This window comes from Mobula birostris, chromosome 25, assembly GCF_030028105.1.
Source record: "Mobula birostris isolate sMobBir1 chromosome 25, sMobBir1.hap1, whole genome shotgun sequence".
Lineage (NCBI taxonomy): Eukaryota > Metazoa > Chordata > Chondrichthyes > Myliobatiformes > Myliobatidae > Mobula > Mobula birostris.
The window spans coordinates 8,842,432-8,914,520 of NC_092394.1; the positions used below are offsets into that span (position 1 = coordinate 8,842,432).

At 44.2% G+C, this 72,089-nt stretch overlaps 2 protein-coding genes across 2 annotated transcripts in view; both read right to left on the bottom strand.

The window, feature by feature from the left end:
* Positions 1-4,140: 4,140 nt before the first annotated feature.
* Positions 4,141-9,648, bottom strand: ovca2 (OVCA2 serine hydrolase domain containing). The gene is made up of 2 exons (XM_072242799.1): positions 9,409-9,648; positions 4,141-5,812 (listed from the first exon to the last, which is right to left on the bottom strand). Exons 1-2 carry the CDS (start codon positions 9,587-9,589, stop codon positions 5,310-5,312), a joined length of 684 nt encoding a protein of 227 aa, XP_072098900.1. The 5' UTR covers positions 9,590-9,648; the 3' UTR covers positions 4,141-5,309.
* Positions 9,649-45,736: 36,088 nt separating this feature from the next.
* dph1 (diphthamide biosynthesis 1) overlaps positions 45,737-72,089 on the bottom strand; it is an 814,404-nt gene continuing 788,051 nt past the window's right edge. Inside the window, exons 11-12 of the mRNA XM_072243260.1 lie at positions 70,173-70,307; positions 45,737-46,130 (exon numbers count right to left, since the gene is read on the bottom strand). Coding sequence (XP_072099361.1) covers positions 46,020-46,130; positions 70,173-70,307 — 246 coding nt within the window. The 3' untranslated portion in view covers positions 45,737-46,019. The remainder of the gene's footprint in view (positions 46,131-70,172; positions 70,308-72,089) is intronic.

Consider the following 72,089-nt stretch of genomic DNA (forward strand, 5'->3'; position numbering starts at 1 on the left):
TGATGCTGGGTGGGAGGTAGTTGTGAAAATCAACCAGATTTTCAATCTCCCTCCTATATGCCAATTCGCCACAACCTTTGACCTCGTCTTCAGCAAACTTATATACAGCATTGGAGCAGTGCTCAGTCACACAGTTGTAACTAGAAAGTGAGTAGAGCAAGGAGCTAAGCACACAACCTGTGTGATGCTATTGCTAATCTGTACTAAATGGGGTCTGCAAATGAGGAAATCGAGGATCCAGTTGCACAGGAAGGTATCGAGGCCCAGGTCTTGGAGCTTCGTGATGAGTTTCAAGGGGATGATCGTGTTGAATGCTGTGCTGTAGTCAATGAAGAGCATCCTGACGTTTGGATCTTCATTGACCAGGTGTTCCAGAGCTAGCTTACTGATAATTAATTGAGTTATACCATTCCTACATTTCCCAGCACATTCCTCTTCATACTCCCAGAGTCACCCAATGTTCCTGTTGTTTTCGTAAACTCCTGGGCAACAGGGTTGTCTCACCAGAGACAAGGAGGTGCAGAATGAGTACACACTCTCCATTGTCTGTCAGACCAACCCTCACACAGGCAGCCCTAAGGATGTATTCCAAGGCGTGTAGCCAACATAGACATCAGCCTGAAATGTTAACTGTGCCTCTCACCCCACGGATGTTACTTAGTTTGCTGAGCGTTTTCTGTTTTTTTTTAAACTTAAGTATGCTCTTCTTTCTGAGTTGAAGCATCAACTCGGTTGTCTTAGAGTCCATCTTGATGGATTTATTTGGAAACAGAAGATGACAGGAAGTAAACAGAGACCCCAGGGAGAAGCTGCCATCAGCCTCACAGCAGATGGCTTGATATATTGAACAATAACTTGACATAAAATCAAGTGTAACCTATTAGAGTGTCAACACTTTATGAGATCACACAATCAACCCCAGCAGAAGCAGAAAAGTGACTCCATTTGTGAAATACAAACTTTCTTCCCTCTTTCCTTGGCTTCTCTCCAGCTCTGCCTTGGTGGAGAACAGTGTCAGTTCGTGATGAGGTTCATAGTTCTGGCAGAGTGCAAGTTCCGACTCAGAGATTGCAAGGTATTTACAGCACTGCTCAGAAAAAAGGCCATTCAGAGAACACAGTATAGAACAGTACAGGCTCTTCAGCCCACAATGTTGTGCTAACCTTTTAGAAAATAAGACCATAAGACAAAGGGGCAGAATTAAGTCATTCGGCCCATCGAATTTTCTCTGCCATTTCATCATGGCTGATCCATTTTTCCTCTCAACTCCATTCTCCTGCCTTCTCCCCATAACCTTTCATGTCCTGACTAATCAGAAACCTATAACCTCTGCCTTAAATACACCCAATGACCTGGCCTCCACAGCTGCAGGTGGCAACTAATTCCACAGATTCATCACCCTCTGGCTAAAGGAATTCCTCCTCATCTATGTTCAAGACTTCCTCTGCTGTAGGAACCATCCTCTCCACATCCACTCTATCTATGCCTTTCCACATTCAATAGGTTTTAATGAGACCCCCACCCCCATCCTTCTAAATTCTAGTGAGTACAGGGTCAGTGCCAGCAAACGCTCTTCATATGTTAACCTTTTCGTTCCTGGAATCTTTCTCATGAATCTCCTCTGGACCCTCTCCAATATCAGCACATCCTTTTTTAGATAAGGAGCCCAAAACTGCTCACAACACTCCAAATGAGGCCTTATCAGGGCCTTGTAAAGTTTCAGTACTACAAACTTGCTTTTATATTCTAGTCCTCTCAAAATAAATGCTAACATTGTGTTTGCCTTCCTCACCACGGACTCAACCTGCAAGGTAACCTTTAGGGAATCTTGCACGGGGACTCCCAAGTCCCTTTGCACCTTGGATTTTTGTTTTTTTCCGCCCATTTTGAAAAATATTCTACGCTTTTGTTCCTTTAACCAAAGTGCATGACCATACACTTCCTAACACTGTATTCTATCTGCCATTCTCCTAATCCGACTAAGTCCTTCTGCAGCCTCCCTGGTTCCTCAACACTACTTGGCCCTCCACCTATCTTCATATTGTCTACAAACTTGGCCACAAAGCCATCAATTCTGTCATCCAAATCATTGACATATAATGTAAAAAGAAGCATTCCCAATGCTGATCCCTGGGGAACACCACTGGTCACCAACAGACAAGCAGAAAAGGCTTTTCTTTCCACACTTGCCTCCTGCCAATCACATATCGATGCTAGTATCTTTCCTGTGTCACCACGGGCTCTTAGCTTGTTAAACAGCCTCGTGTGTGGCACCTTGTCAAAGGCCTTCTGAAAATCCAACGACACAACAGCCATTGATTCTCCTTTGTCCCTCAAAGAATTCCAACAGATCTGTCAGGCAAGATTTTCCCTTGAGGAAATCATGCTGACTTCGGCCTATTTTATCATGTGCTCCTGAGTACCCTGGGACCTCATCCTTAACAATCAAACTTCTCTTCCTTCTTGATGAGTGGTGATAAGTTATTTTCCAGTCCTCTGGAACCATGCCAGAATCTAATGATTCTTGAAAGATCATTACTAATGCCTCCATAATCTCTTCAGCTACAGCTTTCAGAATCCTGGTGTATTCCATCTGGTCCAGGTGACTTATCTATCTTCAGGCCTTTCAGCTTTCCAAGCACCTTCTCCTTAGAATGACAACTGCACTCACTTCTGCCCCCGACACTCTTGAACTTCAGTCATACTGCTCATGCCTTCCACAGCCTCTGTTGGCTTTAAAAAGCTTCTCAATCCTCTAACTTCCCACTAACTTTTTGCTACAACATATGCCTTTACTTTGCTTTTATGTTGTCTTTGACTTCTCATGTCAGCCATCGCTACACAGTCCAGCCTTTAGAATACATCTCCTTTCAGATGTACAGTACTATGATATATATATATATATATATATGCATGTGTGTGTGTATATGTATATATACGTGTATATATATATACAGCTAGAGCACCTAAGGCTTTTGCACAGTACTGTATTTATCAACTTGGAGCAGGGAGTGAGTTTGTAAATCTGGTAGGAACAAAGGATATTGGGAATGGCGAGGGTGGCACATCACGGGGGGGGGGAGGAACAGAGGAGTGCCAGGGTCAGGGGTGGCACGAGTACAGACACACCCAGCCCTGTGGCACCATGCAATGTAATTTGATTCTGAACAATTAGTTTTGGATCATTACAGAATGTCTCTCTGGTGCTTCTGGCTCCCTCCCCTCTTTCTTCCCCTTTTCCCAGTCGTGATTCCCCTCTCCCCGCTCCTTCCCACTCTCAGTCCACAATAGAGACCCACAGGATTATCATCACTCACATGACATGAAATTTGTTTTGTTTTTGGGGGGGGGGAGCAGTACAGTGCAATACATAAAATTACCACAGTAACGTGAAAAAGTCTCAAGACATCCTAGCTATATATATATATATATGTGCCTAGACTTTCGCACAATACTATATCTATCCTACACCTCCCAAATTGCTTTCACAAACTCCAACCATTACTGTTCTGCCATCATCCCTGCTGGTGTCCCCTTCCAGTCAGCTTTTGACAGCCCCTCTCTCATGCCTCTATAATTCCTTTTGCTCCATTGTAAAACTGATACATCTGACTTTAGGTTCTCCCTCTCAAATTGCAGGTGAATTCTATCATATTATGATCACTACCTCCTAAGGGTTCTTTTACCTTCAGCTCCCTAATCAAATATGGTTCATTACATAACACCCAATCCAGAGTAGCCTTTCTCCCAGTGGGTTGAACCATAAGCTGCTCTAAAAAGTCATCTCATAGGCATTCTACAAATTCTCCGTTTTAATCTACTTAAGGTCAACCTAATCCTCCCCTCCTACATAGCCCTCCATTTCTACCATCCATGTGCCTATCTAAGAGTTCCTCAAATGGTCCTGATGTCTCAGCCTGATCCACAACCCCTGGCACTCTCCATTCTCCGTGTAAAGAACTTACCTCTGACACCCCTTTCTCCCATACTTCCCTCCGGTTCCAGTTACATCCACTGGTATTAGCCATTTCTAACTGGGAAAAAGACTCTAGCCATCCACTTGATCTGTGCCTTTTAACATCTTGTACACCTCTCTCAAGTCAACTCTCATCCTCCTTCACTCCAAGAGACAAACAACTGATCAATACAAATATTTATTTATTTTTATTTCACGATACAGCGTGGTAACAAACCCTTCTGGCCCAAGAAAGCCGCGCTGCCCAATTACACCCATGTGACTAATTAACCCACTAACCCGTACATCATTGGAAAGTGAGAGGAAACTCGTGTGGCCACGGGGAGAACACACAAACTCCTTCCTAACAGCGGTGGGAATGGAACCCCGAATGCTGGTGCCGAAACAGTATTGTGCTAACTAGTGCTGTTTGTTCTTTATACTTCCATAGAACATATAAAGAGGCCATTCAGCTCCCACTCCCTCACTTATCTGTATTCTCTCTCACAAGCCCATTGACTTCCCCATTCTCCTACCACTGACCCATACAGGGGAAGCTCACAGCAGTCAATTAACCTTCTAGCACACCTTTGGGAAATGGGAGCACCAGATGGAAACCTGCATAGTCACAGGGAGAAAGAGCTAACTCCAGACAAATTGCATCGAGACCAGGATCAAACCTGGACTGCTGAGAGCTGGGATAACACTTCTAACTGCTGTGCCACGGTGCTCCAAGTGGCCCTTTGGCATGGGAACAAGTAAAAGGAGTTCCGCCCTATAGAGCACCTCAAAACCATTTGACAAAAATTATCGATTCTCTGCCTCCATCATATTTTCTTGCCCAAACCTCCCATCTCAACAGCATAAGTAATGACTGAGCATTTACGTACCCCTGAGGAGTATAATTTCAAAGAATCACAATCCTTCTTTGACAGTCCTAAATGTCTAACCACTTACTCAGGAGTTACTCAGCAAGTCAGGCAGCATCTGTGGATTCTACCCGTGACCTTGTGGCTTTCCTCCGGGTGCTCCGGTTTCCTCCCACGTTCCAAAGGTGTACAGGTTAAGGGATTAGAAAGTTGTGGGCAAGCTATGTTGGTGCCAGAAGTATGGTGGTGCTTGCAGGCTGCCTCCAGCATCTGTTCACCTTTGATGCAAATGATGCATTTCACTGAATGACTTGATATACATGTCACAAATAAAGCTACTAAAATATATATTTTTTAAATGGATACTCTCCCTTCAATTTGCAACAATAATAATTTGTGATTTTCTGTTTCTTTACTTTTAATAAAATTTGAATATATCACATCTCCAGTAAATGTTTCAATGGTATAAGCATTTATGGCCTTGATTACTTCTGCTGGAACTTCTCCAGGAATTCAAAGTAAACCTGTTTCTGAGGTGCAGAGGCTGGGACAAAATGTCCTCCCGTGTGAGTGAGAATGGTAGGATTCAGGAAGGAGGTGGACAGCTCCTGGCTCAGCTCCCCAGGGATGACCCGGTCGGTTTCACCGAATACATGCAGAGAAGGAAGCGTAATAGGCTCCCTGTAGAAATGGTCGTGCAGTTTGCACCTACTCTTGAAACCTGCGATGAGGATTGCAAAATTAAACTGGAACCTGGGGTCTCCCTGCTGCCTGAGGGTGCAGATCATGGACACGAGAGCTGCTCCTTGACTAAAGCCTAATATACCATCAAACGGGCCCAACTCGGCCATGGCTTTGGCAATGGTCTCCAGCGATTCCTCTAGTCCTTTGTAGGACTCAACATGGTCCAAAGCATTAAAGCTCTCCTCTTCTGGGTTTGAGAACCACCAACCACGACTGTCTGCCTCTGTCTCTGTCGATGGAGTCTCTGGGGGAATGAAACATAATAGTTTGATTAATAGATTCCTGGTGTCAATCAGATTGTTTGAGCAAGCTACACCTTTTATTTTAACTACTTGCTTTTAGGGGATGCTATATCCGCAGGATGGGTAGAATAGCTTCACAAATACTGCAGCACTGAAGGTTTGGGGAGGGAGGATCCAGAGGCAATATGTAGAGATCCTTCTTCACCCAGAGAGTGGTAGCACTTGGAAAGCACTGCTTGACACAGTGACTGAAGGTGGGTCACTGACAGCATTTACATGGTATCAGAGGAGCTTCAGTGTGCTCTCTGAATCTACCTGCCTGTGATGCTACTGCAAGCAGGTATGTCTAAATCAGGGGTTCCCAAGCTGGCATCCATGGGCCCCTTGTTTAATGGTATTGGTTCATGGCATAAAAAACATTGGGAACCCCTTGTCTAAACCAAGTGACTAAATGTTGGTCTGTTTCCTGACAGGTACTATTTCTGTCTGTCTCTATTTCCTGAGGAGACTGAGGTCCTTTAACATCTGCCGGACGATGCTGAGAATGTTCTACAAGTCTGTGGTGGCCAGTGCGATCATGTTTGCTGTTGTGTGCTGGGGCAGCAGGCTGAGGGTAGCAGACACCAACAGAATCAACAAACTCATTCGTAAGGCCAGTGATGTTGTGGGGATGGAACTGGACTCTCTGACGGTGGTGTCTGAAAAGAGGATGCTGTCCAAGTTGCATGCCATCTTGGACAATGTCTCCCATCCACTACATAATGGACTGGTTGGGCACAGGAGTACATTCAGCCAGAGACTCATTCCACTGAGATGCAACACAGAGCGTCATAGGAAGTTATTCCTGCCTGTGGCCATCAAACTTTACAACTCCTCCCTTGGAGGGTCAGACACCCTGAGCCAGTAGGCTGGTCCTGGACCTATTTCCTGGCAAAATTTACATATTACTATTTAATTATTTATGGTGCAACTGTAACAAAAACCAATTTCCCCTGGGATCAATAAAGTATGACTATGACTAAACATTTCATGTGCTTCAATGAGAGGACAATATTAAATAAAAATTGATTTATTGATCATTTGTGGTTTAATCTATCAATCCACTATTATAACTTTTGAAAGTTTCCAGCTTCTAGACCATTTAATTCTACTTCCCTTCAGCATGATCTTCCCGATGTATGTTCTCTTGTCCAGCACCCTATTTATGAACCTTTTTGCACAAAAATGTTTTCTTGATGCACCCGAAGTCCTGAAGAAATTTTAGGAAAGATATACTGTTGGATATATTATGCATATGGAAACAAGCACCATTTCATTCCAGCTTCTAACACTTCCCCCGAGGCACTCAATCCACTGCTGTCACCTTCAGTTTTGGAACTTACCTCCCTCCCCCTCTACGTCTCTTTTCTGTATCACGCCCTCTTAAAACCCACTTATCGTTATGGCTTCCTGTTAAAACTCCTCTGGTGTCTGAGGGCACAGATCATAGACACGAGAGCTGCAGCTGAATCACTTGGCTAAAGAGGGCTATGGATCGAGTGCCGGGAGATGGGATTAACATGGAAATGTGTCCACTGATGGTCATGGTCGAGTTGGAGGTGAATGATCGAGTTCAATGCTGTCCAGTTCTATCACTCACTCATTAGGACAGCAGGGCACAAAGGGTACCAGGGTAGAGTAATGGTTAGTGCTGCGCTACTGCAGATCAGGGTGTCAAGATCAGAGTTCAATCCTGGCGTACTCCGTAAGGAGTCTCTGTACTTCCTCCATATGGAATGCATGGACTCTCTCTGGGTCCTCTGGTTTCCTCCCATATTGGGTAGGTTAATTAGTCATGGAAAGTTGTCCTGTGATGCGATTAGGGTTAAATTTGGGGTTGCTGGGAGTTGTGGCTCAAAGGGCTAGAAGGGGTTTATTCCACACTGAATCTCTAAATTAATATAATCTACAATTTCTTGAGTATTGATTAAGTCTAATTGAAGTGTTAAAGACAATTAAAGTATTTATAATGTGAAAACATTTCCTCAGGCAGCTCAAGGTGACAAATCTGTAAATTGAGAACTAGAGGATTCAGGCCTAGGTGAAAAGAAAGCACAATTTCACATCAAAGATGGTGTAAATCTGAAACCTTTTCCCACAAGAATGTGTTCAAATTAAAAGCAGGGGAAATGAATAAAGACTCCAAAACTGACCGTGATAAACTTTTGTTGAACAAGACTACTTGTTATGGGTATGGGTTAATTATTGTCACCTTTGTTTGTTTGAGATACAGTGCAAAACAGGCCCTACTGGCCCTTCCAGCCACGCCAGCCAGCAACCCCCAATTTAATCCTGCCTGATCCCAGGACAATTTACAATTAATTTACCAACCAGTACGCCTTTGAACTGTGGGAGGAAGCCCACGCGGTCGTGGGGAGAACATTCAAACGCTTACAGGCAGCGGCGGGAATTGAACCCCGGTAAAGCGTTGTGCTAACCACTATGCCACTGTGCCGCCTTTCAAGACAGTGAAAAGCTTGAATTGCGTACAATTCATACAAGGTCAGATCATTACACGAGGCAGTAAGGGAGAATGAGGGAAAACAATAACAGTGCAGAATAAAGTGTGTAAGCTACTGAGAAAGTGCAAGATCATAATAAGGCAGATTGTGAGGCCAAGAGTCCATCTTATTGTACAAAAGGTCCCTTCAAGAATCTGATCATAGTGGGATAGAAGTTATTCTTGAACTTGGTGGTACGTGATTTCAGGCTTCTGTCTGATGGGACGGGGAGTGAGTGAGGTCTTTGATTATGCTAGCTGTTTTGCTGAGGCAACGAGAAGTGTAGACAGAGTCCATGGAGGGTAGACTGGCTAACATATATAGGTATGTTGTTTAAGTTTTGGTACTGAACAAATTCTTCTTGTTTTCAAACCCCTCCCATTGACTCAAAACTCCTCCAGTTGTAAACCTTTTGAGATCCATGCACTCCTTCAATTCTATTAACCACCCTTAGCACTACCATGGGCTTTGTTTCTGACTGTACTTTTGTTTCACACTGTCTTTTTCTTCACTGTTTTGTCAAATTGATCTGTACTTTATATTCAGTGTGTTGTCTGATTCTGCCTGCCGATGATGCTACTGCAAGCAGGTTTATTATTGTATGGGTACTTCACTGTATATGACAACAAACTCGATTTGATTCCAGCTTCTAACACTTCCCCAGTTGCATTCAATTCTCTGCTGTCAGCTTCAGCTGCGGAATTACCTCCCTCTCTGCTCTACATCACGTTCCTCAAAACTCCACCTTTTTGACAATGTAGTAGGTTAGTTGTCCTATAAAACACCCCTGACGCAGCTCTGGGATGACTGGGGGGGGGCGTTATAAATTAGATCAGAGAATTTATTCGGCCTCTATGATCTAATTTATAAACCGGGTTATAAGTGGTTGTTATTAAGCTTCAGCTTTGAGTGCCGGCATTTCCGGACGGTGTGGGCACTAGAACTTAGTGCGGGCTCCGGTATCACAAGGATTTGCAGAGCCAGAGCCGACCAGCACAGATAAACGGGCCGAATAGCTTCTCGAACCCACCCCTCCCTCCCCGGCCGGCCGCGCTCACCGTCTCCGCCACCGAGCTGCTGCTCCGGGCCCCCGACAGGCGGCACCCTGAGCGGCGCCGACACGTAGAGCAACTCCGCCCGCTTCCGCAGCAGTTTCCGCAGGGAGCCGGTCCGCTCGCGGAACGACCGCTCGTTCTGCCGGTAACCGTGCACGCAGAAAATCCGCAGCAGCGGAGCCATTACGCCAACGGCAGCAGTAATCCCGCCGGCCAAACCCTTCCGACTGGGCTACCGGACCCGTGCACAATATTTCCGGGTCCGCCCCTCCACACCACTGTTGAGTCATTTCAAAACTAGAAACTCGGTCAATTTGCTTTATTTCTCGACTAGAATAGAACAAAAACATTTGAGAAATACGTATGCATTTTCCTGTTTCCTCCTCTCCTAAGGAGAGTTTCAGAGATTGGGATTTTGCCCGGAAGTTCCCCTTAAGGAATTAAACAATCAAAACTAGCCTGGTGATATTTTGTAGGTTTATCAAGCATCTCCAACTTTCTCTCCCCTTTGGGGTGGCTCTGATCAAACTGTTTGATCACCTCCTCTCGTGTGCCAAATCATGAGTTCAGATTAGTGTGAGGTATAACACGGAACTGGTCAAAGAGAAGGGCTTCTTCAAAGTCGTGAGTCGCCACAAGTGGTTCTTCATATTGTGAGTTCCTGGGACCTTCATGGCTGGGAAATTTGCCTACTCAACAGAGGCCAATGCACTTCAGAGTGAAACTCTTTGAACGAGTGCAAAAGAAAGACTTGATTGTCAAAATATTTTTAAAAGATATACTTTTGAGCGGTTACTGATACTAAGCGGGAAAACATAACAGCATCTTCACTTCCTAAAGAGATTAAGGAAAACGAAGCTGCCCTCCCCCCATTTTAGGTGCATTTTATAGGAGAACCATTGAGAGCGTTCTGACAAGTTGCATCTCCACCTGGTATCGGAGCAGCCAAACATTCGACTAGAAGCCCCTACAAAGGACTATGAGAACAGCTGAGAGGATCATAGAGGTCTCCCTACCATCCATCGGGGACGTTTATCAGGAGCGTGGCGTACTCTGATACATAAAAACAAGAACGGTCAGGATGGGAAACAATTTCTTCCCTCAGGCCTTTAGGCTTCTGAACTCCCTGCCGCATTGCGTTCCAAGTGTCACTGGTTAATCTGTTCTGTAATTTACAATATTTAATATACGCACTTTTGTTTGTTTATGTGCAATCCATCTATAGATTTCATCCTTACTTTCATAAGTTATGTGTTATGTATACTAGAATCAGAATCAGGTTTATTATCACCAGCAATGTGTTGTGAAATTTGTTAACTTATCTTTACAACAGTGTTTTACGCGCTGGTTCAGAGAAACGCTGACTCGCATGAGGATCTACATATAGTTAACTGACAATAAACTTGACTTGTTCCCACACTAATTCCCACACATTGTCTGTTTTCAGTAAAGTTCAATGAAGGACATCAGGGATTTAATTTATTTCAAATAACACCATGGTGTACCTTTTAAATATACCTGGAGATTGGGGCTGGGGAGAGGCATCACAGAGCATGTCCTGTTTTAACATATCCAAAGATGGCCCTTATTAAAAAGCAACATCCCCCCAGGAACTGTTGTCGAGTATGGCCCTGGCTTTTCATGCTGAAGCCTCTGAAGGGAGGCTTGAACTGACAACTTTCCACAGCAACCAGAAAATAAAACTCTGCATTATTATCAGCAGGTAAGTTTCTCATTACAACATATACTTGTGTAGATGACAATAAACTCAACTTTTTCTTTCTTTTCAAATCTTTTTATCGTTATATACAGGAAAAGTAACATGAGTACATCGAAGTAACAACACTTACAATGCCTCAAAAAAAAACATTATCTTAAAGATTGAAAAAAAATTTGTGATAACAAAAAAAACCTACTAAGCAGAAAAGTGAGGAAAAAAAAGAACCCATTAGGTGTACAACCCTGGAACCATGCATCATACAAAGAGCTTCTAAAAATAAACATCAAACCTCCAGCAAGAAAAGAAAATATACTAAAAGAATTTACAATTAGATCGTGGAAAAATTATATCAATTAACTCAAATGATAATAACGAGCAAATGAGCCCCATCTTTTCTCAAAATCAAATAAAGGTTCAAAGGTTCGACTTCTAATTTTCTCCAAATTAAGACGTAGCATCACTTAAGAGAACCATTGTGACAAAGTGGGAGCTGATGTATCCTTCCACTTCAACAAAATGGCCCTCCTAGCTATCAATGTAACAAATGCAATAATATGTTGGTCAGACACAGAAATACCATGAATATTTTGAGGAATTATTCCAAAGAGCACAGTTAATTTTTTAGGTTGTAAATTAATTTTAAGTGTTTTAGAAATTGTTTAGAAAGCTGACTTCCAGAACTGTTCCAATATAGAACAAGACCAAAACATATGTGTCAGTGTAGCTATCTCAGTTTTACATCTATCACAATGACTATCAACATTTGGAAAGATTTTAGAAAGTCTCTCCTTTGTCAAATGATAACGATGTAACGATGTGACTAGTGGTGTGCCACAGGGATCAGCGCTGGGTCCATTGTTATTTGTCACCTATATCAATGATCTGGATGATAATGTGGTAAATTGGATCAGCAAGTTTGCTGATGATACAAAGATTGGAGGTGTAGTAGACAGTGAGGAAGGTTTTCAGAGCCTGCAGAGAGATTTAGACCAGCTGGAAAAATGGGCTGAAAAATGGCAGACGGAGTTTAATACAGACAAGTGTGAGGTATTGCACGTTGGAAGGACAAACCAAGGTAGAACATACAGGGTTAATGGTAAGGCACTGAGGAGTGCAGTAGAACAGAGGGATCTGGGAATACAGATACAAAATTCCTTAAAAGTGGCGTCACAGGTAGGTAGGGTTGTAAAGAGAGCTTTTGGTACATTGGCCTTTATTAATCAAAGTATTGAGTATAAGAGCTGGAATGTTATGATGAGGTTGTATAAGGCATTGGTGAGGCTGAATCTGGAGTATTGTGTTCAGTTTTGGTCACCAAGTTACAGGAAGGATATAAATAAGATTGAAAGAGTGCAGAGGAGGTTTACAAGGATGTTGCCGGGACTTGAGAAACTCAGTTACAGAGAAAGGCTGAATAGGTTAGGACTTCATTCCCTGGAGCGTAGAAGAATGAGGGGAGATTTGATAGAGGTATATAAAATTATGATGGGTATAGATAGAGTGAAGGCAAGCAGGCTTTTTCCACTGAGGCAAGGGGAGAAAAAAAACAGAGGATATGGGTTAAGGGTGAGGGGAGAAAAGTTTAAAGGGAACATTAGGGGGGGCTTCTTCAGACAGAGAGTGGTGGGAGTATGGAGTGAGCTGCCAGATGAGGTGGTAAATGCAGGTTCTTTTTTAACATTTAAGAATAAATTGGACAGATACATGGATGGGAGGTGTATGGAGGGATATGGTCCGTGTGCAGGTCAGTGGGACGAGGCAGAAAATGGTTCGGCACAGCCAAGAAGGGCCAAAAGGCCTGTTTCTGTGCTGTAGTTTTTCTATGGTTTCTATGATTTCTACAATTTTAAATTGAATCAATGAATGGCTAGCACAAATTGAAGTTAACCAACTTCAATATCCGCATCCAATCCTCCGTCATAAAGTCAAATTAAGTTCCTTTTCCCATTTCGGCCAATTTGGGTAGACCTGGAACTGAAAGTTGTAAAACAATTTTATTTAACCTTGTTATTGGGAGCTCCTTTACCTATGCAATTAGGTAAAGGTGTTAATTTAAACTTATATCCTGTGATTAAGTATTCTTTACAAATTTGGCTCCAGTTCTGCAATTTTTTTAATCTTAAAAAATTTAAACTTTGTAGTTTAATTTACTGAAATTATTTTTTTAAGCCTTCTTTGAGTGATCCAATTTTTTTACTTTGGAAAAATAAAGGTATTAATTCTTTTTTGGATTTATTTAAAGAAGATAGATTGATGCCTTTTGAACAATTAATTGATAAATATTCTCTTTCATACTCACACTTTCTGCAATACCTTCAAGTTAGATACTTTTTACAAAAATATTTAAGTAATTTTCCTTACATATTGGAGGCTGACCTGTTAGATACTATTATGAGTATGAATCCTTTGATTAAGGATTCTATTGGAAGAATTTATAATTTATTATTACAATGGGATAAGCGTCCTTTATCTAAGATTAAACTCAACTTTTATCAATTGGGCATTTCTTGGGTCAAAGTTGAGCAGCCTACCTCTCAGAATTATTATTATAACATTGGTTAGTTATAAACACAATAAATTCTGCAGATGCTGGAAATCCAGAGCAACTCACACAAAATGCTGGAGGAACTCAGCAGGTCGGGCAGCGTCTCTGGAGAGGAATAAACAGCTGATGTTTTCGGCCTGGACAGGAAGGGAGAAGAAGCAGGAATAGGAAGATGGGAGGACGGGAGAGGGGAAGGAGTACAAGCTGCCAGGTGATAGGTGAGGTTAGTTATATTATTTTGTAACCAAGGAAGATACAAATAACCCAGGGTTTTCAATGTGCCTATGAATTTTTTCTGAAGTCACCAGAAGCAGGAGGTTTATTATGAACTGTGAGAGAGGGCAATTCTATTGGAAACCAACGAGCATTAAAGACTATAACCTTCAGGAACAGCAGAACAAGGAATCCAGTGAAGCATAAACCAAAGACAAACTGATCAAACACAAGACTGATTCACCTGAAAGGACTTTGGTTCTTGGCCAGTGATGGGCATGAAAATCAATAAGCAGTCCACGTAGTAAATAATCAGATTAGAGCATTGGAAAGAAAATGCCTTGAAGAACTTTTCATTGCGGTACAGTGTCTGATTACAGTACAGTGTCTGGTTACAGTACTGTGTCCTATTACAGTACAGTATGTCTGGTTACAGTACAGTGTCTGATTACAGTACAGTGCATCCAGTTACAGTACTGTGTCCTATTACAGTACAATATGTCTGGTTACAGTACAGTGTCCGATTACAGTACAGTGTCCGGTTACAGTAGTGTCCAGTTACAGTACAGTGTTCAGTTTCAGTACAGTGTCTGATTACAGTACAGTGCATCCAGTTACAGTACAGTGCATCCAGTTACAGTACAGTGTCCAGTTACAGTACAGTGTCCGATTACAGTACAGTGTGCCCAGTTACAGTACAGTGTCCAGTTACAGAACATTGTCCGATTACAGTACAGTATCTGCAAGTGATGCTCTGCTGAGTCCAAGAGGCACTCAAGCAGGGAGTTTCGTAACATCACAGTGACATTGCTTTTTACTGTTCACCCTCCCCACCATTGAGAACATCTTCAAAAGGCAATGTCTCAAAAAGACAGCATCCATCATGAATTTCCCCACCACCCAGGCCAGGCCACCTTCTCATTACCACCACCAGACAGCAGCTACAGGAACCTGCACACACACACTCAACGTTTTAGGAACAGCTTCTTCCCTTCAGCCATCAGATTTCTGAACAGGCAATGAACACTACCTTGCTATTTTTGTGCTACTTATTTAATTTTAAAATATATATTTTTATTATAATTTATAGTGTATTTTATTATGTAATGGTGTCTCAAAACAATGCATTTCATTATATATTTCAGAGATAATAAACCTGATTCTGATTCTAGTGGCAGACCTCTCGTATTAGTACAAAAATATAAAAGAATAAACGAGTTCTGCATGGTTTTGTTTCAATAACCTGTGAGCCAGCTCTGGTTGAGTAGCTAGCACTCTCACCTCTGAGTCAGGTCGGTGTATATGAGGAGCGTTTGATGGCTCTGGGCCTGTACTCACTGGAGTTTATAGGAATGATGGGGGTCTCATTGAAACCCACCAAACACTGAAAAACCTAGATAAACTGGCTGTGGAGAGGATGTTTCCAATAGCAGGGAGAGTCTCGGACCAAAGGGCCCAGCCTTAAAATACAAGATGTCCCTCTAGAACAGAGATGAGGTGGAATTTCTTTAGACAGAGGACGGTGAGTCTGTGGAATTCATTGCCATGTTTGGCTGTGGAGACCAAGTCACTGGGTATATTTAAAGCAGAGGTTTTAAGGTTCTTGATTAGTAGGGGTGTCAAAGGTTACAGGATGAGGGCTGGAAAATGGAGTTGGGAAGGAAAATAATCAGCCATGATTGAATGTCAGAGCAGACTGGATGGGCTGAATGGCCTCATTCTACTGCTCTATCTTATGGTCTTATGTCTTCTAGGTGATTAATTCAACTGTTCCTAGCCGTGGAACTCCAAAGGAATGCTCCACTGCCAAAGGTGTTGTGTTTGGGGTGAGCAATCAAATGTTCTGAACAGGGCATCATTCAAGGAGAAGTGAAGACAGACAGACAGACAGACAGACATACTTTATTGATCCCGAGGGAAACTGGGTTTTGTTACAGTTGCACCAACCAAGAATAGAGTATAAATATGGTAATATAAACCATAAATAATTAAATAATAACATGTAAATTACGCCAGATGGAAATAATTCCAGGACCAGCCTATTGGCTCAGGGTGTCTGACCCTCCAAGGGAGGAGTTGTAAAGTTTGATGGCCACAGGCAGGAATGACTTCCTATGATGCTCAGTGTTGCATCTCAGTGGAATGAGTCTCTGGCTGAATGTATTTCTGTGCCCACCCAGTACATTATGTAGTGGATGGGAGACATTGACCAAGATGGCATGCAACTTGGACAGCATCCTCTTTTCAGACACCACTGTCAGAAAGTCCAGTTCCATCCCCACAACATCACTGGCCTTACGAATGAGTTTGTTGATTCTGTTGGTGTCTGCTACCCTCAGCCTGCTGCCCAGGCACACAACAGCAAACATGACAGCACTGGCCACCACAGACTCGTAGAACATCCTCAGCATCGTCCGGCAGATGTTAAAGGACCTCAGTCTCCTCAGGAAATAGAGATGGCTATTCTGGAAGAGAATTCTGTCCTGGTAAACTGACCAGTGATTATCCTCTAACCACACAGCATCACACAGGAATAAGCCCTTCTGTCCACAATGTCTGTGTCAAAGACCTTACCAAATCAAACTACTTCCCTTCTGCTTGCTCCTTACCTACTGCCTGATATGCCGCTGTTGTTTAGAGCAGCGATGAAGATCCTCCATCTCTCGGTGCTCAGGGCTTCCTTCATCTCGTCAGGAGCTTCCTCTCAGTTTTCACTACTGTCAGCCGTGCAAGTCGTGGGTGAAGACTCAGGAGAAGGAATACCTTCACACTCAGATGTAGAGGAATCTTCATTGCTGTTTCCATAACAATTTTGTTTTACCCGTCAAGGTTGTTAGCCCTGAGCCGAATCCCCGAACCTGGAGGACCGGTGGACCAGTCTTAGTCTGGCCTTTACCCTTTGACCTGTTTGTCGTGGGTGACCCTACCAAGAGCCAAAGCATAAAGCCTTGACTCCAGCCAACACAGCTCTCCGGGTCATTGAGGCACGCAAGCCTCCAAACCCTACAACGAGGTTGTGGTCCTCTTGGAGGACCTCTGCCTGCACATCATCCATATCCTCCATTTCCCGCACATTCACGTGCCTGTGTAAAAGCTTCTTAAATAATGTAATCATACTGCTTCATCACTACCTGTGGGAGCCCGTTCCAGGTGCCTACCACCCTCTGTGTAAAAAAAAAACTGGCGGTATCCTTCCCTGCCCACTTTGAAAGGGAGAGTATAACGACAGCTGTGAAGATCCCTGCTGCACCTGATGACCCTGTGATCTCTGTCCCAGAGGCCGATGTTAGGCTGCCTTTAAACACAGTGAACCCTCACAAGGTAGAAGGTCCCGATTGAGTACTTGGTATTGAATTATGCCCACTTCTCATTGCTGCCATCAGGGAGGAGGTACAGGAGCCTGAAGACACACACTCAATAATTCAGGAATAGCTTCCCCATCCACCCCACCATCAGATTTCTGAATGGACATTGAACCCATGTATATTAGCTCAATATATATTTTGTTTTCATTTTTTTGGCTTTTCTGTTGCACGACTTATTCAACTTAATTTATATATACTGTATATTTCTCATTGCAATTTATTTATTGGTTGCTTAATTGATTGAGATACAGCATAGAACAGGCTCTTCTGGCCCTTTGAGATGCACCACTCAGCAACTCCCATTTAACCCTGGCCTACTCGCGGGACAATTTACAATGACCAATTAACCTACCAACCGGCACGTCTTTGGATTGCAGGAGGAAACCGGAGCACCCGGAGGAAATCCACACAGTCTCTGGTATTGTAACGTGTTGTGCTAACCACCGCATGAGTGGCAGCAATGCTTCACTACCAGATGAACTCAATGCCTTCTCTGCCCGCTTTCAAAGGGAGAATATAACGACAGCTGTGAAGATCCCTGCTGCACCTGATGACCCTGTGATCTCTGTCCCAGAGGTCGATGTTAGGCTGTCTTTAAAGACAGTGAACCCTCACAAGGCTGAAGGTCCTGATTGAGTACTTGGTAAGGCTCTGAAAACCTGTGCCGACCAACTAGCGGGAGTACTCAAGGACATTCTCAACCTCTCACTGCTGTGGGTGGAAATTCCTACTTGCTTCAAAACTGCAACAATTATACCAGTGCCTAATAAGAATAATGTGAGCTGCTTTAATGACGATCGCCTTGTAGCACTCACATCGGCAGTGATGAAATGCTTTGAGAGGTTGGTCATGATTAGACTGAACTCCTGCGTCAGCAAGGACCTGGACCCATTGCAATTTTCCTATCGCCACAATAGGTCAACGGCAGATGCAACCTCAATGGCTCTTCACACGGTGTTAGACCACCTGGACAACACTAACACCTACGTCAGGATGCCGTTCATCAACTAGAGCTCAGCACTTAATACCATCATTCCCACAATCCTGATTGAGAAGTTCGGAACCTGGGCCTCTGTACCTCCCTCTGCAATTGGATCCTCGACTTCCTAACTGGAAGACCACAGTCTGTGCGGATTGGTGATAACATCTCCACCTAACTGACAATCAACACTGGTGCACCTCAGGGGTGTGTGCTCAGCCCACTGCTCTACTCTTTATATACAGATGACTATGTGGCTAGGCATAGCTCAAATACCATCTATAAATTTGCTATAATTGTTGGTAGAATCTCAGGTGGTAACGAGAGGGTGTACAGGAGTGAGATATGCCAACTAGTGGAGTGGTGCTGCAGCAACAACCTGGCACTCAACATCAGTAAGATGAAAGAGCTGATTGTGGACTTCAGGAAGGGTAAGACGAAGGAACACATACCAATCCTCAGAGGGATCAGAAGTGGAGAGAGTGAGCAGTTTCAAGTTCCTGGGTGTCAAGATCTCTGAGGATCTAACCTGGTCCCAACATATCGATGCAGTTATAAAGAAGGCAAGACAGCGGCTATACTTCATTGGGAATTTGAAGTGATTTGGTATATTAACAAAAACACTCAAAAACTTCTATAGATGTACCGTGGAGAGCATCCAGACAGGCTGCATCACTGTCTAGTAAGGGTGGGGTGGGGGAGGCTACTGCACAAGATTGAAAGAAGCTGCAGAGGGTTGTAAATTTAGTAAGCTCCATCTTGGGTACTAGCTTACAAAGTACCCAGGACATCTTCAAGGACTGGCGTCTCAGAAAAGCAGTGCCCAGCACCCAGGGCATGTCCTTTTCTCACTGTTACCATCAGGCAGGAGATATAGAAGCCTGAAGGCACACAGTCAGCGATTCAGGAACAGCTTCTTCCCCTCTGCCATCCGATTCCTAAATGGACATTGAACCCTTGGACAGTACCTCACTTTTAAAATGTGTATTATTTCTGTTTTTGCACAATTTTTAATCTGTAATTGATTTACTTACTTATTATTTTTTTTTCTTCCACATTATGTATTGCATTGAACTGCTGCAGCTAAGTTAACAAATTTCACATCACATGCCGGTGATAATAAACCTGATTCTGTGCTGCCCCTCATGTCCTGCAATGAACTGCTGCCGCATAATAACACATTTCATGACATTCGCTGGTGATATTAAACCTGATTCTGATTCCTTTAATCTTTCCGTCACCTTAAATGCCAGTGTCAGTAAAAATGAATTAAATCATTGGGTTATTGTCAGATTGGTGGGCACTTGCTGTGTGCCAACTGCCCGCAGTTCATTCATCAAGTAAGACTTGTTTTGTGAGGTCATAAAAGGTGCTATCGAAATGCGTATTGTTCCTTTATAGAGATTGCAACCAGATGGAAATGTCACTGAATGTCAACACAACCCAATTGGACTTAATGTAAATTGATTCACTTGGTTACATATTCTGACACCTGTCCGTCAGTGATTATTTCTTCATATCAGAGGGACACTTCCAGTGACTTTGTTAACTGCCCACATCTTTTCTGACTGCAGCCTGTAGAATTACCTCAAAGGCTTCACCTAACGTTCATTAAGGCTGAACTGCACTCGTGACACATCTCTCAGACCCTCAGAGTTTTACTCCCAGCAACTGATTTCCAAATCGTTGCCATGCCTTAATTTTGCACATAGGTCAATCATTAGGAAATTGAATCATTCTTGTTTAAATCAGTATAATGAAAGGCAGAGGTCCAAGCATTGATCCCTGCGAGACTCCATTAATCAAAGCTGTCATTCAAGTAATTTCCATTAATGGTTACCTTCTGCTTCTTGTCAAGCCAGTTTCGGTCCAATTAGCATTACACCTTTGATTCTGTTAGGGGTTTGTTTTATTTTGCTGCAGCTTGTATGAGGGACTTTAAGTGAGATGTTTTCTGAAGGTCACAGGTAATTCCCTTTGCTCACAGACTTGGCTATACTGACAGAGAACTGAAATCATTTTTATTACTGGGGAAGAGTGCAACATTGATTTCTCTCGCTTCTCTCAACCCTTGATTGCCAAATCACTCGCAGGTTCTGAAGGACCCTTTCTTTCCACCTAGTGCTAGTTCACCTACTGGCTGCACACATCGACAGGCAGTGCAGAAGGGCATATGGCATGCTACTTAAAGCGCTGTCACAAGAAAGCAGCATCCATCATCAAGGACCTCAATCGTCCAGGTGATGCTCTCTTCTCACTGCTACCATCAGGCAGGAGGTACAGCAGCCTTAGGTCCCACACCACCAGGTTCAGGAACAGTTATCACCCGACAACCATCAGGCTCCTGAACCAGGGTGGATAACTTCACTCTCTTCAACACTGAATTGATTCCACAACCTACAGACTTATTTTCAAAGACTCTTCGACTCATGTTCTCAGTATTATTTATTTTCTTATCTATCTATCTGTATATTTATTCATTTGGATATAGTGCAGAATAGGCCCTTCGAGCAACCCCCAATTTAACCACGGTCGGTTGGTGGGGTGGAGATATGTCTCTACCAAAGGAGGTGTAAGGTGCCCCTTCTCTCCACTAGCCTACAAGTCACCCTTGGGCAAGGTGTAGCACCTGCTTAGTCCCCTGATCAGGTTCACGTAAAGCCACAGGAGCAGGTGGTGGATGGTTGTATGAGCAGCTCAAGTCCTGGTTATGTGACCACTGATGTCGGGCAGATTATCTCTGAACAGGAATTGGTTAATTGGACCAACAGTTAGTGGAGGCAGCCGCTTATTTGGGACAACTCTTAACTAACAAAAACGAATCTAGAAAATAGCTGATATCCTCTTCGTTTATTTGGGACACTATGCTGCTTAACTGGGGCTGATTTAACTGTCTGTTGAAGCGGTGTATGGGATGTGGCTGCTGTCACATGCCAACAGCTATTTGGAGCACAGGTGAGAGCTAAGTGCCCATTTGGGACCAAAGTTAATATTCAAGATGATTGTTGATACCTTCAAATTCTTCATAGTTCCTAACTTGTTGAAATAGTGAAATCATTTCATTTTCCCTCCCGGCTGTTTCTGGTGTCTCCAAGCCTGAATGCTTCAAAATGCAGTGAGCAAAACAGTTCTGAATTGTCTTCCTGTTTATTTCTCAGCAACTATCAGTGACAAAAAAACTTCACTTTTTGAACACAAACACACACCTGATGCTATTTAAAAACGGTTTGCCCTAAGTATGGGGTGGTGTTCGAAGGCCACACGATGTGCACTGACGCTAGTTAGAAAATGTTCGGCAACGGTCTCCTGTCCCAATTGAGCGGCATTGTGTCCCAAATAAATGAAGGGAATCCCGGCTATTTTCTCAGTTAGTTTTTGTTCTTTATGAGTTGTCCCAAGTAAATAGCTGGTCCTTTCGCTCTCACTTTCAGCTTCCACCGCTGGCTAGCAGTCTTGTGAAAAGGAGAGCTGGTCGTGTAAATCTCTCCAGCCTCCCCAACAGCAAGCCTCGTGTAGTGCCTCCTCACCGGCGACACACGGAAACTGAACTCCTTTTGGAGTCAGGCTGAACTACAGAGGACGGGGAGGAGGTCCGGCCCCTGCCCACGTAATTTCTTACTGTAATTTATTGTTTTGATTATTATGCATTGCAATGTTCTGCTGCTGCAAAACAACAAATGTCACGCCTATTAAACCCGATACTGACTTTGTAGCTTTAGGGCACTGAGGGGATTTACCAGGATGCTGCCTGGACTACAAAGCATATCTTATCCTAGGTTAAGTGAGGTCAGGCTTTTCTCTTTGGAGCAAAGAGGACTTGGTAGAGGTATACAAAATGATAAGAGAGATAGATCAAGTGGACAGCCAGAGACTTTTTCCTCAGAGCTGAAATGGCTCATGCAAGGAGGCATAATTTTAAAGTGATTGGAGGAAAGTACAGGGAGGGATGTCAGAGGCACATTCTTTACACAGAAAGTGGTGGGTGTGTGGAATGCCCTGCCTGGGGTGGTGCTAGAGGCAGATACGTTAGGAGCATTTAGGAATCTCTTAGATAGACACATGGATGAAAGGAAAATGGAGGGTTTTGTAGGAGGGAAGGGTTAGATTGACCTTAGAGTAGGTTAGATAGTCAGCACAACATTGTGGGCCAAATGGCCTGTACTGTGTTGTAGTGTTCTATGTTCTATCTTCGACACTGCTGATTCTACTGACTTCCCTTTGTAACATACTCTCAGTCTGTCCTCTTTTACCACCAGCACTCCCGTCCTTACCCTTGGCTAACACCCCATTCTACACCACCTTTAAACTCCAGTGCTGCAGCCTACTTCCTATCTCACCACCGATCCCTACTCTCCAACACACACACACACAGAGTCTCTGTTCCCCACCTTTCACATCCTCATTTCAAAATGCTCATCTTTTCCTTTGTGCTTTCACCCCTGCCTTTCTCCAAAACTCTGACTACTCGGAGCCCCAATGCTCTCCCGACTCTCTGGTATCACTTGCTGGACGTCCATCTTTGTGTCTGTGACTCACTCAGCGTTCTGCTTGAAGGCTGCTAGATAAAGACAAATCCCCCTCAGTGTTGATAAACTAACTTTGGTTGAAGCGGATTCCTTGGGAAGTCTGACTTGTTGAGACTGCTGCAATGTGTGAATGCATTTGCTTTAATTATCTCGTGTGGCACCTTCACGTACAGAATTAGGCTGTGTGTTGGTGCTAAGCATCTGTAAAATATTGTCTTCAATGTTTAAAAATAAAAATGATGCAAGTGTAGGAAGCTGGGAACCAGGGCTGGGGACTTGGCTTGCATCATACGGAACATCTTTACTTCCTCCTCTGGGATACCCTCCATTTGCAAAGAGTTCTGAGTGGTGATGAAGTGTTTGGTAAGGAGCACAAGACCATAAGATATAGGAGCAGAATTAGGTCATCTGGCTCATCGAGTCTGCTCTGCCATTCGATCTTGGCTGATTTATTTTCTCTCTAACCTCATTCTCCGATGACTCCTTTGGCTAAGTGTTAACAGTCAGCCAGTTCACAGTAAATTCAAAGTAAATTTATTTCAAAGTACGTATGTATACATCATCAATATACTGCCCTGAGATTCACTTCGTTGGAGGAATTTACAAAAAAAAGAGAAATACAACAGAATTTACAAAGAAGTACACATAAGACTGATAAGCAAGCAATGTGGAAAGGAAGACAAACTATGAAAATAAGGAAAACAATATTGAGAACAGGAGTTGCAAAGAGTCCTTGAAAGTGAGTCTGCAGGTCACTGTATCAGTTCAGAGGAGTGGTGAGTGAAGTTATCCAAGCTGGCTCATGAGCCTGATCGTTGTAGGGCGATAACTGTCCCTGAACCACCTCCTCATGTAACTTTCCTGCCCCGCCGTTACTTCACATTCTTGACATCCACCAGTGTGCCTGTTAGGATGGAGAAACCTCCATGGGGGAAACAAGTGAACAGCCAAAGTGGGATAGGCAGCAATTTACATCAGTAGCCACGACAGAGGTGTGGTTGCAGGATGGAGATGATTGGGAATTAAAGACCAGGGTGCATGCATTGAAGGTGAGAGGGGCTAGGTTCGGGGGGGGGTGGGTGTGAGGGGTAAGTTTTTTACTCAGAGAGTGGTGGATACCTGGAATGTGCTGCCTGGTATGGTGGTAGAGGCAAATACATTAGAGGCTTTTAAGAGGCATTTGGATAGGCCCATGGATGCAAGGAAGATGGAGGGATATGGGCATGGTGTAGCCATGAGGGATTAGTGTTTAGATTTTTTGATTTGCTTTTTGGTGGTTTAGCACAACACTGTGGGCCGAATGGCCTGTTCCTGTGCTGTATTGTTCTATATTCAATGTTCTAATGATATCAGGTAACATGGAAGGATATACAGGAATGTAAGGGAAGTGGGATAGCACTCTGAATTAAGGAGGAGACCAGGGTGATACAGAAAATGTAACATCTAAGGATCAGAATGTTGAGTCCATCTGGGTAAGAGGTTAGGACAAGTAAAGCGATAAAACATCAAGTTCAAATTTATTGTCATTCAACCATAGACATGAATACAGTTAAATGACACAGTATTCCTCTGGGGCCAAGGTACGAAACACAGCACATTTAGTTACAGTACTGTGCAAAAATCTTAGGCACATCCGGTATATATAGCTAGGGTGCCTGAGGCTTTGCACAGAACTGTAGTAATTTTATGTATTGCACTGTGCTGCTGATGCAAAAAAAACCTAATTTCATGATCTATGTGAGTGATGATAAACTTGATTCTGATCTGGGTCCCTAATGTGGACTGAGAGTGGGAAGGGGGCAGGGAGAGGGGAATCATGGTTGGGAAAAGGGGAGGGAGTGGGAAGCACAAGAGAGATATTCTGTAATGATCAATAAACCAATTGCTTGAAATCAAATGACCTTGCCTGGTGTCTCAGGGCTGGGTGTGTCTGCACCCTCACCGCCCACCCCCCCCCACCCTTGGCACTCCTCTGCCACCCATCCCACGGCACTCGATCCTCGCCATTCCCAACATTCTTTGCTCCTGCCAGATTTACAAACTCGCTCTCTGTTCCACGTCGACAAATACAATATTGTACCAAAGTGTCAGGCACCCTAGCTATATCTAGGTATGTGCCTAAGACCTTTGCACAGTGCTGTACAATAGCACATACTGTTACAAAATAATATTAGCACAAGTCCCTGGTAGGACTTGTCTGCCTGCAGGCCTCAAAATGATAACATTACAGTGGCAGTAATCCAACAAATATCTGCTGGATAATACAACAATAAATGCATAAATGTGGGTGTAAAATTATCTGGGCTAGGCTTACAGTAATGTGCAAGATCCATTCTGTATTCAATCAAAATGCCAAGCAGGCTTGATGTTTAGAAAGAAACTTCTGAACGATGTGCTTAAGCACAGTGAGGCAAGAGTTAAAATGTCTTCTTAGACCTGTCTGTGAGAAGCTCAATATATTTTCCTTACACCATGGCTGTGTTTGAAGTGTAACATGCTTTCAAGCAAGAATGTTTAATATTTAACAAGATAATAGATACTGAATTTCACCCCCCCCCCTCCCACTCCCTGTTGTCAACCTCCCCTCTTTGAAAGCACTTGCTCAGGCTGAAATGAGCTGCTACCAGTCTTGCAAATTGCATCGGCGCGTTGCAAATCCATTCACTGGTCAATCACAGCCCCTCCAGTGGTCCCTCACCCAGTCTTGATTTCCCTCCGGTCCCTGTGGCTCCAAAGCATTCTTTCCATGAAGATTCCCAGTCTTCAGCCAGGATCAATCCATTTGGACTGGGAATATTCAGCCTTTCAGCGTCGGCTGCCATTCATCTGATTGTCCCACATTCCAGAATCGTGAGCACCAAAATCCGGGCTGGTGCTCCAACAGGCTCCCAAAAGAGCGCTCTGCTGTTGGGAGCACCAGCCTGGGTTCGGTGATCAGGATTCTGGAATGTGGGTGTCATTTTGCTGATGTTAAATAAGATACCATCTCAGGTGGTTCTATTTCAGACAACAGCAGGACAACGTCTTCACTCAGAGTGTGGAACGAGCTGCCAGCACAAGTGATGCCTGCAAGCTCGATTTCAATGTTTAGGCGAAGTTTTGGATAGGTACATGGATGGCTATGGTCCCGGTGCAGGTCGATGTGAGTAGGCAGTTTAAAGGGTTTCAGCATGGACTAGATGGGCGAAGGATCTGTTTCTGGGCTGTACTATTCTACGACTCTGACCCAGGACAGAGGACTCCGGTGAGCTGCAGTCAGAGGCTTATGCCCCAGTAGAGGTGATGGGCATCCGTAAATAGGTAAATCAGCAGGACATCTGTATCTGCCCTCACTAAAAACTGCTCAGCTGGACCTCCATCACTACTCCTTGTGGGACCTTGCTAAGCAAAAGTGGGCTGTTGTGTTTCCTACAATATGATGGTACTCCGTAAGTACTTTGTGCCTGTAAAACACTTTGAGATTTTATTTTATTCCCCGGGGTGAAAACGGCTAATACAAGGGGGCATAACTTTAAGGAGATGGGAGGAAAGTATTGAGACAGATTTCTTACACCGTGTGGTAGGTGCATGTAATGTGCTGACAGGGATGGTGATAGAGGCAGATTCTGTCGTTCATTATGTGCCGTGTTGTATGACGTGGGCGATCTTGGTCTTTCAATGACCATGATTGTTCTTGGCAAACTTTTCTACAGAAGTGGTTTGCTATTGCCTTCTGGGCAGTGTCTTTACAAGATGGGTGACCCCAGCCATTATCAACACTCTTCAGAGATTGTCTCTCTGGAGTCAGTGGTTGCATAACCAGGACTTGTGATATGCACTGGCTGCTCATACGACCATCCACCACCTGCTCCTGTGGCTTCATGTGACCCTGATCGGTGGGGGGGGGGGGGGCGCGGCTAAGCAGGGTGACCTGCAGGCTAGCAGAGGGAAGGAGTGCCTTACACCTCCTTTGGTAGAGACGTATCTCCACCCTGCCACCCACAGATTCTTTAGGGACATTTAAGAGACTCTTGGATAGGATGAAAGAAAAATGGAAGGCTATGTGAGAGGGCAGGATTAGATTGATCTTGGAGCAGGTTAAAGTTAGTTTTTCTGTTGTTACTTGTGTTGTTCCCTATGTTGGCGCCGGAATATGTGAACACACTTGCACATCTTTAAGTTGTTAACATTAATGGCACATGTCACTGTACATTTTCAACGTTACAAATGGTAAATAAATGAATCAGAATCTGAATAACACTCGATAACAAAGATTTTACATCTTGAATATTTTTGGGTGTATCTTATGGATTTTGGGCTGCTGATCATGAAAATCACCATGAAATTTCCCCATCATGCACCATTTTAAAAAAATTACTTTTATCTATTATTTCAATTCATAACTCATCAGAATAACTGATGCCAAACTTAAGGAAGGCAATCAAACAGGTCATCAATGACAGGCAATTCAAAGAACTTCTAGCCGGACCTGAGAAAATCGCATGGAAGGCATTCAAGGATGATGAAAATTTTCTTGTCAGCTACAGAGCACCAGACTATGTGCAGCTGGTCAACAACATGCTTCAAGCATACAAAACCATGAAGTGCAACATGCCTCTAAAGATTCATTTTCTGCATTCCCATTTAGACTCCTTCCCTGCAAATCCTGGCACTGTCAGTGACGAGCATGGTGAAAGGTTTCACCAGGACACAATGGTATCAGGGCAACTGGAATCCATTAATGCTGGCTGATTATTGTTGGACGCTTAAGTGAGAAGCCTCAGACACTAAGTACAAATGAAAATCATCGAGAAAACATTTTTAGTTTAGTTGAACTATTGCAAAACTTCAGCACCATTATGCAATTAAACACATTATATACAATAAAAGTTAATTTCTTTCTCTCCAAATTCCTACATGATACAAGTGGTCTCAAATTAAATTTGTTTGCACCTACAAGCGGTCTATCATAAATAGAGAAAATTCTGAGGAAGAATTTGGAGAAAAACTTTGTTGTCCAGAGTGGTTGACCTTGTTGAGATGCACTGATAAATAGCTCTGGGCCCTTGTGTATCTATAGACGTAGGTACCATCGACTGCTACAGTACTCAGCGATCATCAGGGAAACTATATTTAAATGTTACTTTGTCAATTTAATTTTGGTCTTTGCACTTGCAGTGATGAAGCATTCCTGTTACTTAGAATGTAGTTCTGTTTCCCTAGTTTTTAAGTTTAACAAGATGACGAACACATTAATTTATATTGCTATTAATACTAATATGATGAACATATTGTCTTGCTCACAAAGAAGAGGAACTCCCTGATATCCTGGTACTTACTTACTTACTGTCCATTATGCCTTTAGCATTTAGGGCAGCAATGAAGGTCCTCCATCTCTGTCTGTATAAAAGGATTCTTAACTACTATTTCCGTAGAGTTTTGTTTGACCAGTGTGGGTTGTTAGCCCTGAGCTGAATCCCCAAACTGGGAGGACTGGTGGACCACTCTTAGTCTGACCTCTACCCTTTGACCTGCTTGGCATGGGTGACCCTTCTTCTTCTCTTCTTCGGCTGTCCATTGATTTTCGATGTTGACTGAGGCCTGGGCAAGGTTGTATGAAAGACCGGCAGATGCCCATGCAGCAAGTCTACCCTCTCCACGCCACCAATGTTGTCCAAGGGAAGGGCACTAGGACCCATACAGCTTGGCACCGGCATCGTCGCAGAGCAATGTGTGGTTAGGTGCCTTGCTCAAGGACACAACACGCTGCCTCAGCTGAGGCTCGAACTAGCAACCTTCAGATCACTAGACCGACGCCTTAACCACTTGGCCACGTGCCACAACAACACTTGGTTGACCCTACCAAGAGCCAAAGCACAAGGCCCTGACTCCAGCCAACATAGCTCTCCAGGCCATTGAAGCACGCAAGCCTCCAAACGTTATGACAAGGTTGTGGCCCTCTTGGAGGTGATATCCTAGGGACAATATTTATTCCCAGATCAACAGAACTAAAGCAGACTGTTCGACCATTATCCTCTTGCTGTTTCTGGGAGCTTGCTATGCACTAATTAGTTTGCCTGTTTCCCTAGTAACCATGTTTCAAAAATACTTTACTGGCAATAAAATGCTTTGGAACGTTTTGGAGTTGGTAAGGTGCGATGTAAATAAGAAGTCTTGCTTTATTTCTCATTACTGGTAACCAGGGGCAACGTGACACCACCTCTTCTCAGTTGTTCCCGGAACTGACTACTTTAACATATAATCACATTTACGGTGCCAATAAACCACAGAGATAGATACTTAGACAAGTGCTGTGAGAACTAATGAAAATAAACTATTCCTGGGACAGCCTGGGGCTGTGAAAACATCAGAAAATTAATTTCAGTTCACAGAACTGAATACATTATGCAAATTAAATTTCAACTTGACTTTACCCCTACAGGAACAGATATAGACTACCATACAGGTCCCGGTGTATTACGATGTTTATATGCTTGCTGTTGACCCTAAAACAGATGTGAATAGCTGGTCAGATATGGGAGATGTTGAGATCTTGTGGCTGAGGCGTTCTAACTAACATCTTCTTGCTCAATCTTGTGAAGGTTGGCGGGTCGATGAGGGGTTACTGGCCAAATGATTTCTGTTTTTATTGTGCTTGACACAACGCTGAGGCATTGCACGCTTCATGGGTCTTAAGTAACTCTGAAGTCATTGTTGCATGGTGGGAAATATAGACAACAATTTGTGCTGAGCAAGATCCCAATACACAAGGACCTGATTAATCTACTTATACTCATACAGCATTCTGATTGGTTGCGTCACTCCCTGAGGCTCCAACGGACGGAATCACAAGAGGCTGCAGAAGATCATAGGCTCAGGCTCAGCTTCATTACAGGCACATCCTTCCCCACCATCGAGGACATCTTCAAGTGGCAGGACCTCAAGACGGAGGCATCCCTCAGCGTCGAGGATATGCCATCATCTTGTTACTACCATCAGGGAGGAGGTACAGGAACCTGAAGGCCCACACTCAATAATTCAGGAACAGCTCCTTCCCCACTGTTATCAGAATTCTCAATGGTCCATTAACCGATTAACTTGACCTATTTCTCTTTTGCACTATACATTTATATTTGTAATTTACAGTATTTTTTATGTCTTTGCACTCGTACTGCCACTGCAAAACAACCTATTTCACATAATCTATGCCAGTGATAATGAGTCGGATTCTGGTTCAGTGATATTGCTGGAGGGAGCTGAACAAAATTCATACTCTGTGTTTAAAATAGAGCAGGAGTCCCCTTTAGCCAAAATGGAGCCGCTGGAGCAACTCAGTGGGTCAGGCAGTATATATCACCACCAAGTCACTGGGTATTCCTAAAGCGGAGGTTGATAGGTTCTTGATTAGTAAAGGTATCAAAGGTTACAGGGAGAAGGCAGGAGAATGGGGTTGAGAGGGATAATAAATTAGCCATGATGGAATGGCAGAGCAGACTTACGGTCTTATCTGTAAGTGTAAAAGGCTCCTTCTGAGAGCAGTTCTGGCATCAAAACAGCCAAGCCTGACCTGGGGTTCACTGGAGCACTTAATCCCTGTGTGCCCACCAGCCGCGGTGTCAGATCTTTACTGCGCCATCATCGGCGGCGATCAGATGCAAATGCAACGCTGCGACACAGTTGCCTCATGCAGCGAGGTGCTCATTTTGCTGGTTTTAAAATCTCGTCATTAGCCGAGTCAGTGCTGGCCTCTTTGTTGTTCTGAGGTCCCTACGGCTGCCGCTGTGGGCAATTCAGCAGCTCTCGTCTCTGTAACGCCGGGCCTGGTCTCATGAATTTTCCTCTGGCCCCTGGGATGACTGCTTCTATAAAATCTGTCCATTGCTCTACACTGGCTGTGACATGCAGATAACAGCACCGACCTCATCACTTCAAGCACATACTAACAGTCTATATATATACCAGTTACTTGTACATTGTGTTTCATAGGATTGGTTTTATATTTATGTTTATTGTGTCCTTTTTATTGTGTCCTTTATGCTTATTGTGTTTTTTATGCTGCATCGGATCCAGAGTAACAATCCTTTTGTTCTCCTGTACTGAAGAATAACAATAAACAATCTTGAGGTACAGAAGCCTGAAGGCACACACTCAGCAATTCAGGAACAGCTTCTTCCCCTCTGCCATCTGATTCTTAAATGGACATTGAAGCTTTGGACACTACCTCATTTTTTTTAATATACAGTATTTCTGTTTTTGCACATTTTTAAAATATCTATTCAACATACGTAATTGATTTACTTGTTTATTTATTATTATCTTTTATTTTACTTATTTATTTTTTCTCTGCTAGATTATGCATTGCATTGAACTGCTGCTGCTAAGTTAACAAATTTCACGTCACATGCTGGTGATAATAAACCGGATTCAGATTCTGATTCTCGAATCTTGAACACTGTTCCCCCCTCCTGTCTGGTCTACAGGAGTTATCAATCACACGATCAGGATGTGGGATCAACTTTACCTGCCATTAGGAATTTGCCGTGGTGTGTTGGTTCGACATGCAACAAAAACAGCAACATTCAACAATGATAAAGAATAAACAATTACATAAAAATAAAGTTAGAGGATGAAGTATGGATATGGAATAAAATGTGCATCAATACATGAAACAAGCATGTATTTACAATGTAAACAGAATTACAAAAAGTGGTTTAAAGTGTTTACAGTGCAGTGACTGAGGGAGTAGATAGACCTAACTAGAATGGTTGATCAGATTAATTGCCTTGGGAAAGGAACTTTTTAAGATGGCATGAAGTTTTTGTTTCAATATTCCTATAGCGCTTTACAGAAAGGAGTTTTTGGAGAAGGCAGTTTGCACAATGGGTAGTGTCCGCAATGATTTTTCCTGTCCACTTCGTCGTCCTGGACGCATACAAGTCCTGTCTGTGCCTGCTTGGTTACAGTTTTTTTTTAACATCCTTTTGCATGAGTGTGGACTTTTCAATATGACGTCTTGGTATCCATCAGTAGTAAGTGTCAGCTGCAACTCAGTGGATACTGGGCTCAGAGTCCAAGGCTTCAGCCTGAAGGTTGAAGTGCTCTACTGTCAGTGTGCTCTCTCCTGTGTAAGGTGTTAAATCAAAGTTCAACATTTCAAAGTAAATTTATTATCAAAGTACATACATGTCACCATATACAATCCTGAGATTCATTTTCTTGCAGGCATACACAGTAGATCCTAGAAACATAATTTGAGTGAAGTTATCCCCTTTGGTTCAAGATTCTGATAGTTGAAGGGTAATAACTGTTCCTGAACCTGGTGGTGTGGGGCCTGAGGCAGCGGGAAAGGAGCGTGACCTAGGTGGTGGGGGTCTTTGATGATAGATGCGGCTTTCCTACAACAGCACTTCTTGATGTGCTCAATGGTGGGGAGGGCTTTACCAGTGATACACTAGTCCATGTGCACTGCTTTTTGCAGGATTTTCTGTTCAAGGGCATTGGTGTTTCCATACCAGACCATGATGTAACCAGTCAATATACTCTCCACTACAAATCCATAGAAGTTCGTCAAAGTTTTAGATGTCATGCCGAATTTCTCAAACTCCAAAAGAAGTCGAGGCTCTTCCGTGCTTTCTTCATAATTACAGTTACGTGCTGGACCCAGGTCAGATCCTCCGAAATGAGAACACCAAAGAATTTAAAATTGCTGACCCTCTCCACCTCTGATCCTCCAAAGAGAACTGGCTCATGGACCTCTGGTTTCCTTCTCCTGAAGTCAGCTCCTTGCTCTTGCTGACAATTGAGTGAGAGGTTGTTATTGTGGCACCACTCGGACAGATTTTCAATCTCCCTCCTATAAGCTAATCCGTCAACATCTTTGAATTAGTCAACAACAAACTTAAATATGTCTTTCGAACTGTGCTTAGTCTCACAGTTACAAATTTAAAGTGAGTAGAGCAGGGGGCTAAGCACACAGCCTGTGGTGCACCTGAGGTGATGGAGATTGTGGAGGAGATGTTGTTGCCAATCTGAACTGACTGGGGTCTGCAAGTGAGGAAATCAAAGATCCAATTGCACACAGAAGTATTGAGGCCAAGGTCTTGAAACTTATTGATTAGTTTTGAGGGGATGATGGTATTGAATGCTGAGCTGTAGTCAATAAAGAGCCCCCTGAGGTATGCATCTTTGTTGTCCAGGTATTCCAGGGTTGAGTGAAGAGCCAAAATGAAGTGGAATCTGCTGTGGACCTATTGTGCCAATAGGCAAATTGGAGTGGATTCAAGTCACCAACCTCTTGAAACACTTCATCGCTGTGGATGTAAGTCATGGAGGCAGGATACCACCTTCTTCTTAGGCACCAGTGCAATTGAAGCAGGTGAGTACCTCAGAATGCCGAAACGTGAGGTTAAGGATATCGGTGAACACTCTAGCATGTTGATCAGCACAGGTCTTTAGTACTCGGCCAGCTACCCCGTACGGGTCAAATACTTTTCGTGGGATCATCCCCTTATGTTGGCCGCGGAGACTGAAATCACAGGGTCATTCGGGGCCATGAGAGTTTGTGAAGATCTCTCCATGTTTTGATGGTCAAGGTGAGCACAGAAGTCATTGAGCTCATCTGGGAGCAAAGCCTTGTCACCAATGTCACTTCGTTTCACTTTGTAAGAACTAATAGCACTCAAGCCCATCTGCAGCTCTCGAGCGTCCTTCAGTGACTCAAGTTTGGTCCAGGACTGCCATTTTGCACGTGAGATGGGCTTATGAAGATCGTTCCTGGACCTCTTGTATTTTACTTAGTCACCAGACATGAATGCCATTGATCTGGCCCTCAGCAAACTGGGGATCTCATGGTTCATCTAGGACTTCTAGTTGGAGAAAACTGTGAATCATTTTGTGGGAACACACTTGTATACGTCTGTTTTCATAAAGTCCGTGGTAAAGATTCCCTGATAAGCCCCTGACTAGAGCCTAGTCTACCAACTCGAGGCAATCCCCTTCCTCTGCCTCCGGTGACCACCTCTCCGTTGTCCTTTATCTCTAGACCCTTGCTTTGCAAATCTGCAATGGCTTAAGTCCCTGGTGCTTGGAGCTGCATCTCATTTAGAAGTTTGAGAGATACAAGGGATACCCAACTTTTACACACAGACTTTTATAGCTGATGGCCCACTAAACTCACCCTGGCTGATTCATGCCCACCAACAGCTGAAAGTTAGAGAAACCAACCTTCATGCCATTAGCTTGGGGGCTACCCAGACAGAATATAAGGTGTTGCTCCTGCAACCCAAGTGTGGCCTCAACATGGGTGTTCACCAGATTGAGTCCTGGGATGGCAGGACTTTCATATGATGAAAGACTAGATCGACTAGGCTTATATTCGTTGGAATTTAGAAAATTGAGGGGGGATCTTATTGAAACGTATAAAATCCTAAAGGGATTGGACAGGCTAGATGCAGGAAGATTGTTCCCGATGTTGGGGAAGTCCAGAATGAGGGGTCACAGTTTGAGGATAAAGGGGAAGCCTTTTAGGATCGAGATTAGGAAAAACTTCTTCACACAGAGAGTGGTGAATCTGTGGAATTCTCTGTCACAGGAAACAGTTGAGGCCAGTTCACTGGCTATATTTAAGAGGGAGTTAGATATGGCCCTTGTGGCTAAAGGGATCGGGGGTATGGAAGGAAGGCTGGTACAGGGTTCTGAGTTGGATGATCAGCCATGATCATACTGAATGGTGGTGCAGGCTCGAAGGGCTGAACGGCCTACTCCTGCACCTATTTTCTATGTTTCTATGTAAAGGAGGCTATGGACCCCCGATGTAGTTTACTTGCAATGAATGAGTGGTGTCTTAGAAATGACTTGGCATCTTAAATGCAAACTCTTCCTATTTGAGCAGAAAAATTCTGTTGTCTCCTTCCCTTTGGGTTTCTTACAATTTGATGCCATTGTTGTCTACAAAGCTGACGTAGAGTTGCTAACACTTGAGGCTTCTCAGTGGTGAGACAGCCTGTAGTACGTAGAACCTGCTTTCTGTCGCGATATCCTGCAGGGAGGCTGTGAGAGTACCAAGTGGTCTCAGCACATGCCTGAGTGGGCACTGATGTCACGGACCCCCGATGCTTCACACAGTCTGTGCTTTAAGGCCTGGCGCCCAAGGTTAGATGTCACTGTGAACCAGGAGCTGAACACTCCCTGCCCATGAGTAGCTGGCAACTTTACAACAGCAAAGGAGGTGTTTGCCATAAACCTCTGAGAACTGCGCACAATCCCTACAATGAGGTCACCTGCAGCTTAAACCCCTGTCTTACAGCACAGTCTAGCAGCATTCAGGAGGATAATAAACCACGCCACTGAAATTATGCAAAGACTAGGTGAGTTATCACCAGACACCCTAATGGGCAGCATGGTAGCACAGCGGTTCGCACAAGTGCTTTATAACGGCAGTGATCAGTGATGGGGGTTCCATTCCCGCCGCTGTCTGTAAGGAGTTTGTACACGCTCCCCACATTCCACTTAGGGTCTATAAGTTGTGGACATGCTATGTTGGAGCTGCAAGCATTTGCTGGCTGCCCTCACAGTCTATGTGTCACAATGGCGGGGGCATAGGGAGCAAGGGTGGACCCAAATGCAAGACACATCTTGTGAGGTTAATTAAATTTAGTTTATTGTTTGATATCAGGAGAGCTAGGCAGGAGCAGGAGTAGCGAACTGGACATGGACTGGGGACTACGACTAGGCTGGAACCAAGGGTCTGGGCTTGGACTTGGAATCGGCTCCCAGAACTAGAGGAGACATGAAGAGGCTAGAGTATGGACTCCGAGCCCGAGACTGGGCAAGGACCCAGTACCTGGGTCTTGCCTCGGGCTCGGACTCCAGAACCAGGCATGGACATGACATGGGCTAGGGAGAGGAGGAACATGGGAACACAGAGCCTCGGTCTCGGGGAGCAGGTACATGGAACCATGGACACATACACAGAACACAGAGTCGGGACCCCTCCTTGGGTACAGGACATAGGGCCGGGACTCATGACCCTCCATGGGGCAACAGCAAGACGACCTGACCTACCCCACGGAGGCGAGGACAGGACAAGACAAGACAAGACATGACTCCCCGCGGGGCAACGGCAAGACAGCCTGACTTACCCCATGGAGGCGAGGACAAGACAAGACAAGACCAACACGAATGAACACCAGACAGTACCTGTCTAGCTCCGGTGATGGAACTAGACTGAAGTGCAGGCGAGGGCGAGAGGTGAGAGGGGCAGAGAAGGGATTCAGACAAGGGCGTAGGACAGGAATCACAGACCACCAGGGCCAGGACCTGACTCAGAACTGGGAAGCTGCCAGGGCCAGGACTTGACTTGGTGCTTGAATGCTGCCAGGGCCAGGATTTGACTCAGAACTGGGAAGCTGCCAGGGCCAGGACTTGACTTGGTGCTTGAATGCCGCCAGGGCCAGGACTTGACTTGGTGCTAGAACGCTGCCGGAGCCAGGACTTGACTTGGAGTCTCCGGGTAGTGGCGAGCTCTCGACTCAGCCCAGGAACAGTAGACAGCGGTTCTTGATTCCCTCCGGCGGGTTAACTGACGGACCCATCTTGATGAGGAAACTTTGTAGGCTCGCTTTGGCGAGGTATCTGGGCAGGGTTGCTCCGGTGAGGAAGGGTGAATTACCGGCACTCGCTTTGGCAGAGACTAGGCTTGCTCTGGCCAGATGACATCGGCACCCCGTACCTTAGATGACTTTGCAGACGCTCCCATGCCGAACGGCTGAAAGCCGGGGACTATAAACTACTGGTTCAGCTGAGTGTTAATTGCCTCTAATCACCAAAGTCGAGGGACACGGGAAAACAGGGAATCAATGGTCCGGATCGTAACATAAAGGGACCCCGATCTGGACCATGACACTATGCTGATTTGATTTGATTCAAATGATGCATTTCACTGCACATTTCGATGTACATGCGACAAATAAAGCTAATCTTTTTTTTTCAATATTTTCAATATTTACTCTTCAACCTCACTAAAGTGGCTCTCTATCAAAGAAGTTGGTGTGCATATAACTGGCTGTTGTGTTTCTGATGTCACAACAGTGTAGGCACTTTAAAGAAAAGCTGTAACATAGTCTGAAGTCATAAAAAGTTGTAACAATGCAAACTATTGTTTGTTTTAAAGAAAGCAGGAATAGCTATTGATTAACACAAGAAAGTCTGCAGATGCTGGAAATCCAGAACAACACACACAAAATGCTGGAGGAACTCAGCAGGTCAGGCAGCATCCATGGAAATGGATAGACAGTCGATGTTTCAGGCCGAGACCCTTCTTCAGCACTGGAAAGGAAGGGGGAAGATGGCAGAATAAAAAGGTGGGGAGAGGGGAAGGAAGGTAGCTAGAAGGTGATTAAGTGAAGTCAGGTAGGTGGGAAAGATAAAGGACTGGAGAGCAAGGAATCTGATAGGAGAGGAGAGTGAGCTAAAGGAGAAAGGGGAAGAGGAGGGATCGGGGGTTGGGGGGGGAGGGTGATCGGCAGGCAAGAAGAAGTAAGAGGCCAGGAGGGGAATAGAAGAAGAGGGAAAGGGGAATGAATTTTTTTTTACCGGAAGGAGAAATCAATATTCATGCCATCAGGTTGGAGGCTATTCAGCTGGAATATAACGTGTTGCCTCTCCACCCTGAGGGTGGCTTCATCTTTGGACAAGAGGAAGCCATGGAGTGACATGTTGGAACGGGAATGGGAATTAAAATGTTTGGCCACCGGGAAGTTCCTTTATTGGCTAGTGATGATAAATTGGTGGATTATGGCTGGAAGCGAAGAGAACAGAACTGTGTGCTCAGCCCAAGTCACCGCACAATGGAAGGCTGCTTTCTGTTTAAGGTGCCTGATTTGCTCCATTGGAAGGTGAGCAGAGATAAGCAGAGATTAACAATGGAAACTTGGTTCACTGACCTTTGAGAAATCACCCGAACAGAAGGATGTTTTGTCCAAGAACTATTGTGGAGAGAGGATAGATATAAAACCAAAGACAGGCTGCAAGACAAGATGAACGGTGCAGAGATAAAGACAAAGCCTGAAGAACTGTCGGAATGGAAAATATGTTCAGATCTGCAACCACGAACCCAGGGGAGAGAAACCCGCAAAAACACAGTCATTTCATGAGGTGGAACTACACACAATATTTGAATAGGACACAGGGGGATAGGGACCTTTGGATCATGCATGAAAAATCTATTCCCTTTCTGTTCAAGGGTCAGAAAGATTGTTCTCTGCAGCAGAACAGAATTCTACTGCTGCAAGTATAGAGAGCAAAGCTCCATACCTTAGGTCAGTCTGACTCCCTCTCTCTTAATATGTTATTTCTAAAGTAATTTAGTGTCTGCAAACATTATTTCTGTGGTAAGGGACTCATTTAATTTAGTACTCTGTTCTCTATACAGAATAACTTCCTATCTTTCTCTTAACTTGATTTTAGGCATGTGATTTTGCACAGGTAGATGTGACAGATAAAATAAGTATGAGATGTAGGGTACATAAAAAAGGACGTCTTGCGTTTTGTTTGGTCACTGTTTCTAGATGTGATTCAGAATAGACTCAATTGTTATAAAAGGCACACTCACACATGAAAGGAGTCACCGAGCTGTGTATGAATGATGCGACGTCAAGGCGTTAAGGGAAGAGGGTGTCCCTGGAGATGAACATTATTGTCTTCGAAGAAGCAGGTTTAAAGTCTATGTGACTCCGAAGTTCATAAAAGGAAGCCTAGTTATAAATCAAGTGAACTTTTTCTCTTCCTAAATAGGTGACAGCTTTACTAAACCGTGACAGTTCTGTCTCTATGTATCCGATAGAGGGGAAAAAAAAAACATGTCGCCAGGGTTCATGTCTTTCAGCTGCTGCTGCTGCTGCCTATTTACACTATCCTCTCTGGCTCCTTAATTAAGTTAAGGAGCTTGATGGGCAAGTTCCCCTGTGCACCCAATTTCACATGATGTGCATAGTCCAGCTCTCTCCATCCTCCTCAGAACACAGAGGCATTGGTGAGCGTCCTTGGCTGCGGAGGATGTGTTCTGGGTCCACATCTCACAGAACTTCTCACGGCTGCAGAGATGAATCTCAAGTTAGTGTATAGTGACATATACAGGAGCCACTGTGTGCATGTTATAGTCTTCTGCTGCTATAGCACATCCACTTCAAGGTTCCACAAGCTGTGCATTCGGAGATACTCTCCTGCAGATAAATGTTGTAACACGTGGTTATTTGAGTTACTGTTGCCTTCTTGTGAGCTTGAATCAGTCTGGCCATTCTCCTCTGATCTCTCTCATTAACAAGGCGTTTTCACCCGCAGAACTGCTGCTCGCTGGATGATTTTTCGTTTTTTTTGCACCATCCACAGTCAAAGTCACTTAGATCACATTTCTTCCCCATTCTGATGTTTGGTCTGAACAACAACTGAACCTCTTGACCACGTCGGAATGCTCTTATGCATTGATGTTGCTGCCACATGATTGGCTGAACAGATGTTTGCATTAATATACAGGTGTACCTAATAAAGTGACTCGAGCATACGGTGATATCTATGTATTTTGATAATAAATTTACTTTGACTTTGACTGAGTTTATGCAAAGATCAGGCAAATTATCTCCAGTGCCCTAACCAACAGTGGTGCGTGGCCAAGTGGTTAAGGTGTTGGACTAGCGATCTGAAGGTCGCGAGTTCGAGCCTCAGTTGAGGCAGCGTGTTGTGTCCTTGAGCAACGCACTTAACCACATAATGCTCCAGTCTACCCAGCCGAAAATGGGTACAGGCAAAATGCTGGGGGTTGACCTCGTGATAGACTGGCGTCCTATCTGGGGGGGGGGGGAGGGGGAGTCTTGTACTCTCAGTAACTTCATGCCACGGAAACTGGTATAAGCACCGGCCTGATGAGCTTTAACTAACCTAACCCACTAATCAACCCACTTAATAAAGTGGTTTCATATCAAAGAAGTTGGTGTACAGGAACATCTGCGTTGAGTATGGATTGGGCACTCCCAAGTCCAAATGGGAAACACCCAAGAAGGTAGTGGAGAATAACAGAGCTAAGATCCTGTGGGACTTCCAAATACAGACTGATAAGCAGGTACTGGCCACCCAACCAGACATAGTAATACTGGAAAAGGAAAAGAAAGCAATAGTAATAGACATGGCAATCCTGAATGACAGCAACATCAGGAAGAAAGAATATGACAAGCTGGAGAAACACCAGAGCTTGAAAGGCCAGTGAGAAAGAATATAGAAGATTAAAGCCAGTGTAATCCTGGTGGTGATAGGAGTTCTTGGAGCTGTGACACCTGGACTGGGAGAGTGGCTCCAACAAATCCTGGGATCAATATCTGAGATCTCGGTCCAGAAGAGCACACTACTATCAATAGCAAGGATACTGTGCCAAACCCTGGAAGGGGACCTGGGATTGAGGGAAAAATGCACATACACACCTCCCATAAGGGGTGAGGAAAATAAATATGTATATATGCACCTGCTTATTAATGCAGATGTTTAATCAGCCAATCAAGTGGCAGAAACTCATATCTTCTATCTTTCTCTTGTACTCTGACTCATTTGAGATACAGCTCAGGAGAGTGCAAACTTGTGAAGTATCGTGTGCTTCTTGGAATGCAACATCAAGTACACGTTAAACAAATACACGCACAGGCGTCTTCGCTCTGTATGGAACGAAGACCATCATCCTTGACCTTGAGGGATAGCCACGATGATTTATCCACATTTTATTCCGGATCTGTACCTTAAACTCTAACTTTATTTTTATATAATTTTTATTCTTTATAATTGTTGGATGGTGGTGTTTTATTTTGTTGCATGTCACAGCAACACACTTCAGCAAATTCCTAATACAAGTATATGCTTATAACGTCGATCCTTGATCCTTTTCTGCCTTTTGGAAAGGTCTCAGATTACTGTCCCATCCAACAGAAGGCACCTTTGACAGAGCAGCATTCCCTCAGTGTTTCTAAAGGTACATTTAATGTCAGAGAAATGTATACAATATACATCCTGAAATTCTTTTTCTTCGCAACCATCCACAAAAACAGAGGAGTGCCCCAAAGAATGAATGACAGTTAAATGTTAGAACCCCAAAGTCCTCCCCAGCTCCCCCTCCCACACATAAGCAGTAGCAGAGCAATAACCCCCCTTCCCTCACCAGAAAAAAGCATTGGCACCCCCCCCACCGAGCACTCAAGTGTGCAGCAAAGCATCAATAAAAACACAGACTTGCAGTGCCCCAAAGACTACTCGTTCACCCAATAATTCAACATACCCCAGGCTCTCTCTCTCCCTAATAAGGGAAAAAGAGGTGTCCCTGTTTCACAGCGAGAGGGGAGACATAACAAACAACTCGCTGATTTACGAATTAAAAGTCTGTTGCGTCGCTTTTTCTGAGCTCTGTGCCCAAAGAACTCGGGTCTCTGGGCACACAGCCAGCAGCCAACTTGCTGCTTTCGATCTTCTGTCTCCCACAACGCACCAGTTTCCTGCAGTGGCACCGACCCTCAGTCTGCCCACCTCCAGAACCACGAAATCCCGGAACCCTGAAGGCGCGCTGGTCTTCTAAGCCAAGTCCTTGGCATATCGAATAGCCCCAGTAAATGTTCTGCCGTCTCTAGTGTGGAGCTTGAATCTATGACTTACTGACTTTAACCTGGACTATCTGCTCAGCTAGAATTCATCCATACACTTGATCATTTAGGAATGTTTTTATACCTCACCGTTTCTAATCATTTTACCAAATGAATAAAGAACTAGATCTGAGGTGCAAAGGGACTTGGGAGTCCTTGTACAGGATTCTCTAAAAGTAAACTTGCAGGTTGAGTGGGTGGTGGGGAAGGCAAATGAGATGTTCGCATTCACTTCAAGAGGACTAGAATGTAATGGGGCTTTGTAAGCCAGTGGTCAGACCATACTTGGAGAATTGTGGGCAGCTTTGGGCCCTTATCTAAGAAAGGATGTGCGGGCATTGGTAAGGGTCCAGACGTTCACGAGAATTATCCTGGGAATGAAAGGGTTAATACATGAGGAGTGTTTGATGGCTCTGGGCCTGTACTCACCTGGAGTTCAGAAGAATGGGGGGGGGTGGTGGTGGTGGGGGGATTTCATTGAAACTTATTAAATATTGAAAGACCTAGATAGAGTGGTCATGGACGGGATGTTTCCGACAGAGGGGGAGTCTAGGACCAGAGGGCACAATCTCAGAATAGAAGACCGTCTCTTTACAACAGAGATGACGTGGATTTTGTTTAGCTAGGGAGTGTTGAATCTGTGGGATTCATTGCCACAGCTGGCTGTGGACGCCAAGTCGTTGGGTGTATTTAAAGTGGAGATTGATAGGTTCTTGCTTTGTAAGGGTGTAAAATGATTAAGGAGAAAAGGCAGGGGAATGGGATTAAGAGAGATAGTAAATTAGCCATAGTGGAATGTCGGAGCAGCCTCGATGGGCCAAATGGCCTAATTCTGCTCTCATGGTCTTAAATGCCTATATTAATGAATTAGGGGAAATTGCAGTTCTTTTTGACACCTTAATAAGCTGAAACCTGCAAGTTGACAGGCTGGCAGGAAACTCTGTGGCATTCACATGTAGAAATGGTTCAGGAAGACTGGAATTTAACAGCAATACAAGTCTCCAGTCTGATAAAGGCAGAGAGTGGGGTGGGAACAATTGCGATTGGCTTTCTGAGGTAGTATTGACAGAGACAGTCAGCATCTGTGTCAAACTGCTCAATGTACAATGGCAGGTCATTTGAATACCTTTCAGAGATCCACCTATTCACAGGCACAATGTACAAGAGGAAAACTGATAGGTGTCGTTTCTCATTGGCCTCACTGTCCAACTGTAGTTGTTCAAAGCAGGGTTCATGCTTCAGCTAATTTGCTAATTCACTGAGAGATATTTGCTGACATTTAGAGGTTAGCACAGACTTCGCTGTGATTTCCTCCCCAACCTGCCTTCAGACAATCTTAAACCTACCCTCAGTGTCCACTTTATTAGGTACACTTGTATACCAGCTCGTTAACGCAAATATCTCATCAGCCAGTCATGTGGCAGCAGCTCAATGCATAAAAGCTGCAGACATGGTCAAGAGGTTCAGTTGTTGTTCAGACCAAACATCAGAATGGGGAAGAAATGTGATCTAAGTGTGAAGAGTGATTGTTGGTGCCAGATGGGGTGGTTTGAGTATCTCAGAAACTGCTGATCTCCTGGGATTTTCACGCAGAACAGTCTCTAGAGCAGGGGCTCCCAGCCCAGGTCCATGGACCACTCGGTTAATCATAGCAGTCCATGCATTAAAAAGCTTGGGAGCCCTGTTCTAGAGTTTACAGCGAATGGTGCGAGAGCAGCAATCTTGAGGGTGAAAATTTCTTGCTAATGAGAGAAATCAGAGGGGAATGGCTAGACTGGTTCAAGCTGACAGGAAGGTGGCAATAACTCAAACCATTTGTTACAACAGTGGTGCAGAAGAGCATCTCTGAACACACAACACATTGAATCTTGAAGTGGATGGGCTACAGCAGCAGAAGATCACCAACATACATTCAGTGGCCACTCTATTAGATACAGATGTGTCCATTCCTCTTCCAATTCCCAACTCTGACCCTCTATGCAGTACTAATGCATTCATGATAGACCCCTCACACCCTGATTCATTATTATTCATAGAACACATTATCCATCATGGTAAAGCTAATGTCTTGTTGGCCAAAGCTCACGTGTGTGGATGGGTCTTACCCTCAATGTTTTCTATCCAACCTGAACCACATCATTCTCTGGGACAACAAAGGTCCAGGATGAGATTCTAGAAAACATGGACTACTTACTATGCAGTGGGATGCAGCGCTTGGCAAAGGCAGACACCAACGATGAAATTCATTGGTGCCATAGACCATAAGATATAGGAGCAGAAGTAGGCCATTTGGCCCATCGAGTCTGCTCCACCATTCAATCATGGGCTGATTCAATTCTTCCAGTCATTCCCCCCCCCCCGCCTTCTCCCCATACCCTTTAATACCCTGGCTGATCAAGAACCTATCTATCTCTGCCTTAAATACACCCAATGACTTGGCCTCCACAACCACTCGTGGCAACAAATTCCACAGATTTACCACCCTCTGACTGAAGTAATTTCTCCACATCTCTGTTCTAAATGGACGTCCTTCAATCCTGAAGTCATGCCCTCTTGTCCTAGACTCCCCTACCATGGGAAATAACTTTGCCATATCTAATATGTTTAGGCTTTTTAACATTCAGAATGTTTCTTTGAGACCCCCCCCCCCCCATTCTCCTGACCTCCAGGGAATACCGCCCAAGAGCTGCCAGACGTTCCTCATACCAACACATTGGATTTTACTTTTTCCCTCTCAAATTTCAACATGAACTCCAGATCATTGCACAACACCCAACCAGCACAGCTGATCCCCTAGAGGGCTCAACAACAAACTGTTCTAAAAGGCCTTCCCTTAGACATTCTACAAATTCTCTCGAGGTCCAGTACTGAGCTGGTTTTCCCAATCCACTTTCATGTTAAAATCCCAATGATTATCATGACATTGCCTTTCTGACACACCTATTCTATCTCCTGCTGTAATGTGGGCTAACACAGCTTCGGCCATCTGAGAGAAAGGGTGTTTGACGCTCAAGGCTTCAAATATAGAACAAAACCTGTGCTCTTCTGAGCTGGAGTGATCCCAGCCCTCCTGCACACAGAGTCACAGAATGATACAGCACAAGAACAGGGCATTCGTGCCCACCAAGGTGGCCATCCATTTCCCCATGTTTGGCCCATTTCCCAACCTACAGTCCATGGACCTCTTGCTTAATAGTATTGGTCCATGGCATAAGTTGGGAACCCCTGCTCTAAACCTTTCCTTTCCATGTATCTGCCCTCATTTATGGAAGTACCCTTGTTTTACAACACACTCTTGGACCCTGTTGTTCATTGTGAAGGTCCTTCCCTGCTATAATTTCCCAGTTTGTAACACCTCACATTTCTCTGCTATTTGCAATTCCTTGACCCACTAACCTAGATAACCAAGGCCCCTCTGTAAAATTTATAGCCTTCTTCTCTGTCTACGACACCACCTACTTCTGAGACATTAATTACAAACAGTCTAAGTATTCTGAATTATACAACTCCATATTTGGAAGGTCAATTGGAAGTTTGCAAGTCAGGGTCCGTTGCATGGAGCCTGGAGGCTGGAGGCTTGCCCTGGCGATGGAGGCATCTCTTGGGGTTGGAGGTTTGTTTTGCTGTTGTTGTTGTTTTGTTGTGTTCTGTGTGGTTCTGGTGAGCATTGTGGACATGCTACGTTGATGCTTGAATGTGTAGCAACACTTGCAAGCTGTTTCCAGCACATCCTTAGTTGGGTTGGTTGTTAACACAAACAACACATTTCACTGCATGTTTCCATCTACACGTGATAAATAATCAGATACCAAGGAGCCAGAGGTCCCATCAATGCAGTCCTTGTATAATCCTTCAAATACACTGGAGGGAGAATTGAACCAATGACAACTTTCTCTCCCATGCAAGCATCTCACATATTAAGGCCCTAATTCCACTCCATCAGTTCTGTTGGGCAGAGTTTCTTGTTCACATGTCTATCATCAGACTCCCGAAACAGATGCTCTGTTCCAAGCTCTGACACAGAACAAAGATGTCCAGGTGGACAGGGGAAAAGATTCAAAGATGCTTTCCAAACCTTCCTGATGAAGACCAAAACATCCCTACGGACTCTGAGGAAACCCTCCCCCATGATCATTCAAAATGGAGAAGATGCTTTTGGGTCAGCAAGAAGAACTTGCTGGGAAGGTGCAGGAGTCCAATGCAAACTGTGGAAGAGCTGAGCATCTCCCACCCACAGAACTGGAGAAGAGCGAGTCGTCCTTGATCCCGAGTGGCTGACGGAGAAAAACTCAGAACAATTAAAACATCTAGTGCTCAACAAACAAAGAAAGGTGAATAAATTCAAAAAATTAATCTGTTTATTTCTGTTTGTCAGTTAAAAGATTGTCCCAAATTGCTATCCCACCACTGCCGAGGCTTTGACTGGACTTGCACCTCATCTGTACCGATGTGAATTCATAATTTGAATCAAAACACCAAAACAATCCCATTTTGTGTATTTGCTGCTCAGCGAGCTGAAGGACAAGCTGGATAGGTCAATGGTGGATGTGAGATTCCTGAGTTTCTGTCATCTCAGTCGGACTGCTGATCTCTTGGTGCCTGGGATCGTACCTGTGCTGTCATTGGGATGGCAGCTCCCCTGACTGGCTCTGGGCAGTCTCCTCTCGTTGGCACCCAGAGTCTGTACTCGTCCCCCCGACGGCTGCGGCATTGGGCTCTGCTGGCTTGGCCTGGGTGAAGAAACAAAACCAGGTCATGTTCACATAGAATGTGCCGTAAACATCAGTGGCCGGTGGGTTCAGGCCCATAACTTCTGCCTCCCCGCATTACAGTATCAAGTTGAGATGATTAATCAGTCCTCTGGCTGTCAACTGAGATGGCCACAGCGCTGTTGGTTTTAAGAAGTGTGATTGAACACTGCTCTATGAACGCAATATCTGTGAACGTGAGAGAGGAGGAAGCTGTTCCTGAAATGCTTCAGGCTCCTGTACCTCCTCTCTGATGATAGTAACGAGAAAAGAGTATGTCCTGGATGGTGGGGAGGCTAGTGATGGACACCACCATCTGGAGGCATTGCCTTTTGAAGATGTACGTGATGCTGGGGGACTGGTGTCTGTGATGGAGCTGGCTGTCTGCAACCCTCTCTGCTTTTTCATTCCCCGATTTTATTCCTGTTTTTCTGCATTTGAATCTTTATTCCTTTTTAAATTTTTGCCACAACTATTTCCTTGCCACAGACATTTCTTTGAGGCACACTATAAAATTGAGGCCACACACAAAATGCTGGAGGAACTCAGCAGGTCAGGCAGCATTGATGGAAAAGAGTAAACAGTCGACGTTTTGGGCCGGGACCCTTCATCAGGACTGGAAAAAAAGGGGAAGATGCCAAAATAAAAAGTGGGCAGAGGGAGGAAGGAGGATAGCTGGCAGGTGATAGGGGAAGCCATATGGGTAGGAAAGGTAAAGGGCTGCCAAGGAAAGAATCTGATAGGAGAAGTGAGTGGACCACAGGAGAAAGGGAAGGAAGAGAGGACCCAGGGACAAGTAATGGCACAGAGAGAAGTAAAAAATCAGAGTGGGGAACAGAGGAGGGTGGGGGGTGGTTAAGGTTGTTTACCAGAAGGAGAAATTGATATTATGCCATCAGGGAGGAGGTGATAGGCAGGCAAGAAGAGGTCAGAATAGGGAATAGAAGAAGATGGGAGGGGGAGGGAATTTTTTTAACTGGAAGGAGAAATCGATATTCATGCCATCAGGTTGGAGGCTACCCAGATAGAATATAAGGTGTGCCCCTCCACCCTGAGGGTGGCCTCATCACGGCACAAGAGGAGGCGGTTGACCGACATGTCGGACCGGGAATGGGAATTTCCGTAGATGCTGCCTGACTTGCTGAGTTCCCCTAGCATTCTATGTATGTTGTCTTAGAATTCCAGTGTCTGAAATCCCTCGCATTCATAAAATTGGGAGTTATTTTCTTTCCACTTGGTGTACTGGCCACTCAAAGAAGAATCGTAAGCAGTTCAGAGGGAAACAAATGCTTTAGCCGACTGGATGACTGTAAGGGAAGGGTGCCCCATTCCAAGGATTAACATATTGTCTCCTTCCTCTTCTTCTCCAAATAAATAACAAATTATGATTAGATGCCTTTCTCACCTCCTCCTGCCTTGCCTGTTCTCCACCCCACACCTTACCTTAGAACTTGTTTAGGAATGAGTGAACGAGTGCGGAAAATATTTACAAGGAGGTTGCCAGGGCTTGAGGGACTGAGCTTGGACAGGCCAGGACTTTATTCTTTGGAGTATGGGAGACCGAGAGTTGAGCTTACAGTGGTGTACATAATCATGAACGGCACAGATAGGGTGAATGCACTCAATCTTTATCCCAGGGTTGGGGAACCCTGGCGCACCTCAGGTGTGTGTGCTTAGCCCACTGCTCTGCTCTCTCTATACCCATGACTGTGTGGCCAGGTATAGCTCAAATACAATGTATAAATTTGCTGAAGATACAACCATTGTGGTAGAATCTCACATGGAGTTGAGAGGGTGTACAGGAGTGAGATATACCAGTTAGTTGAGTGGTGTTGCAGCAACAACCTGGCACTTAATGTCAGTAAGATGAAAGTGCTGGCATTTGTCAACTATAACACTTGAAAACTTCTATAGAGTTACCGTGGAGACCATTCTGACAGGCTGTATCACTGTCTGGTACAGGGGTGGGAGGGTAGGGCTACTGCACAGGACCGAAAGAAGCTACAGAAAGTCGTAAAATTAATCAGCTCCATCATGGGTACTAGCCTCTGTAGTATCCAAGGCATCTCAAGGAGTGATGGCTCAGAAAGGCGACGTCCATTATTAAGGACCCCCCCTCACCCAGGGCATGCCCTCTTCTCATTGTTACCGTCAGGAAGGAGGTACTAAACCTGAAGACACACACTCAGAGATTCAGGAACAGAATCAGAATCAGAGACAGGTTTATTATCACTGGCATGTGACGTGAAATTTGTTAACTTAGCAGCAGCAGTTCAATGCAATACATAATCCAGCAGAGAGAGAGAAAAAAATAAATAAAATAAAACATAATAAATAAACAAGTAAATCAATTATGTATATTGAATATATTATTTAAAAAATGTGCAAAAACAAATACTGTATATTAAAAAAGTGAGGCAATGTCCAAAGCTTCAAAGTCCATTTAGGAATCGGATGGTAGAGGGGAAGAAGCTGTTCCTGAATCACTGAGTGCGTGCCTTCAGACTTCTGTATCTCCTACCTGATGGTAACAGTGAGAAAAGGGCATGCCCTGGGTGCTGAAGGTCCTTAGTAATGGACGCTGCCTTTCTGAGACACCGCTCACTAAAGATGTCCTGGGTACTTTGTAGGCTAGTACCCAAGATGGAGCTGACTAGATTTACAACCTTCTGCAGCTTCTTTCAGTCCTGTGCAGTAGCCTCTCCATACCAGACAGTGATGCAGCCTGTCAGAATACTAGAAGCTTCTTCCCCTCTGCCATCTGATTTCTCAATGGACAGAAACACTACCTCTTTGTTTATCTTTTTCTGTTTTTTTCTCTCTTTCTGCACTACTCATTTAATTTAATTTTTACACAAACATACAGTGGATCCCAATTAGGACCAGAAAATCTTTGCCCAATCAAGAGGCTGTCCCAGTTAGATGAAGTTTCAAGGAAATCGTTGAAAGAAGGAAAAAAAAAGACAAACTATCGTTTAACTGAGTAACAATTTAAGTATTTAAATGAAATACAGAACAAATTAGAACACTACCAATACCTTTACAGTACTATAAAACTGTGTATTAATTCCTAATAGTTAATAACAGAGGTATTCACCGACCGTGTTCTTTTGATTGATTGTAAATGAACAAAATTAGCGCAGACACCTAGTGCAGATAATGGACTATCTTCACACAATGTTTTAGATGATTGCATCCTCCAAATCTACATTTTAATTGTAATATTCATGATGATTGTAGATACCTTCATAATTCCTAACCTGTTGAAGTAGTGAAATCATTTCACTTTCACACCCGGCCATTTCTGGCATCTCCACACCTGAGTGCTCAAAACAGGAGTGAGCAAAACGGTTCAGAATTGTCTTACTGCTTATTTCACAACATGTGCTGGATATATTAAACCTGATTTTGATTCCCCTTTTGAAATACCGACCCTCTCCTGTGTGTATTTGGGCTGTTTTACTACACAATGCCCTGTCGAAGTGCAAGTGGTCCGGGTATTGCGTGGCCGTGCACCAATACTGTGTGAAGCTAGCGCCGTGTGTCACGCCATGCCGGTGACCTAAACTGGTCAGCAGAGTACTTGCCGGTGTCTATCTCCTTCTTGCAAGCAAGAAAAGCGACAACTCAGGGGGCTTTGTTCTGTCTCAGTGAGTCAATCAATTCCACAGAAGTGGAGAAAGCGGGAGAGGGGGATCAGACACAGCAGGATTCTGCTCTTCAATTTCTTCCACAATTTACCTGCGGTTGACTGTGCACATTCGACCAGAACCGATTCGCTTAACGTGGCTGAGCCTTAGCCCAACGTGCTTGTGATAAGCACATTGCAGCAGTTAAGGCACCATCCAACATACTGCCACGGCCAGATAATCAAGAAAATGACACACCGTGAGATTACACAGAGCTGGCTTCAGAAATCATCCGTCTCTAAATATTATCAGTCACTGTATTTCATGGAGCATTAGATTGGGAATTCCAAAATGGAACATGGTAAAAGTGCTTCCGGCCAAAATGAGCTACCCCACTTGCTGCAGGAATTTCAATCTGCCGGGATATTACTTTTATTTCTAGGAATGACGGAGGGGCAATAGAGACAGAATTGGTCCAAATCGGAGTTGATAATCGAGAAAGTGACACACTGTGAGATTACTGGGCTTCACCTCTAACTATTATCAGTTACCATACTGCATGGAGCTTTTTGCTGGAATGAGCGGGGGGAGGCCTGGTGCTTTGCAGCTGCCTGTGTGTGGGAAGGGGAAAGGGCGGGTCTTTGGGGTTCTAACATTTTTCCTGTCACTCATTCTCCGGGGTTCTGACGTTTCATGGATGTCCGCGGAGAGTAAGAATTTCAGGTTGTATATTGTATAATATTAAACGGAACCATCGAACAACTAGATTGGGAATTCTGAAATGGAACTTTTCGGCCAGAATGAGCAGCCCCACTTACAGTCAGGAAATTGCATTTACTTCTAATAATGTCAGATGGGCCACAGAAGACAAAATTGGTCCAAACTGGTGTCTGGTAAAAGCCCTCCCCCCAACCCCTGACTGATGTAAAGGCTCATGTGTTGCTTCCAACAAGGTTACAGGTTGGAAAACAATGATAGAAGAAAGAGAGAGGTGAGGAAGGAACCACGGTGACCTCTCAGAACTCTTGGGCAAACAGCTCAAGCTAAGAATAATGCAGTTAGTAGAGCCTCTGCCTCACTGCACCAGACAGCCAGGTTCGGTCCTGACCCTGAGTGGAGTTTGCACATTCTCTGTCACTGTGTGGATTTCCTTCCGCAGCCCAAAGACTCTTCAACAGAACTGAACATTAATTTAATTTTAGAGGAACAGCACGGTAACAGCCCCTTTCAGCCCAGTGAGCCTGCACCACTCAATTACACCCATGTGACCAATTAACCTACTAAGCCGTACGTCTTTGGTATTTAGGAGGAAACCGGAGCACCCGGAGGAAACCTATGCAGTCATGGGGAGAACGTACAAACTCCTTACAGACAGCAGTGGAACTGAACCCGGATTGTTGGTGTTACAGTACCTTAACTTTAACTGATTCTCTTTCCACCATGGTGCCTGAGTTGTTGACTGTTTCCAACATTTTCTGTTGAATTGGTAGCAACTTTTAAATTTACTAAGGTGTTCCCTGGAATAAACATGGAGGAGACACCAAAACGATGGGCTGTTTAGAGAGTCAAAATCAATTTAGCCTGGCATTTGGGAGAATTCACTTCCCCTAGGCCTAGAGAGAGCTAAGGGAGGAATTTGCTGACACATTCCACAGATGCTTCCTGGCTTCTGGAGTAAAAGATTAGCATTATTTGTCACACGTGCATAGAAACATAGAAACAGAATGCGTCATTCTGTGTCAACAACCAACACAGTCAAAGGATGTGATGGTGGCAGCCATCAAATGTCGCCGTGTGTCCAGCACCAACTCAGCATGCCTACAGCTCACTAACCCTGACCCGTGCATCTTTGGAAGGTGTGAAGAAACCGGAGCACCCGGAGGAAACCCATGCAGTCACTGGGAGAACGTTCAAACTCCTCCTAGACAGCAGCGGGAATTAAATCTGATTTGTGGTTGCCGGTGGTGTAATAGAATTACACTAACTGCTACACTACATAGGCTAAGAGGGATATGGACCAAGCGCAGGCAAATGGGTTGGCATGGGCGAGTTGGCCCGAGTGGCTTGTCTCTGTGTTGTATGGTGTATGACTGTATACCTGGATTGGAACATGTGCAGGTCTGTGCTGTGCTGTGCGTGCGATACCGTCTGTCTGAAATCCCAGCTGGTGTCTGTGGGTGGCGCTGTTCACCTGACGGTGAGCAGACCCTTGGCAGGGCAGGAGGGGGACAGAGTGATGGCAGCAATCTCGAGTTGAGCCAATTTGGGATATATTTCATAGCAATTAACAATAAAGCAAACACTCCTCAAATCCTGAATAAATCATTAAATGCCAGCAATTCTCCCACTCACAGCTGCAAAATGGGAAAAATAAATAAAATCTCACCGAGAGCGGTGGCAGAAGATAAAGACAGGTTTTTATTGTCTTCTTGTTTTGCTAGCTGCTGTTCAGGTATATTGAGTGTATCTGTTGTTATGACGTGAATTGGCCTGGTCTCCCTTCCCCCACTCCAACCTGATCCCGCCGTCCTTACTCTCTTCAGCTCAATGTCATACCTACTTTGCAATTTAAAAAAAAATGCAATTGTTTCTGCACTTTACTCAGTGAAATTGCAGTTTACTGACACCAAGCCTGCTTTCTGACCTTTCTGCTCCTGCATGATATCTGCATTCTACCCGTAAAGGTCACTAAGTGCCTCAACCCCGTGGGATAGGGAGAAAAAAAACACAAAGGAAATCTTCTGGGGTGGGGAGAAAGAGGATGGGAGAATAAATGGGATATGGAGAGGAGGGGGGAATAAAAGCAAAGGAAGATAGGGCAATTGGAGAGAAGGTGAGGGTAAAGGAGAGGTACAGAAAATGGGAAGGAGCAGATGAAGTGATAAGAGGGGAAGATAGGAAGAGAAGAACGATAAATAGAGAAAGAAGAAAAGGAGGGCAAGAAAATGCCGGATAGTGACAGAGGATTGATAGATAGGTTTATTAGTGTTACATGCACTGAGGTACAGTGAAAAATTTGATATCATTTTATCGCATCAGTTCATTGAGATAGTACGAGGGAAAGGCCATAACAGAATGCAGAATGAAGTGTTACAGTTACAAAGTATAGTGCAGGCAGACAGTAAGGTGCAACGCCATATCAAGGTAGATTGTGAGGGAAAGAGTCCACTTCATTGTACCAGAGGATCGTACAGCCTTACAACGACAGGATAGAAGCTGTCCCTGAGCCTGAAGGTAGGTGCTTTGAGGCTTTTGTATCCTCTGTCCAATAGGTGAGGGGAGAAGAGGAAATGTTCAGTGTGGGGTGGGAGTGTCTCTGCCAGAGTAATGGGGACTGTGGCCTATCTTGCTGGACCAGCGAGCCTGGAGTCAGAGTCTGTGGGTTTGTGAGTCCAGGCCAAGGACTGGGGGGCTGGAGACCCAGGGGCGGACTGACTGTGTGTGTGTGTGTGTGTGTGTGTGTGTGTGTGTGTGTGTGTGTGTGTGTGTGAGCATGGTGGGTGGGGAGAGGCTTGTTTTGCTGTTATTATTTTGTCATTGTGTTGTTGCTGTTGTTACTGCCTCTGTTCTGCTGAACGTCGTGGGCACTGGAGTGTGCGGCAACACTTGCAGGCTGCCCCAGCACAGATTTAGGTGTGTTGGCTGTGAACACAAACAACACATTTCACTGTTTGTTTCAATGTACAGGTGATAAATAAGTAAATCATAATCTGAATATGATTATGTTGGTTGCCTTACTGAGGCTGCCAGAAGTGTACACAGAGTCCATGAAGAGAGAGAGAGTGTGAGGACGAGAGAATAAGGGACAATGAGGTAATTGAGACAATGTGTAATGAGTGATAAAGAATCATTATCGGACAGTGAAAGCCGATGAAGACACAGTGAAGGGTTGTGTTGAGTCAGAACACTGGGGGATAAGGGAACTGGTGCAGATTAGACAATAAAACCATAAGACATAGATAGGAGCAGAATTAGGCCATTTAGCCCATTGAGTCTGCAAGTTGATTAGCGGGGGGGGGGGCGCGGAACCTGGTCTGAGATGTGTAGCATCACATTTGCCTGTTATTTCCAGTAAGTTTCTACAAATGCACAGTGCACAAGGTCACCTAGGGTCTCTCTGAACACCAACAACCTTTCAATACCCCCAGTGTTTTCTGCCTTCAGGGCAGCTTCAGTTGAAGTGTATCACTCTATCTGAACCTGAAACATCTCTGTATTCTTCTCCTCACAACGTATACTACCCACCCAGCTTTGTATCATCAGCAAGCCCTGGCTATATTACATTTGATTCACAAGTCCAGGTAGTTTGTAAACAGCAGGGCTCCAATACTGATCCAAGTGGCATCCTGACCTGAAAGTGATCCAATTTCCCTCTGTTTTCTGTTTTGTTAATCAATCCTCAAAGTTCAAAGTAAACTTATTATCAAAATACATATATGTCACCATATACTACCCTGAGATTCATTTTCTTGCAGGGATTCACAGATCGATGAAGTACAATCACTGATCCCGCTAAGCTGTGCCGGTGTGCAGCTGCGCAGTGACTGAAATGCTCCTGTGCACATAGCCTTTGTTGCCGCGCTGTGACAAGAGTCCTTGATAAGGATGGCTTGGACCCCAATGCTGGAGTATCTGAGGCAAGGATCAACACACGGTTTCAAACTGGATCAAGAACCTGAGCACAAGACAAACACTAGACGGAATCATGACTAGGCTTACGATTGAACACCGAACCTCAGTTCAGGTGCTCCTTAAATGCTCAATCCTTGGCACCTTATGCTGATTAGTGGGACTGTCCTAAATCTTTAGAGGGGCTGCACCAGCTATCCATACACCGGGGAGTTAGAATGTCTGAACCTCGGAAGCTGGCACGGATCGGTGTGTTTTAACACATGCAGCTGGAATTTTCTTTTATATAAATGTTAATATAAAGTGCCGCGCTGTTTTCAGGCCACGTAAAAATTTCCTGCTCAAAGCAATAGTCAATCTGTGCAGCTGTGAAAAATAATTATAGGGAATGTTGAGCACGATGAAACAAGTGAAAAATTAAACACAAATAAAGACTGACAAATTGTTCAAATACAGAAAGAAACGAGTCATAACAAACAAACAAATACATAGAAATGAGAACATGAGTTGTAGAGTTCTTGAAAGTGAATCTATTTTCAGTATATTACCCCAAATTCTATTGTGTTTAGTAATATCTTACGGCATCTTATCTAGAAGTTCAGAAACACACTGGTTCCTCTCCATTACTCGTACTGCTTCTGGCAGGAACAGCTTCCTTTCCACTACCATACAATTCCTGAATGGACATTGTAACCATGAACACTACTTCACTATTGTTTTATTTCCGTTTTTTCACTGCTTAACTAATTTAACTATTTGATATACATACATATATATATATATATATATACACACATACTTACTGTAATTCACAGCTTTCCCCCCTATATTATCATGTACTGCATTGTACTGCTGCCACAAAGCTAACAAATTTCACAACATATGCTGGTGAGATTAAACCCAATTCTGATTCAGATTCTGATGATGGAATTTCAAAGTTCAAAAAAAATTATGATCGAAGTACATAAATGTCACCATTGTCATTCATTGTCAAATTTCTATACTATTATAGATTTGTCAATGACGATACCCTTCCATAAAGACTTGCTGAAATTTGCCCAAGCCTATTGCTATTTTTAAGTATTTTGCAACCACTTCTTTAATAATTGATTCCAGCATTGTCCCAGAAACTAATGCTAACATCTACAGTTCTTCATTTCCCCTCTCTTCCCGTCTTAAATTGTGGGCTACGTCTGTGATCCATTGCTCTGGGGAAACTATTCTGCGAGATGCTGGAAGTGACAGCCAAGTCCCCATAGCAACCTCTTTCAAAAGCACACACACTACCAAGTATTGATGGCTATTATAAGACCATAAGAGATAGCAAAATTAGGCCATTTAGCCCATCAAATCTACTCCACTATTCCATCATGGCTGATCTATTATCCCTCTCAACTCCATTCTCCTCCTTCCTCCCTGTAACCTTTGATACCCTTACTAATCAAGAACTTATCAACCTCTGCTTTGAATATACTCAATGACTTGGCCTCCACGGTCGTCTGTGGCAATGAATTCCACAGATTCACCACCGTCTGGCAAAAGAAATTCTTCCTCACATTAGCTCTGAAGGGATGTCCCTCTATTCTGAGGCTGTGCCTTCTGGTCCAAGACTCCTCTGATATAGAAAATAACCTCCCCATATATTCTCAACAAAACTTTTTTCTTAATGATACTAGTTTCTCTTCACTGGACATTTATTTTAGCCCCACTGATCTCCCCTCTTGCTGAAAGGCTTCCCGTAGCTTCTGTGAAGACAAGCACAATATATTTGTTTAATTTCTCTGCATTTCCTCATTTACCATATAATTTCCATCATCTCAGTCTGTTAGGAACCCAAGTTTTTTTTTCCCTAACTGTGGAAGCTTTTACGGTCTGTCGTTATGTTTCTTGCTTAAAGGTTGTTCTTTAATTCTACTGTTTACCCTTTCCAAATCATGTTCTCACTACCCCAGGGGTTCCCAACCTTTTCTATACCATGGACCGATACCAAGGAGCGAGGGCTTCCTGGGCCCCAGGTTGGGTAACCATGTGATACACCTTTGCTGAATTCCAAAATGTTCCCTAATCTTCCAGTTTCTGTATCCTTTGGCAACATTATGAGGCTTTGCCTTTGATTTATTGCTACCATTGTCACTCCACTTTTTAAGACCATAAGACAAAGGAGCAGACATAGGCCATTTGACTCTCAAGTCTGCTCCACCATTCCATCATGGCTGATCCAATATCCCTCTCAATCCCATTCTCTTGCCTTCTCCCAGGAACACTTGATGCCCTGACTAATCAAGAATTCATCAACCTCCATTTGAAATATACCCAAATGTCTTGGCCTGCACAACTGTTATGGCAATGAATTCCACAGCTTCACCATCACCTCTGGCTAAAGAAATTCCCCCTCATCTCTTTTCTAAAGGGATGTCCTTCTATTACTATGCTATGCCCTCTGGTCCTAGACTCCCCCACTATTGGAAACATCCTCTCCACGTCCACTCTATCTAGACCTTTCAACATTCGATAGGTTTCAATGCGATCCCCCCTCATTCTTCTAAACTCCAGTGGGAGTTTAGAGTTTTAACTCTGCAACAATTTTCTGTTGTTTATTAAAGGAATGTATTGTATACCTGGTCCCAGCTCTGTGCTATTTCTGTAACTTTTAAACATTGCTCATTTGCGAACATCCCTGACAATGCAGTCTCCCAAATCTCCCACAATATACTGTATCTCATGCCTCGATAGGCTGCACTGTATGGATTTAAGACCTTAGTATCAGATTAAATAAACGCCTTTCAATCTTTATATGAAATTCTATCACATCCTGACTGCTCTTCCTTTATGTCAGCACCACTATTAATTAACCCTTTCTTATTCCACAACACTGGATCTGAAATAGACTGACCTTCTAAATTCCTCCAGCGTTTTGTGTGTGTTGATCTGAAATAGACTGTTCCTTTTTTACTTCTTCAACAGAGCCTGCTATCATTGATCGGGGCTCAATTCCTTGATTCCTGCAGCCACCTGCAAGGAGCCTGTACATTCTCCCCTATTGACCTCCAAAACAATGTACAGTCCATGAATTTGACTTTTACTCTGTGGCTGTTAATTTAGTTTGCACAATTTATGTAGATTAAATTCCTTCATAATCATCATGCTCATCTTCTCCACCACTTCTCTATTTCCTGATTTATACTGAGACTTTGGGACCCTATATATAACGCACACCAAAGTTTCATGCCACTTGCTGGTTTTTATTCCCATGAAAACTGGCCCTTTCATTTCCCACTCTCCTTTTCCATTTTATCCATCTCTTCAAAAGGTTAGAGATCCTGATTTGCAGAACCTGCAGAATCTCTTGTGGTCACAGTTGCATAGTGGGAATCCAGAGCATCAGAACTTCTGAATCAGAAACCAAGAGCAACAAGAATCTGCCACTGTACTTTCCTTTTCACTCGGAGAGCAGAACTAATAGCTATCCCATTTCTCCTCCGGAATGCTTAACGGCTCTCGATCTTTAACTAGCTGCAAACATTTTTCGCCGGGTTGTTGTCAGCCCTTGTGGAGACGATCGTGTTTAAACACAGGTAATGAATGAGAGCTGACAATGACAGACAGACAGCACAGACTGTGATTGGATTGTCTAGGGGCCGGAGAGAAGAGTGATTTACAGAGATTGTGCGTTTAAAAAGCACTCGTGCTCGGCTGAAGCAATGAAGGGTCTTTAAGAGCTGAAGGATATTGATTACTTTGAATAATACTCAATGCATTATTTGCTGTAAAATTTAAGAGACTGTAAAAGACACTCAATTCCTACTAATCAGGCAGGTGAAGTGAAACATCCCCACGAAAATTTTATTAATGAATGTGCCTGGGAACAGTTCAGGAGTTGATTTGCCTCAATCCATCAATCACTTGGTACTAGGAAAATAGAGCCCTCTTTACAGAAAATTAGAACCACACACATTAGTAGCACAGTGGTTAGTGCACCGTTTTACATTGGCAGTGATCACCGACTGGGGTTCGATTCTTGCCGCTGTCATTAAGGAGCTTGTATGTTCTCTCTGTGACTGCATAGGCTTCCTCTCATGTTTCAAACACAAGAAAGTCTGCAGATTCTGGAATTCCAAAGCAACACACAATAAAACGCTGGAGAAACTCAGCAGGTCAGGCAGCATCCATGGAAAAGAGTACACATTCGATGTTTCAGCCCAAGAGAGCCTTTTTCGGGACTGAGACATACGTACTGCTTTGGATTTCCAGCATCTGTAGACACTCGCGTGTTTGTGATAAACTACTCGACTGTGAAGTCTCTTTAGGGATGCCTACCCTGAAGAAGTTTAAATCTTCCTCAGTCCTGAAGAAGGGTCTTGGTCCGAAACATTGACTGTGTACTCTTTTCCATAGATGCTGCCTGACCTACTGAGTTCCTCCAGCGTATTGTGTGTGTTTCGTACGGTTAGTGCTAGAATTAGTGAGTCAACATGCTATGTTGACACCGAAAGCATGGTGGCACTTCGTGGGCTGCCCCAGGCACAATCCTGGACTGTGTTCACTGTTGACGCAAATGGTGCATTTCGAGGGAAGTTTCAATGTCTCGATGTAGATGAGGCAAATAAAGCTGATCTTATTTTTTTTGTCTTTAAATGGGATGATCTCCCTTGACTTAAAAAGCCCACTTTTAAAGATTAGATAAAGATCAGCTTTATGTCATGTGCACCGAAACACAGAGTGAAATGTGTCATTTGTGTCAATTACCAACGCAGTGTGCCGGGGGCAGCCTGCAGTGTCAATGCAGCACTTACTAACCCTAACTCTAAACATTAGTTTGTGGAATATGAGAGGAAACCAGAGCACCTGGAGATCAGGAGGAGAATGTACAAACTCCTTACAGAGAGCTGTGAAAGTAAATCCAGGTTGCTGGCGTGGTGAAGAGTTATGCTCACTGCTATGTTACCGTGCCCTCCCAATATTATTGAATGTTTCCAGTCCGCCAATGAAACTTGTCTTCATCTCGCTTCTTGAAGGCATGGATTGCTGGGGAGTCCAAAATGGATCATGTGATCATCAGCAAACATCTCCATTTCTGATCACTAGCCAGGAGGGAGGTCACAGATTAAACAGCTGAAGGCAGTTTGGTTCAGGACACTGTCCGGAGGAACCCAAGTGGTGAACTGTGGCTGGGAAGGTTGACACCCTAAGATCAAAACCATTTTCCTCAGTGTAGGATGACTCCAACCACTGGAGTGTCTCCCTCAATGCTCATTAACTTCTCTTTTTCCAGGAACCTACAAAGCAAAAGACACAGCACCTCTACTTTCTTAGAAGTTTGTGTAGATTCAGCATGTGACATAAAACTCTGACAGACTTCTATAGGTGCACAGTGGGGAATGTCCAAACAGATTGGATTACGGTCTGGTATGGAAACACCAATGACCATGAACAGAAGAGTCCATAGAAAGTAGTGGACACAGCCCAGTTACTACCCTTCAACCATCAGGCTTCTGAACCAGTGTGGATAACTTCACTCACCTCAACCCTGAGCTGATCTCACAACCGACAGACTCACCTTCAAGGACTCTACAACTTACGAGTCTATAAACTCATGCCCCAGCATTATTTACGTTTTATTTACACAATTTGTCTTCTTTTGCACATTGGTTGTTTGTCAGTCTTTGGTTATGTCTAGTTTTTCACAAAATTCTATTTAATTTCTTTATTTTCCTGTAAACGCCTGCAAGAAAATAAATCTCAAGGTAGTATATGATAATATATAGGTGCTTTAAATATAGGTGATAATCTATAGGTTCTATTTTGATCATAAATTTACTTTGACTTTGACATTGGAATTGTTTATCTTATATTACAATAGCACCCTCACATACCAGCCTCTGCACATAGAATTGTTAAGGCATAAAATGGGCTCATTTCATATTTTGGGTCTAATCTGGCTCCTTGTAGATCAGACTATCAGTGCCAATCTCCCATCCTTTACCCACAGAACTGAAAATAAAGTTCCTCAGTTGCCCATCCATTTCCCTTTTGATAGCCCAGATTAACACTGTTTCTAACATTTTCACAGTGAGTTCTAGGTCTTAACCACACGGTGTGCGAAAGATTGTCCCTCACATTGCCCCACGCGTCCAACATATCAGATCCATCACCAGTCTTCCAACTAGCTACTAATGGGAACAGCCTCCCTTGGTTTACCTCACCTAAACCTGTCACTATCTTATACACCTTTACCACAAGTTAATGGGGAGCGTAGATTGTCAAGCAATGTTCCCTCTAATCTGTCATCACCAGTGCGTGCAAAAATCTTGTGCTGGCAATTTTTTGGTCAGTGACAGCAACATGTGTACACTTTATTTTTAAGCAATTCTAAGGATTATAAGCCATTCCACATTAAGTGAACCAGCAGTTCTTTTGCACTTCATGCCGTTTGCTTCTTTGGAATTCGACATGGTGAATCAATAATTTCTTCAATAAAACAATATAAATAAGCCAGTTCTAAAATCTGCAGACAAATCATCACAAACTCAATGTTATCAACACTGTCCACACCTGAAACCAGAGAAGGAAATGTGATTGTGTATGATTGTGAAATATACTTAACGTTGCCAATGAGGTAGAGGGTTTTGTGTGTGGGTTAAATTCCTTTGTGCACTAGTAGCAAAAGATGAGTGCACACGAGTACACACACACCTCAGAGGGAAGTTGTTGTCAAGTAAAACTATGGTACTATTAAAAGGGCTTTCACCAATGTGCAGATTTTAGAGAAACTGGAATTGTTTGGTCTTAGTTGTTAAGACTGTTGGTGGAGGAGTGGACAGTGTAGAAGTTATGGAGGGTTACAATGGGATATCGATAGGATGCAGAGCTGGGCTGAGAAATGGCAGACGGAGTGCAATCCAGAAAAGTGTGAAGTGATTCACTTTGGAAGGTTGGATTTTAATGCAGAATACAGGGTTAAAGGCAGGACTCGTAGCAGTGGGAAGGAAGAGAGATATCTTGGGGTCCACATCCATAGATCCCTCAAAGCTGCCACGCAAGCTGATAGGGCTGTTAAGAAAGCGTATAGTGCGTTGACCTTCATCATTTGGGGGATTGGGTTCAAGAGCCACAAGGTAATGTTGAAGAACTATAAGATGCTAGTTAGACCACAGGCAATATCGTGTTCAGTTCTGGCCGCCTCATTATAGGAAGGATGTTGAAATGGATGCAGAGGACACAAAATGCTGGAGGAACTCAGCAGGCCAGGCAATACCTATGGAAAAAAGTGCAGTTGATGTTTTGGGCTGAGACCCTTCGGCAGGTCCTGGCCTGGTGAGCTCCTCCAGATTTTTGTGTGTGTTGCTTGGATTTCCAGCACCTGCAGATTTTCTCCTGTTTGAGATTTACCAGGATGCTGCCTGGACTAGAAAACATGCCTTACGAGGATACGTGAAGTGAGTCAGGGCTTTTCTCTTTGAAGTGAAGGAGCATGAGAGATAATCTAATAGAGGGGTACAGGAAGATAATAGACAATAGGTGCAGGAGTAGGCCATTCGGCCCTTCAAACCAGCACCGCCATTCACTGTGATCATGGCTGATCATCCACTATCAGTATCCAGTTCCTGCCTTATCCCCATAACCTTTGATTCCACTATCTTTAAGAGCTCTATCCATCTCTTTTTTGAAAGCATCCAGAGACTTGGCCTCCACAGCCTTCTGGGGCAGAGCATTCCATATATTCACCACTCTCTGGGTGAAAAAGTTTTTCCTCAACTCCGTTCTAAATGGCCTACCCCTAATTCTTAAACTGTGGCCTCTGGTTCTGGACTCACCCATCAACGGGAACATGCTTCCTGCCTCCAGTGTATCCAGTCCCTTAATAATCTTATATGTTTCAATAAGATCCCCTCTCAGCCTTCTAAATTCCAGAGTATACAAGCCCAGTTGCTCCAATCTTTCGACATATGACAGTCCCGCCATCCCGGGAATTAACCTTCTGAACCTACGCTGCACTCCCTCAATAGCAAGAATATTCGTCCTCAAATTTGGAGACCAAAACTGCACACAGTACTCCAGGTGTGGTCTCACCAGGGCCCTGTACAGCTGCAGGAGGACCTCTTTGCTATTGTACTCAATTCCCCTTGTTATGAAGGCCAGCATGCCATTAGCTTTCTTCACTGCCTGCTGTACTTGCATGCTTGCTTTCAGTGATTGATGTACAAGAACACCTAGATCTCGTTGTACTTCCCCTTTTCCTAACTTGACTCCATTTAGATAATAATCTGCCTTCCTGTTCTTACCACCAAAGTAGATAACCTCACATTTATCCACATTAAACTACATCCGCCATGCATCTGCCCACTCACCCAGCCTGTCCAAGTCAGCCTGCATTCTCATAACATCCTCCTCACATTTCACACTGCCACCCAGCTTTGTGTCATCGGCAAATTTGCTAATGTTACTTTTAATTCCCTCATCTAAATCATTAATATATATTGTAAACAGCATAGGTCGAGTGGATAGCTAAACAGTTTTTCCAAGGAACTGGCTAATATGAGGAGGCATAATTTTAAGGTGATAGGGGTAGGATTTTTACACAGAGAGTGGTAGGCACATGAAATGCCCTACCAGGGGCGATGATAGTGGCAGAGTCATTAAGGACATTTAAAAAACTCTTAGATAGGCACAATGGGTGACAGAAAACTGGAGGATTGTGTAGGTGGGAAGGGTTAGATTGATCTTAAGAGTAGGTTATACAGTCAACACAACACTGTGGGCCGAAGGGCCTGTACTGTGCTGTAGTGTTCGATGTTTGCCTTGGAGGAGGATAGTTTAAAAAGAGATTTGAAAGATTAAATCTCACATTGCAAAGGTTTTTTGAACCCAGTAAACAAGAGAATGTATTTTCATTGGCAGTCGAATTGGTAACTACAGATTCGCAGTAATTGGCAGAAGATCCAGAGGGAAGAGGAGGGTTTTTTTAAATGCAGTGAGCTGTTATCTGGAACCTATTGCCTGCAGGCAGTGGAAGCAGATTCAAGAAAAACCTTAAAGAAATTGGATAAAAATTTGAAGAAAAGGCTCTGGAGGAATGGGAGTGGAATGCGTCTGATCGCATTGCTCTTTCAAAAAGCTGCCCCAGGTAAAACGAGCCTTGCCCTTCCCCATCTTTGTGATCTTTGCCAGCTCGAAGCCCATCCAGCTTCTCTGTTCCTCCAACTCGGGCCTCTTGTGCAACCTCCTTTGTCCTCGCTCAGGCTGCTGAAGGCCTCTAAGCTTCAGATTTGAGATGCCAACGGTAAGATCATAAGAGTTGGATTGTACGTTTGAAGGCTTGTTAAACTGGCTCCTTGCTTCACTGATGATTGGGTGCACACGGAGGGAATGCTGTGCCTGGATCATTCTACATCAACATATTCATGCTGTTGGATTGGAGTGTTCAATGATTATTTTTCTTGGTTTAACTTTCCTATGCGTGATTATAATTTTTATATAATCACCTAGTAATAGTTTTGGAGGTAGAGTGGAGATATGTCTCTCCCAAAGAGGTGTAAGGCACTCCTTCCCTCTGCAGCCGGTACATATCACAAGTCCTGGTTCTTCGACCACTGATGCCAGGCAGACAATCTCTGAGGAATATTGATAATGGCTGGGGTCACCCGTCTTGTAAAGGCACCGCCCAGAAGGAGGCAGCTATACTAGAATTACTAGAATAATTTGCCAAGAACAATCATGATCAGGGAAAGACCATGATCCCCTATGTCATACAACACGGCACATAACGAAGGAATGAATAATATTTGTAGTGTGATCACCCAAGTCGAGTGTGATGTTCTCCTAAGGAGTTGTCTATCGGTTGGTCATCAGGTGGGTGTAGAGGCAGATTCAGGATCCACATATTCTGTCCTTAACGGAGAACGCCTGTGCATAACTTTGTTTAATATGAGGAGGCTGACACACGGGAAGCCATCACACACTCCTTGACAGACCGGGGCTCAGGGTCTACTGCCATGGAATGCAAGACGACTGGGAACGGTTCGCTGCCTCAGCCTTCCTTCACCTTCACTGCCGTTGTGATGTGTCAACATCTTTCGCCAGCTCCGCCGTTGAGGTCTTGGTTGGATTGCTCTTTGTCTGGGACCTCCCCCTTGACCTGACCGCCATGGGTGACCCTATCAGGAACGAAACTCCAGGCGACATCTTTCTCAGGACTTCAGGGGCTCCCAAACCTCTCCACCTAGGCAAGGTGATGATCCTCAGAGAAGATTATCTCCTATACTAGATGGGCTGAAGGGCCTGTTTCTGTGCTGTACTTTTCTATGATACTATGTATGTGTAATTATAGTATAACTGATCCTGTATTTTCTAGAAGCTTTTCAGGTTTTCTGCAGCAGGTGTCACATCTCTTGAATCTGGCTTTTTCATAGGTTACACTATCAGTAGAATGTGCCTTATCGTATAGTCTGAGAATGAGGTGACTACGACCTCCTTTCAGAATGTAGAATGGCACAGTAAAGTTCAGGCCGTTTGGCCTTTGATTTTGTTCTGACCAACATAAACCTTCTCTAAGATCAATATAACCCTTCTCTCCCACACAGCCCTCCATTTTTCTATCATCCATGTGCCTATCTAGGAGTCTTGTACATCTCTATCAAGTCATCTCTCATTCTCCTTCTTGCCAAAGAGGAGAGTCCTAGCAAGCTCACTCTATCCTCTTATGTTTTCTAATTCTGGCAAATCTCCTCTGAGAAAGGAAACATGTTTTAATAGGCAGTTGTGAATAATCTGGTACTTTCATCCTCAGAAATTTGTGAAAGGAGCTTAAATCTTTTCTATGACTGAGACTGATATACATTTTCATTGGGTGAGCAAATCCATTGAGGGAATGAGGCTACAGTACAGATCAGCCTGATATCCAGACGTTAAATAGCCTGTTCCTCATGGGAAACATCATGTGGAAAGGGTTAAGAGGAAGACGAACTTCAGTCTGGTTCTCCCACTCTCTCCTCCCCTGATCTAATTTTAAAATGTGCTCAAAAAACCCAGTCACTGCACCTACCAAGGCTGTTAGCGAATTGTTACCAAGTACCACAAATACAATCACAGAGTGTTAGCTTCGTCGACTCATCAATTTGAGCTTATCATTGAAGCTAAATAATATATTTGAAGATGATTTCTGCTTAGTTCATTTAATTCTAAACTGCTTTCTGCGAGAATGAATAATTCTCTATTATAGTAGTTAAAGAACATTACAACAATGCACTGGGTATCAGGCAACAGCCTGATGGGCTTTGTGCCTGTACCTGAATCTAATGGATGATAATTGCTTACTTATGGGAGTCCTGTTGACTGCAGATCTATTATCCAAACTCAGTGCATGTGCTTCAACGCATTATTTCACATAATGATGATTAACTAGCCTATTCTGTGGTAAATGTCAGTACATACAGTTCCTATGGAAAGGATAACAGCAAGTTGGCGTATTGCGCCGAGACCCTTCATCAGGACAGGAAAGAGAGGGGAAAGAAGCCAAAGTAAGGAGACGCAGGGAAGGGAAGTAGTACATCTGGAAAGTGGTAGTGAAGCCATGCGAGGGGGAAGGCACAGTCCTGTGCAAATGTCTTTGGCACACATATATACAGCCTAAGACTTTTGCACAGTACTATATTTGTCAATATGGCGAGAACAAGTTTGTAAATCTGACGGGAGCAAAGGATGTTGGGAACGGCGAGGGTGGAGCGCCGCGGGAGGGGTGTGGGACAGGTGGCAGAGAAGGAGTGCCAGTGGTGGGGGTTGGCACGGGTACAGACACACCCAGCCCTGAGACACCAGGCAAGGTCATTTAATTCCAAACAATTGATTTATTGATCATTACAGAATATTTCTCTGGTGCTTCCTGCTCCCTCCCCTCTCCCTTCCTTTTTTCCCAACTGTGAATCCCCTCTCCCTGCCTCTTTCCCACTCTCAGTCCACAATAGAGATCCATATCAGAATCAGGTTTAGCATCACTCACGTATGTCATGATGAAATTTGTTTTTTTTAGCACAGTAGTACAATACATAACATTACAGTACTGTGCCAAAGTTTTAGTCTCCCTAGCTATATAAATCTGCCTAAAACTTTTGCACAGTACTGTAGGTGGGTAGGGGAGGGGGATTGAAGTGAGAAGATTGGAGGTGATTGGTGGAAAAGGTGAAGGGCTGAAGAAGAAATCTGACAGGAGAGGAGTGTGGACCATGCGAGGAAGGGAAGGAGGAGGGACACCTGAGAAAGGCCTCCAAACTGATTGCATGAATATTGATTTCTCTAGCTTCCGGTAATTTCCCCCTCATCTCTTCTTCCATTCCCCATTCTGGCTCTCCTCTTCGCCTCACCCATCTATCACCTCCCATAGATGCTGTATGAGTTGCTGAGTTCCTCCAGCATTTTGGGTGTGTGTGCTGCTCTGGATCTTCAGAATCTCTTTATTCCTTTTGTTTCTAACATCCCTATTTCCGTGCGCCACTCTGGGCAGCAGCTGCTTTTAAAAGGTGGTGCTTCAGATCAGCCACGAATGGTTGAGGAAGACAGAGAGGCAGTATGGCCTACTTCAGAACCTATATTCTCAAACCTACCACCTCCCTCTTTAAGATGTACCTTGGAACGTGCCCCTTTGTCGTCCTTATAGTTCCCCAGGGGACTTGTTTTAAATCACATACATCTCAGTAAATGTACTGTCCATCCGTAATGGAGAAGTTGGAGAAGAGAGACCTGTTTAAAGTACCGCAGCCCAGGTGCTGAAACGATGCTGTGAGCTGTAGGATAACAAGGAAGGTGGTATCATATTTTGCTTTAGCCGAAAGGCCCAGATAGAGTGGACATGGAGAGGATGTTTCCAATAGTGGGGGAGTTTTACTAATAATCGATTTTGGAGCCCCTCCACCTAAACTGGGAGTGAGTTGGATCCATTTAAGTGTTGCGCTGATTTGGAAGTGTCGAGTACGGGTCAGCCCAAGTGTTTCGCTGCGGCGGGGCCCGCGCCCCGGTGTGGGTAACAGCCTGGTACTTGGACAAATTAAACACTGGGCCAGGTGGGTTGAAGAGGGAGGGTGTCGGGACCAGGGGTGAGGGTCAGGCCGGTTCCGCTCTGCAACGTTTTACTCCGCTCTCCTCAGTGCTGAATCTGAGGCTGTGTCGTGCTCCAGCTGCTCCGGGCTTAGTGTCCGCGAGCTTTGCGGCGATTTGCCCCACTGTGTGATGAACTCAGGCTGTGGGCCTGCTCCGCCCTAGTGTCTGCGAGCTTTGCGGCGATTTGCCCCACTGTGTGATGAACTCAGGCTGTGGGCCTGCTCCGGGCCTAGTGTCTGCGAGCTTTGCGGCGATTTGCCCCACTGTGTGATGAACTCAGGCTGTGGGCCTGCTCCGGGCCTAGTGTCTGCGAGCTTTGTGGCGATTTGCCCCACTGTGCGATGAACTCAGGCTGTGGGCCTGCTCTGGCTGCTCCAGGCCCATTCTGAATGCTGTTGCTTGCTTTATTGTTAGCATGATTTGTTTTTTTCCCTCTCTATGTATGGGTGTTGGTCTTTTTTTAAAAATTGAGTTCTTTTGGGTTTCTTGTTTGTAAGCAGACAAAGATTGTATCATTTATACATACTTCGATAATAAAGGTACTTTGAACTTAATTAATTTAATAACTTAATAATAGATTTACGAATGGCCACACCATCAAATCCTGCAAGATGTACATGATTTAAAAATGGTTCCATGAGGAGCAGCAGGCACAGCCTAAGAATACAAGTACATAGAGATGAGGAGGAGCTGCTTCCCCCAGTTATATGTACTTGGTCCGAGAGAATGTTGTTTTGTTTGGTGGTATATATGTATACAGTTGAATAACAATAAACTTGAACATAAATTTCTTTAGGCAGAGGTTGGTGAATCTGTGGAATTCATTGTCATAGATGGCTCTGGAGGCCAAGTCATTGGGTATATTTAAAGAGGAGGGTGATAGGTTCTTGATTAGTAAAGGCAACAAAAGTCACGGGGAGAAGGCAGGAGAATAGGGTTGAGAGGGATAATAAATCAACCGTGATGGAATGGTGGAGCAGACTTGATGGGCTGAATGGCCTAATTCTGCTCCTAAGTCCAGTGGTCTATACAACCACTTGACCCTGCTATGCTATTCAACTAGATCATGGCTGCTTTGATTATTGTCTTCAGTGTCACCTTCACGCCCACTTCTGTAACTCCCCCTATATTGAAAGAAATCTATCTACCTCACCCAGATCATTCTGCCTCCATGGGTCTCTGGGTAGACAATTCCAAAGATCCAGGACACATGAAGAAGTTCCTGCTTGTCTCCATTTTCAAAGGGCAAATCCTTATTTTGCCCCAATTTCAAAATTCCTCATGAGAAGAAATTCCCTTTCAGCATCCATCATGTCAAACTCTCTCAGAACCTTACACTTGTGATTCGGGTTCAGATTTATTTATCTTACGTGCATCAAAACATGCAATGAAATTTGTTGTTTGTGTCAACGACAAACACACCCAAGGATTGTGCTGGGGACAGCCGAGAGTGTTGGGAGCTTTCGACACCAGTGTAGTATGCCAACAACTTCCTAACCCTAACCTGTGCATCTTTGAACTGTGGGAGGAAACCGGAGCATCTGGAGAAAAAATTCCAAGTGGTCACGGGGAGAACGTACCAACTACTTAAAGACAACAGTGGGAATTGAACCCCAATCGCTGATTGCTGGTGCTGTGAAGCATTACATTAACTGCTACACTATTGTGCATTCCATTCTCCAACATTACTATCCATTAACTCCCCCTAGATTCCACCATGCAGGGACAATAAGCAATTAGCCTACTAACCTGCACAATATCAAGAAATGCTCATGATTGCAGAGAGAGCACTCAGATCAGGGTTTGAATCCGAAGATCAAAGCTCAAAGGTCAATCAGACTTTTGGAAATTGAGACCCAATAGCCGGAGTCCTGGGGCTGTACCCAGTACCTGTGAGTCCGCTGGAGCCTGGGTACTGGAGAACTGTGTGTATGTGTGGGAGGAATGGGGACCTGTTTTGCTGTTGTTATTTGTTTGCTGTTGTGTTCTGCTGACCATCGAGGTGCCAGAATGTGTGGCGACACCTTTTATTGAGATACAGCGCAGAATTGTCCTTTCCAGCCCTTTGAGTCATGCTGCCCAGCAATCCCCCAACTTAATCCTAACCTAATCATTAGACAATTTACAATGACCAATTAACCTACCAACCAGAAACCAGAGCACCCGTAAACCCACGCAGTCATGGGGAGAATGTACAAACTCCTTACATGCAGAAGCGGGTTACACCCAGCGCATCCTTAGGTTGTGTTGGTCGTTAATGCAAACAATGCATTTCTCTGTATGTTTCAATGTACATGTGATAAATAAATGAATCTGTATCTGAATCAGACAGCACCAAGAGGTCAGGATCGAACTGTGGTCGCTGGTGTCGTCAGAGGCCTAGCCAAGAAGATTAGAAGACTAACAATGCAAGGCATGTTTGTGCCATACTTGGGGTAACACTGCCCCAACAGAACAAGGATGTCAGGGCCCAGTGGTTCCCAGCCTTTTTTCTGCAATGGAGTCTTACCATTAACCAAGAGGTTTGTGGGCCCCAGGTTGGAAATTCCTGCCAAGGTATTTGGCACTTTCCATCTGTACAAAGTCTCATACTGAATATTCACTACCACTCAGACTCACCCATCAGCACCGGGAGGGTGGGGATAAAGTACGAGTCGCCATTAGAACTTCGACTTACCACTGCCGTTTTCCTTGTCCTCCTCGGGGGCTGGTGGCTTTCGTGGTTGACAGTCCATGGTCCGAGCGACTGGTTGGCATAGAAGTCCATCGGGTACCGTTGCTGCCACTCAACCTTCTTGAGAGCTACAGCCGCCTACAGAAGAGAGTAGATGGCAGAAGACAGGAAGGCAAGGTCACAATGGGGTCCACATAGACTAGGAAATGTTATTTATTTTTATTTAGAGATATAGCATGGTAACCCAAAGTGAGCATGCTGCTCAATTTCACCCATGTGATCTTAATTGAATAAATATAATTGAAAATTTTACAATTCATATGATTTTAGACCATAAGATCATAAGAGATAGGATCAGAGTTAGACTATTCAGCCATGTCTGATGGACCCGCCATCTCAACCCCATTCTCTCACTTCCTCCTCTATTGTGTCTAAAAATCAAGACTCACCAAATTCCACCAAATGCCTTGGCTTCCATAGCCATCCATGCCATCCATTTACTCTCTGGCCAAGAAATCACTCCCCACCCTCCTCCAAAGGAACACCTGTTCACTCTGAGGCTGTGCCCTCTAATCCCAGATGCATCCCCCTCCCCCATCACCAGAAACACCATCTCCTTGCCCACTCCATCCAGGCCCCCCAACACTCAATAGGTTTCAATGAGATCCCTTTCCATTCCACCAAATTCCAGCCAGCACAGGCCCTGAGCTACCAAACGCTCCCCACTCATCAACCTCTTCTCCCCTGGGATCACTCTGGCATCGTCATCACGTTACCCCCAGGCATGGGGCCCCAAACTGCCCAGAACACTCCAGAAAAAACCTCCCATGTTTGTCGGAAAGTAGCAGTTCCTGAGCCTAGTGGTGTGGGACTTCAGGCTTCTGTACCTCATGCCCGATGGTAGCAGTGAAAGGAAGGCATGATCCTTGATAGTAGATGGTGCCTACTTGAGGTAGTGCCTCCTGTAGATGCTGACAGTATCACGTGGGCAGCTGGGATGCAACATCAATGGTCAACCCTGATCAACAGAGAGCCCCTGACACAGAACTGACCACTTAGAAAACCCTGTATGTTCAAATCCCTTACTTGCAAGGTAAATCTCCATTCACAATACCGGTGTTAAAAGCCAGTAGAAACTACAAGCTGACAATTGATGATACTTTGAAGTTAATGAAGTATTTGTCCCTTACTTGGTGTGTGCCTTGCATCCTTATCTTGTCTCCATATGCCAAATAGCTCCAGTCCCCTGCTGTGCAGAGGGAAGCTATGCTCTTCAAAGGCCTCACTTGCCTGGACTGACTGCGCACTATCTGTAAGCTATCCTTGCCTGGTCAGCATCTTAACCCTTGCCTTGATGCATCTTCCAGACCACGACCCCTTCCTCTGGCAGTTTGCTCTCTATAACCGCCACCCTCTGTGTGAAGAAGTTGCCCCTTAGGTCCCTCTTAAATATTTCCCCCTCTCACCTTAAACCAGTGTTCTCTTTTTGAATCCCTTTCTTTGGGAAAAAGTCTGTGTGCATTCACCCCATCTTTGCCCCTTATTGTGGCAGATATCATTGCCTTAGGTGGCTTTCAACCAAAATGACGAACCACGCCCCTGTCCCGGTGAGCTGATCATTTTGGAATCTTGCTACACTCTTTTGTCTCAGTTACCAGCTGAAAGATCACTGTCCACACATGTCATGATAGACAATGTGAGTTGGGCATCAGTGCCAAGGATTTATGATGCTTATCAGAGTGGATCAAGTCTTCCTGTTTGACCTTTATTCTTAAGCAGTTCAGGCCGTAGATATAATGAACGAACCTGGATTCCTGCTGACTCTCTTTCACAGATAGCCTTATCCTGAATAATGATATAATTAATCTTTTTATTTCATTTCCTCTATGTATACGGTTAAAGTTTAATTATCACTTGTTT

Excerpts from the sequence above, each read along its gene's own strand:
- ovca2 (XM_072242799.1), bottom strand. The coding sequence starts at position 9,589 with ATGGCTCCGCTGCTGCGGATTTTCTGCGTGCACGGTTACCGGCAGAAC. Across the intron at positions 5,813-9,408 it reads GCAGCTCGGTGGCGGAGACG|AGACTCCATCGACAGAGACA; the intron begins GTGAGCGCGGCC and ends TCATTCCCCCAG.